At 38.3% G+C, this 72,089-nt stretch overlaps 1 protein-coding gene across 1 annotated transcript; it reads right to left on the bottom strand.

Annotated features, from left to right (window-relative positions):
* Positions 1-49,806: 49,806 nt before the first annotated feature.
* On the bottom strand, positions 49,807-63,238 carry LOC131597016 (uncharacterized). Its single transcript, XM_058869738.1, has 2 exons — positions 62,909-63,238; positions 49,807-50,034 (listed from the first exon to the last, which is right to left on the bottom strand). The coding sequence occupies exons 1-2, from the start codon at positions 63,236-63,238 to the stop codon at positions 49,807-49,809; spliced, it is 558 nt and encodes a 185-aa protein (XP_058725721.1).
* Between the last annotated feature and the right edge of the window lie 8,851 nt (positions 63,239-72,089).

Raw genomic sequence — 72,089 nt, 5'->3', positions numbered from 1 at the left:
TTGAAATCCCCGAGCAGAACTGGATATTGAGGTATCCAGACCACAATCTCCCTGCAAGGGTTAGCTTCCATTGCAGCAGCAAGTCTTCCTTCTTCCATCTCATCCACAAACTGCTTCTCCTCAGCAGCAACACAATTTCTGAGAGGATGGTAGTATATACCATTATCATCCTCCAGAAGGTAACCAGGGTAACCAGGAGCAGCAGCCACTAGTCTTTTCTGTACTCCCATTGCTTCTACTTGAAAATGCTTGCGAAATCTTCTCCAGAGATTTCTTGTAGAAACATCGTCCAGACCATTTAGAAATGCATCCTTCAGAAGGTCTAGACTGCTAATCACCTCATGTCTGAAAAGTTCCAGGTAGGTATAGGGTTCAGGTTCAGGCGGATTGAAGGTGAATTTGTAGTCAGGGTAGAGAAGACAGTAAGGTTTGGATTTTCTGGTAGGTAAGGGATGGGATATAAAAGGTGGAGGTGCGGTGGATGAGGAAGAAGGGATATCTGAGAGAATGATTGATGAAGATGGAATATCAGAAATGATAGATTGAGAAGAGGATGGAGTATTTGTAAAGGGAATTGGTGAGAAAGATTTATCAGAAGGAGTTGGGGGAAGAATACTTAAAGGTGTGGGGTTTAAAATGGGAGAGGAGAAGGATGATGGAGAGGGATTTGGTAAGGTGAAGTTTATTTTTGGTTCAGATGGAGGTGATTGGAAAGATGGTTTAGGGACAGAAGGAGGTGGAGTAAAAACCTGCCTGGAGGTTTGTACAGAAGAAGAAGATTTGGTTCTGCGAAAGGAATCTCTGATCCTTTTATCTCTTCGTTCTTCAGAGTCCACCTTGTCAGGATCATAGGTGACTCTCAACTTCTTGGCTTTCTTAGCCTCATCTTCTTGGGCTTTTCTTTTTAGCCTAGCCTTTAGTTCCTTCTGATCCTTCTTCAGAAGATCAGCCTTGGACGGAAGTACTCTGCCACGGATCCAAGCAGGATCAATATCTGATTGCTTCCTAACACAATCTTCCAGGTAAAGCTTGACAACCTGATGCAGTTCTTTTTGAAACAAAGATGCAAAACCTTCAACAGCAACTCTTCTTGACAGAATGTCAGGAAAGCTTGTGCACACAGAAGGTACATTTTGAATGAGTTCCAGTCTGAACAAATCCACGCCATTGAAAATGGGACCTTGAACTACTCCAAGAAAATGGGACGCATTGAGTTTTCTGATGGAGTCCAGCACTTTGCTTTCAATCAGAATGTCTGAAATCATTCTTCCAAAAGGAATAGTTGTTCTTGAAATATGAGGGTACTTCGCCCTTTCGTCTTCTCTTGACTCAAAGATAGAAGTCTTCAGATTCTCAAACAAAATATGGGAGATGTTGATCTCAGTCTTTTTGCCAATGCAGAAAAGAGTATACTTGTGATCTGGACTGATGTAAGAGGAGGAGAGCATCCTCTTTCTATGGTGAAGGGAACCCAGAATAATCTCAGCCCATACTTTATAAAACGGCCTTAAGGTGCCTATGTTATTAGAGTCAATTCCAAAAGTCTGAGAGATTTGTTGTTCAACTTTAGACCAATCAACTGATGCATGTCGAAAACCAGTCCATCCTTCTTCATCATTCAGATTGTACAACTTCCTGATGAGCTTTTCAGTGATAACCACTTCATGCCCTAGCACGAATGAAATGATGGCAGTTGGGGTAACCGTTGCATGTACCCAAAAATCCTTCACAAGTTCAGGATAAATTGGACCAACCAATCTATCAAGATACTTAGACCATCCTTGCTCAAAGATTCTTGCATCACACTTAAAGCCATTTGCTTTTAGGTTGTTGATGTCCACAGCAGATTCACATAGAACTTCCAGTTCTTTCGTGGGTATTAAGCATGTTTTCAATGGAGCATACTCATATTTGCTTAGAAGGATCTGTGTAGAGGTGAGCTTTTCTTTTGAGTTCGATGAACAAGAAGATGAGTTCATGATGATTATGCTTTGAGATCAAATCAAAAAATAGGGTTTAAAAAAAATGCAACGAAGGGGATGCACAAGAGAGAGAGAAAGAGAGAAAAAAAAAAGGAATGAAGATGAAGCGGGTTATTTAAAAGATTTGAAAAAAAAAGAAATCATTATGCATTTAATGAGAAATGACATTAGGAGAGAGAACATGGTAAATGAAATGATTTAACACAGTTACCTAGGTCGGCGTCTTTTCAACTGCACGCTTTGTACTAACTGCACAGACACGTGTTCACCATCAGATAATGGATGACAGCTGTAGAATATGAATATACTTTACGCCTTTTGATTCTGATCACTGCTTCTGATTGTCATTCTTAAGAAATGATCTGGTTCTGATAGGATCATCTTTCTTCCCAAGAATCACATCTTCTGAATGAGCTGAAGCAAGTCTAGGTGATCTTCTGACTATTGGTTCTTCAGAGATTCTCAGATTCTCTAAAGATGCAGCAACTTGATCTTCTGATTCGGTACTTCTGAGACTGCCAGCTTCTGCAGCTTTGCTTCTTGGTTCTATTGCTTCTGATATATCAATATCAAAATCTGCAAAATTCTCAAACTGCTTTGGTTTTTCAAGACCAAGCTTATCATCAAACCTGATATTGATTGATTCTTCTACAATCAATGTTTCAGTATTGTATACTCTGTAGCCTTTAGAGCGTTCAGAATATCCAAGAAGGAAACATTTTTGTGCTTTGGAATCAAACTTACCAAGATGATCTTTAGTATTCAGAATAAAACATACACATCCAAAAGGATGGAAATATGAAATGTTGGGCTTTCTGTTCTTCCACAATTCATAAGAAGTCTTATTTAGAATAGGTCTGATAGAGATTCTATTCTGAATATAGCACGCAGTGTTTATTGCTTCTGCCCAGAAATGCTTAGCCATATTGGTTTCATTGATCATGGTTCTGGCCATTTCTTGTAGAGTCCTATTCTTTCGCTCTACAACTCCATTTTGCTGTGGAGTTCTGGGGCAAGAGAAATCATGGGCAATACAATTTTCTTTGAAGAACTCCTCAAAGAATCTGTTCTCAAATTCGCCACCATGATCACTTTTGACCTTTATGATTTTGCACTCTTTCTCAGATTGGATCTGAGTGCAGAATTCAAAGAACACTGAATGAGACTCATCCTTGTGTTTCAAGAACTTTACCCATGTCCAGCGGCTATAATCATCAACGATGACTAATCCATATTTCTTCCCTCTGACAGATGCTGTTTTGACTGGGCCAAACAGATCAATGTGCAAGAGTTCTAACGGCCTTGAGGTAGAAACAACATTCTTAGACTTGAATGCAGGTCTGGAGAACTTTCCCTTCTGACATGCTTCACAAAGAGCATCTGATTTGAATTTCAGATTGGGGAGTCCTCTGACCAGATTTAGTTTGTTAATCTGAGAAATCTTGGAAGACTTTTTCAGCTTTTTGTATTTGATACTAAGATGAGCTTTTAATTCAAGAAGCTCTGTTAGAATGGAAACTAACTCTTCTCTAGATAGTTCAGAAAATACCTCTTCAGAATCTGATTCTGATGTAGATTCTGATCCATCATCTTCTGTCGCCATCAGCGCAAAGTTTGCCTGCTCTCCTTCAGAGTCTGATCCTGATTCTGATTCAGAATCATCCCATGTTGCCATAAGACCTTTCTTCTTATGAAACTTCTTCTTGGGATTCTCCTTCTGAAGTTTCGGACACTCATTCCTGTAATGTCCAGGCTCATTGCACTCATAGCAGACAACATTCTTCTTGTCAGATCTTCTGTCACCAGAAGATTCTCCATGTTCAAATCTCTTTGAACTTCTGAAGCCTCTGAACTTCCTTTGCTTGCTCTTCCAGAGTTGGTTCACCCTTCTGGAGATCATGGACAGTTCATCTTCTTCTTCAGATTCTGATTCTTCAGGATCTTCTTCTCTAGCCTGAAAAGCGTTAGTGCATTTTTTAATATTGGATTTTAATGCAATAGACTTACCTTTCTTCTGAGGTTCATTAGCGTCAAGTTCAATCTCATGACTCCTTAGGGCACTGATCAGCTCTTCCAAAGAAACTTCATTCAGATTCTTCGCAATCTTGAATGCAGTCACCATTGGGCCCCATCTTCTGGGCAAACTTCTGATGATCTTCTTTACATGATCAGCCTTGGTGTAGCCTTTGTCGAGAACTCTCAATCCAGCAGTCAGAGTTTGAAATCTTGAAAACATCTTTTCAATGTCTTCATCATCCTCCATCTTGAAGGCTTCATACTTCTGGATTAGTGCAAGAGCTTTGGTCTCCTTGACTTGAGCATTTCCTTCATGAGTCATCTTCAAGGACTCATATATGTCATGGGCCGTTTCCCTGTTAGATATCTTCTCATACTCAGCATGAGAGATAGCATTCAGCAAAACAGTCCTGCATTTGTGATGATTCTTGAAATCTTTCTTTTGATCATCATTCATTTCGCTTCTCGTGAGCCTTACACCAGTAGCTTTAACAGGATGTTTGTAACCATCCAATAGAAGATCCCATAGATCAGCATCTAGACCAAGAAAGTAACTTTCTAGTTTATCTTTCCAGTATTCAAAGTTTTCACCATCAAATACTGGTGGTCTAGTATAACCATTGTTACCATTGTATTGCTCAGCAGAGCCAGATGTAGATGCAGCTGGATTTGTTGGAATTTCACCAGCCATCTTTTACTGAAGCATTTTTCTCTTCCTGAATCTTTTCTAAACACGGTTAAGTGCTTGCACCTTAGAACCGGCGCTCTGATACCAATTGAAGGATAGAAAAACACTTAGAAAGGGGGGGTTTGAATAAGTGTAGTCTAAAAACTTGAACGATAAAAACAATATGCACAGTTATTTTTATCCTGGTTCGTTGTTAACTAAACTACTCCAGTCCACCCCCACGGAGTGATTTACCTCACCTGAGGATTTAATCCACTAATCGCAACAGATTACAATGGTTTTCCACTTAGTCCGCGACTAAGTCTTCTAGAGTATCCTGATCACAACCTGATCACTCCAGGAACAAATGCTTAGACACAAGCTAAGACTTTCTTAGAGTATCCTGACCACCAAGTGATCACTCTAATTACAACTGCTTAGACACAAGCTAAGACTTCCTAGAGTATTCTGATCAACACTTGATCACTCTAGTTACTTACAAATTAATGTAATCAAGTCTAAGAGTATTAGAAATGCTTCTGAAAAGCTATAATCACAACAATGATATTTCTCTTAACGTTTAAGCTTAATCTCACTAATATATTACAACAGCAATGTAGTGAGCTTTGATGAAGATGAAGTTTCTGAGCTTTGATTTTGAACAGCGTTTCAGCAAGTCTTTCAGAATAATTTCGTTCAGAATTGGTAACCTTGCTTCTCATCAGAACTTCATATTTACAGGCGTTTGAGAAGATGACCGTTGGGCGCATTTAATGCTTTGCGTGTTCCGTACAACTTTGCATTTAATGTTTCACGCTTTTGTCAACTACCTCGAGCCTTGTTCACGCTGTGTCTACTGACGTTGCCTTTAATAGCTTCCAACGTTCCTTTTGTCAGTCAGCGTAGCCTGCCACCTGTACTTTCTTCTGATCTGATGTTTGTGAATATAATATTTGAATATCATCAGAGTCAAACAGCTTGGTGCATAGCATCTTCTTGTCTTCTGACCTTGAAGTGCTTCTGAGCGTGATACCATGAGAACTTCAGTGCTTCTGCTTCTGATCTCAAGTTCTTCTGATGCTTCCATAGACCCATGTTCTGATTCTGCCTTGACCATCTTCTGATGTCTTGCCAGACCATGTTCTGATGTTGCATGCTGAACCTTCTGAGACAAAGCTTCTGAGCGCTGATTTGTGCATACTCTTTATATATTTCCTGAAAGGGAAATTGCAATGTATTAGAGTACCACATTATCTCACACAAAATTCATATCCTTGTTATCATCAAAACTAAGAATATTGATCAGAACAAATCTTGTTCTAACAATTATCAAAATCATTATTATTTCTCCCCCTTTTTGACATCATCAAAAAGTAAAATAAAATAAAATATGATAGCAGTGTAAGCACAATAAAAACCTTAACAGATATTTCATTAAAAATTGAAGGAGTACACCATATTAAAAACAAACACACAGACTTAACAAAATAACACAGAGCCCAGCTAAAACACAGATTTTCTTTGAATACAAAACATTAAGATCTTAATCATCAAATTCTTCAATCTCGTCCACTCTATCACATCTTGTTTCAACCAGTGCATGTTCTGGTCCAATCCTCTTTACCGTAGCCCAGATTCTTTTCAAAATATTATCTCAGACAGTATCCTTCCATAAGAAATGTAGGATTGTTCCTGAGTTCTTGAGATTTCAATGGTGTTTCATGTGTTTGAAAATGGTTTTAGGGAGATTTATACTGAAGTGATATGACAGGAGATAGATGAAGATTTTATCGTCAGCAAGATTTCTTCTGTCGATAAGGTTATATCTGCACTCTGGACTTTCTTCATTGGTGCTTCCATGTACTCATCTTCGATGCTTTGAACTTCCACCCTGTTGACATGTAGGGCATACTTTTCTTTGCTCGTGAAAGAAAGTACTTCTTGCCGTTGCTCGAGGACGGAGATTGGTAAGAGAGAATCTGAACCACGTTCGAGCAGATGGAAGCAAACATTCAGGATTAGTTGGTTCATATGGGATTGAACTGTCATGAAGAATTATGAAAGTCTCCACCGAACTTAGATCTGATTGATAGTCATCAATGGTGACTCCAAATGAGACACACCCAGTAACATCCATAATTGATGAGATGGTGATGTCAATGGGAAGTCTGTAAATTGCAGACCAGATAGTGTTTCCATCATCACTTGTTTTGGAGAGTTTCCATAATTCCTTTACTAGAGTAGTAAAGACACGTCCGCTCAACAAGGCATAGTAGCTAGACCAATGGTGGAGTTGCATACTCTTTATTATGTCCAACCCATAATCCTTGAGTCTGGTAAAATTGAGTCGTTCTTCAGAAATAACTTCTAGAGTTTTCACGCTTCCCTGAAAGGTTTTGGTAGACATTGTTAAACACAAGAATAATGATAAGAGAGGAATTTGAAATAGGATGACGGAGAGAAAGAAGAGGTTACTTCTTTTTATAGAGATGCAAGAGAAGTTAAAAGATCGTGCTTAAATGACACATGTGTTTCATAGAAAGTCTACGATCATTTAAAAAGGCTAGGGAGGCATAGGGGTATGGGAAAGTGAAGATACATTAATCTCATTGATGAGGGAATATCAATCACCCTATATAATCACTATTGTAACTGACACACGTTAGCAGACTAACATCTTACCTAAGCCTTAGTGAAGCGTGTGTTTTGAAAAGAAGGAATAGTTAAATTTCTTAATATTTAAAGAATTTAAAATATTTAAATACTAACTATTTTATGATAGTGTATTTTATCAGAATAAATTAATAAACGATAAAACAAAATTCTTTTTAAAGCAAATAATACACACACAATACAACAACAATTCACATACAAACGCATATATAAGGGATATACATAAAACTTAGACAAAGCAAATCATATTCTTCTAACCCCTAAAAATATCACACTTAGTCTTCAACAAGCTGTCGCGGGGAAAAATCGTTTGTGGGATGAGACACCTGATGCCTTCTCTGGGCTCGAGTGCTCAAGAAAAAGATTTTTCTTTGTTTTTGTCACGACCAAACTTTTTATTGTTTCCAAAGTAGGAAAAGGAAAAAAGTTGCAATAACCTTAAAAGAGATGCAAAGCAAATAACACAAAATTAAAAGCAATGCAAAAGTGGGGGAGAGATTCCGGGTAAGAGGGTTGGTTATACGAAGGGAAGGTATTAGCACCCAACGTATCTATAGTACTCTATAGGCTTCTTTGTTATGTTTTTCATTCTATGCTATTGAGGAGGTTCTGTTGTGAGATAGGTGGGAAACTAAGGTGTTTGTTTGATTATGCTCGCAAAGATCATCGCAATCTTCTGCATACATATCCCTTAGAGGGAATCAGAGCATCTGTAGCTTGGGGTCTACGGGTGCTAAGGTTTGAGTGGTTTGAGGGAGATAGAAGTTTTGCTCGCCAAAGATACGACCTTGTGCCTACGTATTCTCAAAAGGATGTTGAGAAAGTCAGAGCAATCGTAGTTCCCACTTATGCTAGTGGAAGCAAAGGATAAGAGACAAATGTCATCTCAATGTTCGATGTATCTAATCTATATCATCACATACATCTGTTTGTTTTTGTTTGAAATCTTTTCATTATAAGCCCTGGGCTGTGCCACTTATGGTGCTTAGAATGATAAAGATGTTTTTGTTTAGCCGGCCTTGTGGCAAAAACAAGTTTGATTAGCCAGCCTTGTGGCAAAAACTTTTGATAAGTCAGCCTTGTGACAAAAAGTTTTGATTAATCAGCCAGCCTTGTGGCAAAAGTTTCAATGAAGCCAGCCTTGTGGCAAAAACTTTGATTAATCAGCCAGCCTGGTGGCAAAAGGTTTGATTGATTAGCCAGCCTTGTGGCAAAAGAGAAATTTTATTGATTGATTGTTTGTGATGATATAGATGAGATACTCCTATCATAGAGATGATAAATGTCTAATTTCCTAGGGGTATTTGTTTTGGATATTGGGGATGCTTATAAGAAGCCCGTGGGTCCTTGTACGAAGCCCAAGAGGAGGCTATCCGAGGGTCCTTGCATTGTAAGCCCAAGAGGAGGCTATAGGAGGGATAATCGAGGGTCCTTGCATTGTAAGCCCAAGAGGAGGCTATGGGAGGGACAAGTCGTTTGTACAAAGCCCAAGAGGAGGCATGGTATAGTTGGTTTGAGCTCTTAGAGCGATTTCACCGGGAAACCATACTCTATGTCCTAACCTAAACTAAGGGAGATTCTTTGCACGAAGCCCAATAGGAGGCTATGGGGAACCTAGTGTTGTACTAAGTTGAACAAGTATATATAACACGATCACAAATATGAACAAGTACGAACAAATATGAACAAGTACATGAACAAATATGAACAAGTATGAACAGTTATATATGACAAGGTGTGTGTATACAATGGAGTTTATGAAGGAAATATACCTGTAAGGATGATCCGTTTGTATACACGGGGCTCGGGACTTATACTCGGGGAGAGGCCCATTGAGTTTATTCAAAAGCTATGTAAACAAGTATTTACAAAAGGGGCTTGGGACTTATACCTACATGGAGGCCCATGGTATTTTTGGGAAGATTTAAAGAAAACCTTCATTTTTGATTTGTTATTCGAGGTTAAAAATCAAATTGATCGAGGTATGTACAAAAAGGTGTATGTACAATGAAATACCTAATTTCATGTAAGGGAATGGGACTTATACCTATGTGGAGGCCCATGTTTTAAATAAAACATGGTTGATTGTTTTGTTAAAAAAAACGCGAGGTTTCGCTTTTGAAAACAGTTTGAAAGTTTTGAAAGAAGTTTTAAAGAAAAACTGTACAAAGAAAAAGGAATGGGACTTATACTCTCTAATATTCGAGAGGCCCAGTTGTTTTGAAAATCAATTGATCAATCCAAAAAGATTTGATCAAGAGTTTTTTTTTGAAAAGAAAACCAAAAAGAAAAGGTTCATTTGTTTTGAAAAACCGTGATCGTTTGTTTTAAAACGGTTTGAAATTTGAAAGAAATCAACTTAATTTAAACAAAGACAAATCTTATGTTTAACTAAGACCTAAATGATTAGGATTTGATCACAAAAAATATTTACAAGTGATTAAGTTTGAAAAAATCAAATGAAAAATAATATTTAAAGTATTAAAACCACTTAAAAACAAGTCATTTTAAACCTATTAAAAATGTACCAAAATATATATATTTTTGTGATTTTTTTTATATTCATAAAATATATATATTAAATAAAGAGTGTACAAAAAATGAAGTAAAAATGATGAGTTTTGATTGGTTAAAATAATTGATGAAGTTGTAAAGAAAATGAAGAAAATTAGTGTTTAAAAAAAATGGTTTTGTCTTCACAAGGGCTTGAACCCACGCCCTCTCTCTCACCAACCAAAACACTTGCCAACTGAGCCACGCTTGTGGCTTGTAATACACACGCGTTCCATTAATTATATTTTAAATCAAGAATTTGAATTTCCCAAACCAAATCTGGCGCCAAGAACACAACCCTAACTAATTTTTGAAAATCTTTGAAACTGGATTATTTTGATCAAGTAAAGGGTCTATCTCACTCGGTTTTTCACAAGGATCATGATGGTACCCTCATAATTCATTTATTTTTGCTCTAAGGTGATCAATTTTCGCATGAACATGAAGAACCCTAAAACTGAATTTAATCGTGAAATGATGTATGTGCAAGTTATGATGCAATTGATTGAGGGTTAATGATCCTCATATGTGCAGAAACAAGATGGTAAATCAGTTTTCCATTTATGATGCATGTATGATAGAGTTTGAAGTTCATAGCACTTACCTTCAAAAACGGCCAAACTGAGAGTTGAATTTCGAGCTGGAGGTGTTACAGATGCTTTGTAATGATCTAGATAGCTTCAATGATGATTATGGAAGGTGTTTGAATGCCTGAAATGAACTGAATTCACCTGAGTGTGGCCATGGTACCCGATCTGCAGTATGGCTCAAGTGAGGATCAAGCTTGATGATTTTGATGTTTCAGATCATGGATGATGGTTGGAACAGTTCATATGAAGTATATGGATGATGTTTAGAAGGTTAGTTTGGACAGATATGGCTTGGTATGAAAATTGGCATGTTAAGGCTCACTTTATGTTCATATGGAGGTGAGGTAGTGATTCTGAGATTTGAAGTGTTTTGGGGTGTGTGAGTGGATCAAACAACTTCCATATGATGTTTAGGAAGTGTTAGAAGCAACACTTTGCTCAGAAATTGCAAGAGATGGAAATTGCAATTCTTCCTCTTTGAAACTCATGAAACTTGCAACTTAAGAAAGAAGAGAGAAAACCTATGATTTGTGAGGTTTTGGTGTGATTTTGAATGAAGTTTAAACCTCTATTTATAGGCCAAGTTTTCTGAATACAAAGCCTTGCAAGTTGATCATAGAATGGTGATTTGGCATTTGGAGATAAAATGGAATCTTTCACATTAAATGCAAATGGTTAAAATGACTTAACCATGTTTAATCTTCCAAGCTTCTTATCTCTTTCCAATCTGATCTCAAACCAGAAAATATCTTCCAATTATTGCATATGTGTATCATTGCTTGCATTATAGGTCATATAGTGTTCATAACTTTGTGAAATGGTGTGAAACTTTAAGCATAATGACCTCTAATGACAAAATTCAAAACCATAGCTATGCTCCATATTTTTTCATGCTCTTGGACATTTTGGAAAGCTCATGTTACGTACTTCAAAACCCTAGTTGAAAGTTTCTTCAAGACCTTTAAGGAAATGGGTGAAAAAGATCCATGAACTTTGAAGAAAGTGAGATTTTAAGTGAATTTTTCAAAAGATACCAACTTTGAAGCTCCATGTCTCTTAAATGGTTGATCTTATGGAAAAAAATTATATGTGACAAAGTTGTTCATTGGATCAAAATCTACAACTTTCATGTTGGAAGTTTTTTTCAGTTTGTAGGTGAAATTTTGAGTTATTCCCTTCCAAAGTTTGGAAAAAACCATTGAAAGTCATATATTGATGATTTAAAACTTCAAAAGTCATGGTTGACCAAAATTTCCAAAAAGTCAATGGTGATCTTGTACAGTTGACTTTTTCAGACGAATCGCGTTTCTGGAGATTTCAAATGAACCAGGCTATCCTCACCAAATGAATGGTATGAATGGATCAAATTGAGTTATTGGAGGACCTTGAGCCATGGTTTAAGTTGTGGCACCATGTTCTGAATGAAAGGTCAGTTGTTCAGGTGAATTAGGTCAAAAACCCTAATTGTCGACCTGATGAAATTGATGACTGTGGATCTTGAATTGAGATACAATTTCCATTGTATATTGTCATAGGGATTATTTGAAGATGATTGAAACCTTTGAGTGATTCCCTGGAGCTTTTTAGGGTTTCCCAAATGTGATCCCTGATTTTAGTCCCTGATAGTTCAAAACCCTAACCTGATGATTTGAAATTTCACTGTTGATCAATCCTTGTGTAGGAGATGTCTTGAGCCAATAGATTAGGTCAAAATGATGTACTTGGGGTCTTGAGGTCATGTCCCAAGTAATTAGGTCAAATGCTGAGCAAAAGTCAGGAGTATGCTGTCTTCAGTCAAAACCCTAATCTGGTTGGTTCAGGGCCTTTGAGCTTGTTAAAATGAATCTTTGAGGACCAAATGTTGATTGTTGATGAAGATAGTTCATATGAGATAAAGGGAGAAAAAAACCCTAATTGATTGCTACTTGTAATGATGAGTGATTTCTTGATTAAATCCTGCTGAGTCACAAGTAGCAAACACAAGCTATGCAATTTGTTAGAGATGCAAATGATATGAGGTGGTATCTTAGGTAAAAAATTGGGGTATGACAGATTCCCCTATTTAAGCTTCTTCAACCTGAGATATGGAGATTGAAAATCTTCATTTTGATAGGGTGGAAGAGACTTAATTATCAGAAGACGCAAATTCTGGACCTAAGATACCAAAATTGCGAATGATGCAAGGATATCTTTACCGAGGGGATATCAAGAACTGACTCCACTGGGGACAAGAGATTGGGAAGGATGTCTCAATTCGTTTTAGAAAGAGAATCCGTTTTTCTTTTCGGGAAAGCAAGTGTATGCTTTACCGGGGAATGATAGCTTTGTAAGAAAAGCTTACCTATCGACATTACCGACTATCATCACAGGGATAGACTTGTTAAATAATGCGAAGGTGAAGGGTATGAAACTGCATTACCGACTATCAGCACGGTGATAGACTTGACATGGTAAACAAGAGTTTCAAAAGTTCGGTTAATATTACCGACTATCAGCATTGTGATAGACATGATAAAGTAATATAACCAGAACAAAAGGTTACCGACTATCAGCCTTGCGATAGCGGTTTTGATGACATGATCAATTATCAGCCGAGTGATAAAATGATCCTGGAGACTTTGCTAGGGAAATTAATGGTTATTCAGCCTTGTGAACAGTAATAAGGCCCTGATTGTCACATGGTCTTCATGATTGAATTCCTTGAGAGGAAAAATCTTTTGAAAGAAACATAAACTGCTCAGATGATGAGGCTATTGTTTATGGTTCAACTTGTCTCGACTCCATTTGGGGAATCAGAATTTGAATCTCTGGTATAGACAGGGTTCTATCCAAGAATGAATTGGAAAGAAACAGTCGAACAAGACTTTGCACCCAATGAGGAATGAACTCGAATGGGGATTTTCTCCTTTGTTTTGGAGAGGAGAAAACTAAAGCAACCTTCTTCCACGAGGAATGATCTCAGTGGGGAACTAGAGAAAGAAGACGTTCTTTTCTGCTTATGGGTGACAACCTACTTGGAGAGATGACACGCCCGTACCTGTTTCTTTTGGATATAGATACATCCTAAACAAGTGATTTTAAAGCAAACATTGAAAAATGCAAGAATGCATAAATGATGCAAGTATGTATGAATGATGAATGTTGTGAATGTCGCATGCATGTTGACGATACTGACAAACAAAGAAGTATATACTGGAAAAGGACCAACGTCGCAATACAACCAGATACTCGACAAATGTTCTTCAACACGGTGCAGATAACACGGGTGATGAACGGTGTTGCATGCTTTAGACTTCTCTGGGGAAGATAAGCATCTTTTCTTATTGAGATGGAAGAACTTCTTCACTGGAGATGAAAGATCTTCTTCACTGGGGGTAAAAGAACTTTTTCTACCACGAGGGGTAATTGGTTCAGGAATTCTTTTTTTGGGATAAGAATATCGTTGTCTCATCATCTCTTTTGAGGAAAAGAACAGTTCTGAAGGATAATCTTTGGTTCATCCTATGGAGATAGCTGTTGATGTTCCTTCTGTTGTTCACAACTCAAAGGAAAGTTTCGCTTTTATTTTGAAAAGAAAGGAAAAGTAAATTCATTTAAAACTTATTTTTTTCTTTCAAAAGTGAATAACACAATTAAAGCGTCATTTTGCAAGCTAGAAGAAATTAGAGATTGCAAACAAATGGGCATAAGGCTCAAATTTATTTAATAGGATGGTAATCAGCTAAAGGCATGATTCCATAGAGTATTTACAAAAGTTGGAAATGGTAAATATGCAGAAAAGGCTACATTGAAAGCAATAACCACTATTCTCCCTAACAACTTTGAGTTCCAACTGTGCTTGTCGCTTCAGATTGGCGATGATTTGATTGAAGATCCTTTGATGGAAAAGACTCTTCAGGTGACGAAGTACGGACTGATGCAGTTACTTTGTCATAAATCCCTAATTTTTGCCTAGATTGCCCTTTCAGGTTTTCAATCTACCAGGATGAATTTTTCTGTTTATTGTCTCTAATTTTTGCCTGGACCGCCCTTTCGGGTTTTCAGCCCACCGAGACGCTCATTTTTGCCTAAGTCGCCCTTTGCGGGTTTTTGACTTACCGAGCTGTTCTTTTGTATTTTTTTTATTATTATTATTTTTTAGACAAAGTATTTCTTGACTGCATCAGCATTGACAGGATGTGGGAGTTCATCACCATCCATGGTTGCAAGAGTCATGGCGCCACCAGAAAATGTTCTTTTGACAACATACGTGCCTTCGTAATTAGGAGACCATTTGCCCCTAGAATCTGGTTGAAAAGACAAGATTTTCTTAAGCACGAGGTCGCCTTCTCGAAATTCACGAGGTCGAACCTTTTTGTTGAAGGCTTGTTTCATCCTTGCTTGGTATAACTGTCCATGGCATAGAGCAGTCATACGTTTTTCTTCGATTAAGTTCAACTGATCGTATCTGCTTTGACACCATTCAGCCTCTGATAACTTAGTCTCCATGAGGACTGTCATTGATGGGATTTCCACCTCTACGGGGAGCACAACTTCCATGCCGTATACTAGGGAGAAGAGGGTTGCCCCTGTTGAAGTACGCACTGAAGTACATTATCCATGTAAAGCAAATGGCAGCATTTCGTGCCAGTCTTTGTAAGTGACGACCATTTTCTGGACGATCTTCTTAATGTTCTTGTTAGCGGCTTCGACGGCGCCGTTCATTTTTGGTCTGTAAGGAGAAGAGTTATGATGCTCAATCTTGAATTCCTCACATAATTCTTTCATCATTTTATTGTTCAAGTTTGAACCATTGTTAGTAATGATCTTGCTAGGAACACCATATCGGCAAATGATGTTGTTCTTGATGAACCTCACAACCACTTGTCTTGTAACATTGGCGTAAGATGCTGCTTCGACCCATTTGGTGAAGTAATCAATTGCCACTAAGATGAAACGATGACCGTTTGAAGCTTTTGGTTCGATCATTCCAATCATGTCGATACCCCACATGGAAAAAGGCCATGGAGATGAGAGAACGTTGAGTAGAGTCGATGGCACATGGATCTTATCTGCATAGATCTGGCACTTGTGACATCTCTTCACGTGTTTATAACAGTCAGATTCTATTGTCAACCAATAGTATCCTGCTCTTAAGATCTTCTTGGACATTGCAGGCCCATTTGAATGGGTTCCAAAGGACCCTTCATGCACTTCATGCATTAACATGTCTGCTTCGTGTCTATCCACGCATCTGAGCAAAACCATGTCGAAGTTTCTTTTGTATAACACATCTCCGTTCATGAAAAAACTGCAAGAAAGTCTCCTTAGAGTTTTCTTATCTTTGTTTGATGCCCCAAACGGGTACTCTTGAGTTTGAAGGAAGTGTTTGATGTCGTGGAACCACGGTTTATCATCGATGACTGCTTCAGTTGCAAACACATAGGCGGGCTTTTCAAGGCGCATAATTCTGACTCTAGGCATATCGTTCCAATGATTGACTTTGAACATGGAAGATAGAGTAGCCAAGGCGTCTGCCATTTGATTCTGATCTCGAGGTATATGATGCAATTCAACCTTGTTGAAGAAAGTCAACAGACGTCTTGCATAATCTCTGTAAGGAATCAAACTAGGGTGGTAAGTTTCCCACTTGTCTTTGATTTGGTTGATCACAAGGGCTGAATCTCCATATATTTCTAGGATCTTGATCCTTAAGTCAATGGCTTCTTCGAGACCCATGATACAAGCTTCATATTCTGCGATGTTGTTGGTGCAATTAAATAGTAATCTGGCGGAGAATGGGATATGAGTACCCTTGGGAGTGATGATGACTGCCCCAATTCCATTGCCAAAAGGGTTTACTGCTCCACCAAAAATTAGGCCCCATCTTGATCCAGGATCAGGACCTTCTTCAGGTAATGGTTCGTCACAATCTTTCATCTTCAAGTACATGACATCTTCGTCAGGAAAGTCAAACTTGAGAGATTGATATTCATTAATTGGATGATGCGCCAAGTGATCGGCGAGAATGCTTCCTTTGACCGCTTTTTGGGCACGGTACTCGATGTCATACTCGGATAACAGCATTTGCCATCGGGCAATCCTTCCTGTTAATGCAGGCTTTTCAAAGACGTACTTGATCGGATCCATTTTGGAGATTAACCAAGTAGTATTGTTGATCATGTATTGGCGGAGACATTTTGAAGCCCAAGCCAAAGCACAACATGTTTTTTCGAGCATGGAGTAACGAGACTCACAATCTGTGAATTTCTTACTCAGGTAATAGATGGCATGCTCCTTCCTACCGGTTTCATCTTGCTGTCCAAGCACATAACCCCTGGATTCTTCCAACACGGTAAGATACATGATTAGTGGTCTTCCTTCAACTGGAGGAATCAATATTGGTGGTTCTAACAGGTATTCCTTGATACTGTCGAACGCTTTCTGGCAATCTTCAGTCCATACAACCCCTTGATCTTTGCGGAGAAGCTTGAAAATTGGACCACAAGTAGCAGTCATTTGAGAGATAAATCTGGAGATATAGTTTAATCGTCCGAGAAATCCTCTCACTTGCTTTTCAGTTTTTGGTGCAGGCATCTCTTGAATAGCTCTGACTTTGTCGGGATCTACTTCAATACCTCTTTGGCTGATAATGAAACCCAAGAGTTTTCCAGATCTAACCCCAAAAGTACATTTGTTAGGATTCAAGCGAAGTTGATATTTCCTTAGTCGTTGAAACAACTTCAAAAGGTATTCAATATGTTCTTCTTCTGTGCTGGACTTGGCTATCATGTCGTCCACATAAACTTCAATTTCTTTATGCATCATGTCATGAAAGAGAGTAGTCATTGCCCTTTGGTAAGTTGCGCCTGCATTGTTTAATCCAAACGACATCACTTTGTAACAAAAGGTACCCCATGGGGTGATGAAAGATGTCTTCTCCATGTCTTCGGGAGCCATCTTGATCTGATTATAACCAGAGAACCCGTCCGTGAAGGAAAAGACATTGAACTTAGCGGTGTTATCAACCAGCATGTCAATATGAGGTAATGGAAAGTCATCTTTTGGACTGGCCTTGTTCAAGTCACGGTAGTCAACACACATTCTGACTTTACCATCTTTCTTCGGAACTGGCACTATGTTGGCCAACCATTAAGGATACTCGGAGGTGACAAGAAAACCTGCGTCGAGTTGCTTTTGAACTTCCATTTTGATTTTGTTAGCCATATCAGGGTGAGTCCTTTGCAATTTCTGCTTAACCGGCGGACATTCTGGCTTCAATGGCAAGTAATGCTGAACAATATTGGTATCCAACCCAGGCATGTCTTGGTAGGACCAAGCGAACACGTCAACATATTCTTTGAGAAGATCTATCAGCTTACTCTTGATATCAATATCAAGCAGCGATCCAATGGTCACTTCTTTTTTGCCTTCTTCAGAACCCAAGTTGATCCTTTCTAAAGGCTCTTTGTGAGGCAGAATGACTCTTTCCTCGTGCTTAAGTAATCGGGAGATCTCGTCCGGGATCTCTTCTTCTTCCTCTTCTTCGGCTTCGAACACAGGAAACTCAAAGTTGGGAGAGGGCATGGGGTTATTGCATTCAATGGGTTTATCAATAGTAAATCTGCACATATGATTTATATTTATTTCAGAAAATTTATGAATGCAAGAGTGTATGCAGATTTTTTTTGGAAAGTTTTTTTTTGGTTTTTTAGGATTACCATTTCTAGAAAAAAGCAAAAAATAAAACACATAGCGTAGGGAATTCAAAATGACACTTTATTTATGATTCATTTTTGAAACAAAGCCCTAAACACAAACTCATTTGTCTTGGGCAGGACAAAGAGGGAAACCTTTAAAAACAAAGCCCTATACACAAAGTTATTTGGGCGGAACAACACATTTAAAAGCAAAGCCCTATAAAACATCTCTCTGCTTTGGGCCAGGAAGGAGGTCAAAATAACAACGAAGTGATTACTTTGAGCGGCGAACAACATTCGAAACGTCGACAGCTTTCCAGTAGCAACGAACTCCTCTGTGTATTATGTATTCAGGAAAAGTTTTCTCAGAATCTTCCTCAGTGATGACATTGACCGCTGGTCGAGCATGATTTGAAGGTCCTGGTTTGTCACCCTTGTTCTTTGTAGAGTTGAGACGGTCTCTTTCTACTTCTTGAAGAGCATAAGATGAGTCACAATCTTCAGGATGTAATTCCCAATCTTCAGGATGAAGAGACTCATTGTCAGAGACACTTTCCAAGTCAACTGCGGGGCCATCTTCCCCTTCATCTTCAAAAATGGCATTTATGTGATAATAACCATCTTCAGAGTTGTTAATCTTTGTAGATGCGTTGAAGCTGAAATCTTCAATAATCTCAGGCTGCTGTGCAAATTGAGAGTATTTGTAGGCCTCTTCTGGTTGACTGTTATATTCAAAGGGATCTCCCCATCCAGTTTGTTGGATGTCTTCAATCGAAATCTTTGAACTTTCAGGTGCAGTGTATTTCACCATATAATCAAACTTGCCACTTGGTTGTCCCAAGGTGTCCTACATTTCTGCAGGAATAGGCGGAGTTTCATTAGCACTTGTTTTGACTTTGCCTCTGGGTTTCTCTGAAGGAGGATAGAATGGTGCATACGGTTCTTCCTGAGATATGTATCCCGAGTCATTGAGATAACATTTCCATTATTCTTCAGGATCGGGTAGACCTTCTTCGATGCATTCTTCGATAAAGACATTAACCTCTTGAGGAATTGGGTTAAGGAATCCTCCACTAATGAATGTTTCTTTGATCGGACGAAGGGTTTCATCCTTCTTGGTGCAGTTCGAAAACATCGGTGAACATCCGAGTCCTGCTCTGGTTTCGTTCTTGGTAGGGATCACAACTTGCCCCCAGCTAGTGGTAGTTCCATCTTTTACTATTTTTACTGCCTCTTTGTAAGAAGAGATTGATGCTTTCTTTTTGGAAGATTCCTCTTCTAAAGAGAGACCTTGGAACTGCGTTCCTTCCACATTATCATTACTTATGAAAGAGAAATTGGATAAATGGCTCACCATCAAGGCTTGCTCCCCACTTATTGTTACCAATTTTCCATTTGTTACAAATTTTAACTTTTGATGGAGCGTAGAAGTTACTGCCCCTGCTTCATGGATCCATGGTCGTCCTAACAGACAGCTATAAGCAGCTTGAATGTCCATGACCTGGAAGGTGATTTGAAATGTATATGGACCAATTGTCATGGGAAGGTTGACTTCGCCAATAACAGATTTTCGCGATCCATCAAATGCTTTGACTACTACACCACTGAACTTCATAGGCATTCCTTGGTAAGAAAAGAGAGCAAGAGTCGTCTTTGGCATCACATTTAAGGAAGATCCAGTGTCTACCAATACATTAGACAAAGAGTCTGACTGACAGTTCATAGAAATATGCAGAGCAAGATTGTGATTTCTACCCTCCTCGAGAAGTTCTTCATCACAGAAGCTTAAATTGTTGCAAGCTGTTATGTTAGCTATTATCCCATCAAAATGGTCAATAGTCACATCATGATCTACAAAAGCTTGATCTAATACTCTCATCAGGGCTTCCCTGTGGGCTTCAGAGTTTAAAAGCAATGAAAGTATTGAGATCTTTGAAGGAGTCTGCATAAGTTGATCCACAATCTTGTATTCACTTCTTTTTATAAGCTTCAAAATTTCATCAAAGTCAGGATTGACATGGGTTCCGCTGGATTGGCCAACATCAATGCTTGTATTACTGATAGGAGTTTCCACAGGATTCCCTACTGGTGTATCGACAGGATTTTGCCTGGTTGCAGGAGCAATAGGCTGCTTTGGAGGTGGTAGAGTGTACACACATCCACTTCTTGTTACTCGACTCACATCGGTGATATTCACGACAGATGAAAGAGTAGGTATGGGAACTTCTTGTCCATTCTTTATCATTGTTGCGTTGTAGTTGTATGGAACTGCCTTGTCAGAGTCATAAGGGACAGGTCCAGGTAGACAAATGATCAAAGGAGCAACAGGAACCCTTGGTTTGTTGTAAGTAACTTCTATGCGCTCAGGCATGTTGAGATGAGGAACGATGACGTTAACTTTAGGCATTTCCGAGTTGATATCTGAGACTAAATGCTCATGCGGATAACATCCTATCATGTTAACTTCATCTTCATTCCTATTTCTGTAGATCTGAATAGTACCATCATCTAGCAACACTTGAAGATCTCTTCTCACAATCGAACATCCATGAGGATCTACGCAGCATATGCTACAGGAACCATAGTGATGTTGGCGAAAATCCCGCCTTTGACAGAGAGTAGCGTGCATTTGTACCAAATCTGCTCTTGAGAAATTGATGTCATAGATTCGGTATGGACCAGGACATCCATACACCATGTTTACAACATGCCCTCCATGATTGGGCAGCGGATTTGCTTGCACATTTGGATTCAAATTTCTGAAAGAGAGGAGATTAGATCTAACCAACCTCTGAACTTCATATTTCAAAGCTATGCAATGCTCAAGATCATGGCCAGGTTCTCCTTGATGATAAGGGCATGAGACCTCAGCTTTGTACCACCATGGGAGTTTCTCAGGTACTGGTGGTGGTGCTTTAGTTTGACCAAGACCTCTTTCAATCAAAGCAGGGTACAACTCTGTGTAGGTCATTGGAATCGGATCAAACTGTGGAGCTCTTTGCACACGATTCTGATTGTTTTTGAACTGTTGAGCCTGTTGTCGAGGCTGTTGTTGAAACTGCGGGGTAAATCCCGGATTCGGTGCTGCATTAACGGCTGATGCGATAGCAGCAATCTGTCGTTAACGATTGATATTTCCTCTTGGCTTTCCTTGGGATATCATGTCAACACTTTGTTCTTTCTTCTTTGGGAAACCACTTCCGAACTTTTTGGTTCCGCTTGAAGATCCACCTTCTTTAGTTAGACGTCCGGTTCGGACTCCTTCTTCTAGACGCATCCCCATGTTTACCATTTCGGTGAAATCACTTGGAGCACTAGCAATCATGCGTTCATAATAAAACGGGCCAAGAGTATTCAAGAAGATCTTTGTCATCTCTTTCTCTTTTAACGGCGGATTAATCTGAGCAGCAGTTTCTCTCCATCGTTGGGCATATTCTTTGAAAGCTTCATGGTCTTTTTGAGCCATAGATCGGAGCTGATCTCTGTCTGGAGCCATATCCGAGTTGTATTTGTATTGTCGGACAAAGGCCTCGCCTAGGTCATTGAAAGTCCGAATGTTGGTGCTATCCAATCCTGTGTACCACTTCAGTGCGGCACCAGCCAAACTGTCTTGAAAATAATGGATGAGCAATTGATGATTATCTGCATAAGTAGACATCTTTCTGGCATACATTACGAGATGGCTTTGTGGACAAGAACTACCTTTGTAGTTTTCAAAGTCATGGACCTTGAATTTAGCTGGTATTTGTACACTGGGAACCAAACATAGCTCCTGGGCATTCTTTCCGAACAAATCTTTCCCACGAATAGCTTTGACTTCCAGTTGAATCTTGTTGAACTGTTCTTGGAGATCTTCCACGCGGTTACGCTGATTTGTGCTATCACCTTGATCATGATAAATCTCGTTGTCTCCATAAGGAACAGTGTGAACCATAGGAGTAGCAACCGTCATAGTGGGTTGAGAGAGTGCCATAGTGATTTGGGAAAAAGTTACCCCCTGATTTGGAGTGAACACTGAACTTTGTGCAGTAGGTGCTTTAGTTGTGGATGTTTGAACCCCAGAGAAATTATGGCGGAAACCTGCACCAAAGCTGAAAGGTGTGCCCCAACCTTCTGGCATGGAGAAAGATGGAATGCTGAATGCAACTGTAGAGAGTGGAGTAGTGATCTCAGATATCACTGTTGCTTGACTGTTGGGTGGTGGCTGATTCTGCGCGGCCATTAAGGAGTCAACCAGAGTAGTGAGACTTTCCAACTTTTCTTGAAGGGTGGTCATTGTGCCACGGAGCTCAATATTCTCTTGTTCAGAGCTTTCCATCACTCTTCTTTTGCTTGAACGAGTACTGTATCTGTGATCTGATTGCGAGCGCGGTCGAGAAACTTTGAGATGCGACAGCTTGACGATCTAATGGAGAAAGATCCAAAAGATGAGACTCTATACAACAGACTCGATATGCAGAATGATGTATGCAAAAAGAAGTTTATGATTTTCCCAAACATTTTAAAGATTATTTTCTTGCAAACATTTGAACACAAACTATTCTGTTTTTTTTTATTGCAATAATGGGAAATGTTACAACATTGGAGCGTAGCTCCTTACAGAAGCAAATGATAAATAAAAAGCTAAACAAATCCTAAACATCTTCATCAGACGAAGAACCAAATGCGTTATGCAGCTTGAGCTTCATGATTTCTTTCCCATAGTAGGCTTTCAACTCGGCCTTTTCGGTCCTTAGTTTGTCGACAACATTCTTCCAATCGTCAGGCATTGGAGTGTTGCTTGTCGAGCCTTCAAGACTTCTCTTGCTTTCTTTGATGTACCTCCGGATTGCAGCGTCTTTCCGAAGGATCTTCTCATCTTTACTCATGAGCCATCCATCTTGACAGTAGAGGGTTTCTTCGTGATCTTTCACTCGCCTCTTCAACCTTCTATTTTCCACATCAGTCTTACGAAACTTGTCTTCCCAAGCGTCTTTTTCTAACCTCATCTTGGCTAGAGTCTCCTGGTATTCTTCCATAGTGTCAATGGGAATGTTGGATATTTGAGATACCACAGGGAACATGGGTTTTTCATAATCATAAGGCATTTGAAACTCCCTTGCTCTTTTCTTTACCCAATAGGTGTAGGCGTCCATGGCAATGCAATTCCTTATCCCACCTTTTTCTTTCCTTCGGACGTCGTACCAAGCTCTTACCATTCTTGTCTTCAACCCTTGAGGATCCTCCCCTTCTTGGTAGAAGTAGCTTTCCACTGCGAGACCAATGGGCTTAGCTGAATTTGCATACCCGAGTTGTCGTCGGGCTAGGACCGGATTGTAGTTAATTCCTCCTTGCGTACCAATGAGGGGTACGTTAGCGAATTCTCCACAACTATCAATGGTTTCTGTACCGCAGCGAGCCAAGGTATACCAATGAATATCATTATTAGTAAGAGACATAAGTCTTCGAGGCCAACGCAAACCATCTCGGTTTTCCGTGAAAATAGGAGACTTAGGTAAGTGTGAAACAATCCATTTGAACAAAAGAGGTGCACAACATACAATGATTCCACCGCCTTGGCGATTCCTATGATGGACAGAGAAATACATGTCACCAAGCAAAGTCGGAATAGGATTTCCAATCAGAAAGATCTTTATGGCGTTGATATCAACAAAGTCGTTGACGTTGGGAAACAGAACCAACCCATAGATGAGCAAGGCTAATACAGCTTCAAAAGCTATCATGCTACCAGTTTCGATGAAATCAAAGGCTTTCTATATTAGAAACTGCGAAGTTAAACCCGGAAGGTTTCCTTTGGTAGTCCAATTACTCTCTACTTCGGATTTCTTCAAGTGGATACTTGCTGCAATGACTTGTGACTTAGGAATGGCTTCCAAACTGTCATACCCCAAATTTGTCCTACCCCTTTACTTTTAACTGGCTTAAGCTTCCCATTTCATCTGCATACCCTCATTAGGGCATTTGCACGGCTTTGCATTCATTCGTTAAATAAAGCATATAAAAGCATGGGATCAAAGGTCATAAAGCAAGTTGAGGTTTCACTTAGGTCTTTGCAAGGTTATTTATCTCCTCAAGGATGTCGTCTTGCACATGATCGAGACTATGATTAGTTCAGATCTTGAAAGGCACTTGATGAGAGGAATTCTATTCACATGGAATGTTGTGACCTTGGGTTTATTTCCCTAGGCATTTGGTGGTCTCGACATGCTTAAGAATGTCTTGCAAGTCAATTAAAGATGTTATTGATTTATTGAGGAAAAAAGACATGTGGAGATTATTTGCAAGGTTGTTGACTACATCAAGTAAAGTTGACCTTCTGACTAAATTCATGTTGATCCATATCTTTGGTTACTATTCCACCTGGATTGCTTCACTAAGTTTGCAAAGATGGAAATCTAAGAAAGTATATGTTTTGAATTTAAAATTCAAATGAGTATGAGAGAAGATGCAAGAATCATATACTAGTTAAAGTACAAGAGTGAAGTCATGTATCCAAATCCATTACAAGTACAAGGAAAAGTCAAGGTTTATTTGAAAAGGTCAACATTCAAATCAAAAGTCAACACTCCACTATTCTAAGGTTCACAGGTCAAATTACATTTCCAAAGTCCAATCCATTTTACAAAGCCCTTCCAAATTTCTATCCAATATTCATTACAAAAAGAGCCATTTTCATTACTCCCATTCAACCAAATCCATCACAAGTTCATTACAAAGTTATTTCAATAAGCATCCATGAACCATTCAAACAATTCTCATTCAAAGAAAATCATACAAAAAATACATTGGGCTCCTACTTTCTAAAACTATTCCACAGCCTTTGACTTAGCCTCCAAATTTCTCCTCGAGCTTTCCTTTTGCTTCAAACTTTGATACATACCAAAACAGCTTTGCATCATCATCAAACCTACACAATACCAAAGGTTACATCAGTATAGCAAAGTTCAGAAATCAGAAGCCAATCTCAGAAAAAATCAAAAGGAAAACACTTGCTACATCTTACACAAATCAGCCCCCACGCATAAGGATTTCATTCAGCTGCACATTGAAAGACAAGTTCATTACGCATCAGCTGCTCCTATGGTACATTAAACAAATTACCACAAAACAACAATCCCATTCCAGTCAGTGCAAAAGAAAGACAATGCAGCGGAACCAAGGCATACAAGTTCATACAAAGAAAAATAGGTGCAGTGCAGTTCAGACCCAAGTCAGTTACCGAACTAACAGTTTTGTGCCTGCAGCTAATCATATTTCCAAAACTAACTTTGAGTTTCAGTTTTGAACTCTCACTTTCCCTCCGCATTCAGTTTAGAACCCCTCTCTTCATAAACAGTCAGCAACTAACAATCAACTAACCACCATTCAACTCTAAACTAACAATCAGCAGAACCTTATAACCAACTTCACATAACCATTAACTAATCAAAACTAACCCATAACAGAGTTTCCCAAACTCTAACAGCCTAGTATTCAATAACTCCTATAACTAATTTTGAAACACTCCTAACAGATTCATAACCAACTCCCTAACCTCCATAAACGATTTAATCCTCACCCTTAACCATCATAACAGAAAACTATATCCTAACCGATTCAATCCTCACCATTGATCCAATAACCGATTTCTCAAATCCTGTGGCTCTCAATTCTCTCCCAACTGAACTCTCCTCTTTCAAACCACCTATATATACCCTGCTCCCTCCAATTCAAAAACTTCTTCACCATTTTCACACTCTCACCACTTCTTCCACCCTGCTTCCACCCATTCACCACCATTTCATCACCTTTCATCCACTTCATCACTCTCTCTCAGATTCTCTATCGACCTTCACCATCACCCTCATCTCCCTCACCTCACTTAAGCTCAGGAACCTATAACCGTCAGAGCTTCATCAATGGAAACTCTGAACGGTTGAGCTAAACTTTCAACACTCTCTCTGCACATTCATCATCTATCACACCTTAATCTCCATCTCTCAAGCACTACAGCACGCGCATTCACAGAAAGAAAAAGCATAAGAAAAAGGATGTAGAAGAAGACGAATACGCGGCGCAAATCGAAAAGAGAAGATAATAGAAGAAGAAGACGGGGAGGAATCCGGAGACTTTGAGCAACAAGAATTACCTGGAATCCGAGCGCTTTCTTGCCTCCCCTCTGGCCTTCTATATCATCGTCTTCAAGCCATAGCAACAGATACCGGAGTACGCCTCCACTCCGTAGGTCAGTGAACTCGTACTTGTTTGATTTTGCATCGTTTCGTTTAATTCTTGTTATCACTGTATAGATTGGAGCTTCACGAGCGATAACCCTCAGTTCTTGCGTTAGGAGCGTTCACGTTCACCATTCAATTCGATTCTGGTCAATTTAGGGCTTAGATATTTGCTTAGATGTAGAACGATCGGTGTGGGGTTTCTGAAAATGAATTTGAGATTGAGATGAGGATTGAATAGGAGAGTGAACGGGTGGAAACTGAGATAAGAGTTGTGCGGTGGGGATGATTCTCGCCGGAGTGGTTGAGAAATCGCCGCCGTGAATTTTCGGAGAAGGAGAGAGACTTGAAAAGAGTCTGAACGACACATTAACCCTAGGCCCCTTTCTGATTTTTCATTTCCTTTCGATTAATTTTTGTTAATAAAAATCTGAATAATTGAACAAAGCCTGAAAATGATGACATGGATCAGTGACCATGGGCCCAACATGTACATCCTCATACGCCCCCATCTGAGCCCGTGTACCCTCTTCTTTTTTGGCTGAGAGTTGAGTTCTACAAAAACAGTTTGGGCCCAAAACCGTGGGCCTCGCGCCTCTATGCTGGCAGCACCATGTTCTCTGATTAACCCCCCCCTGTTTCACATGTAATTGATAGATTTTAGGTTTTGTTTTACTTAGTTCATTTTACTACTTTTTCAGATAATAAAAAGCATATAAAAACTCATAACTTTTCTCCTTAGATTTTTAGATAATAACGTTTAGAATGATAATTTTTGTTTGATTTTTAGGAAATAAAAATGACATAGAAAACAATAAAAATACTAGTTTAGGCTTATTAGAATGTAGGTTCTTTAATACAATTTAGACTTGAATTAGAATTCCCTTAACACCAATAAAACTCATAAAAAATAGTAGTATTTTAGTGTAATTTTGCATTAATGCTTGAATCGTTTTTTGTACTATTTCCATGTTCGTTTTGTATAATTGTTGTGTGACTTTGTTACTTGACTTTGGTCATATTTTTGGCCTATTTTAGATTCCTTTTGTACATAAATAGGAATTAGAACAACTTAGATTAGAATTTAGGAATAGTTCCCTTCTTTCATTCTTTTTCTTTTCAACTTTTAAAATACTTAATAAATACCGACAAGGATCATACCGTTACTATTTCTCATAGTAGGAAAGAAATGATTGGGGCGTAGGCCCCGATGTATGTTCTTTTCTACTTAGCGGAAAAGAAATGGTTGAGGTGTGAGGCCTCGGTGTATTTCTTAACCGCTATTTAGAGAAACGATTGTGGCGTAGGCCTCGATGTGCATTCTCTAAATATTCACAAAAGAACTTCTTTTACTTAGCGGAAAAGAAATGATTGAGGTGTGAAGCCTCGGTGTATTTCTTAACCGCCATTTAGAGAAACGATTGTGGCGTAGGCCTCGATGTGCGTTCTCTAAATATTCAAAAAAACAAAACTCTTTTGGTATGATCTAAGTCACAAATAAATTCCCTTAAAAAACACCAACCAAAAACACTTAAAACACTAATAAATGGTCAAATTTAACACAAAGTAAGGAAGTGATGCGAGACCTTGTAGTGGGTTTTGTCATCATGGAATTACCCTAAAAAGACACAAACCAATCTCTCTTCTTCTTCTTTCTAAGGGCACCGTTATTTCCGCTCGTAAGCATCGTAGGTCGATCCCTTATGCGAGAGCGCGAACGTTAACTCCGCCCGACTAAAAAACACAAAAACAAACAGAAAATCGTGAGCCGAGCTACGGTAACTCTGATTCCTGAAAAGGATACGTAGGCAGCGGGGTAGGGCCCGTGCGAGTACAATTCTTTATTTTCCCTACATTTTGCATTCATTTCGCATTTAGACATAGACATAGTTATACACCCTTTAGATAGAAACAAACATAGGTGGATACCATCGAGTACGATGGGCGTGAGGGGTGCTAGCACCTTCCCCTCGCGTAACCGACTCCCGTACCTTGATTCTCTGGTCGCGAGACCCTGTTCCTTCCTTTGTTAGGTTTTCTGATATTCCTTTCCCTTACGGGATAAATATATTGGTGGCGACTCTGTTCATTTTTTCGCGAGCGTGCGACAGCTGGCGACTCTGCTGGGGATGTGATAGACCTGTGCTGGTCCATTCTTAGCGAGTCGATCCTAGCCTTTGTGTGTTTCTTCTATTGGGTGTTTCTTTGTCTTTTTATTTTATTTTGTTTTGTTTACATCTTATATATTCCTGCATATCATGTTTATTTTCCTGCTTGCATATCATATTTACTTTCCCGCATTCTGGACTATATTATGGGTCCCCGTGGGGGCCACATATATTCACTGTTTGCAGGTTGGGTGGGATGATTCTATGAGGTAAAAGGCCCAATACTCAGGCCAGAGTTGACACATAGGATACCTAGGATAAAGTGGATAGTCATGACGCCAACAGAATGTCAGGTTCTGTTGATTGCGATCATGAGACCCACGACCAGTCGAGGTTCAAATGAGATACCGTTGTTGGCATGTATTTGCAACAATGATGGTGTTTCAGGAGAACTGATAACGCTGGAGACCTTTGACCTACCTTGACCTAGATTCACCTGTGAGTGGGGTGGGATATACATGACAGGTACCGTTGGTGACTATTCTGTTCTGTTGGTGACTATTGGTTTTCCTGGTATTCAAAAAGGTGTCGGACCTTTGATCCTGTGACATTTGACCTGTATCAGTTATTCAGAAGTTTGTATGGTGGTTACTAAGATTATATGGACCTTGATCCCATGCCTTTGCATTGCATAACATCATTGCTTTATCCACTTCATTTATGAGGGATCCTAAAGTCTATTTCCAAAAAAAAAGAATAAAAGAAAAGGAAATAGAAAAGCGAAAAAGAAAGGAAAAGATATTCTATACAAAAAAAAAGAGATAAAAAAAAGAAAGAAAGAAAATGAAAGATTGTGAAAAGACTTTAGGATCCCTTGGAAATGAAACATTGCATTCATACCATCATGCATTCCATAGTTCTCTCAGAAGCTTATTGGGGTCCCTTTCAATCCAGATTTCTACTTCATCAACAAATTTGACTTCCCTACATCTGTATCACACAAGGATTAAACAGAAGAGAATCATGGACCGTCTTGAACAAAATCAGGTTGAACTTCGTAAGGACATGGATACTATGGGGAAGAGAATGACCCAACTCTTGGAGACTCTCCATGCTGTTGTTCAAGGGCAAGAAGCGCTAAGACAAAGTGTTGCTAAGTTGGCTAATGGTACTCCGACCACTGTTGCTAATGGGGGATCAAAACCCGTGCATGTGGAAATTCCTAACAAAGAGACTTCACACCATGAGAACGATTCTGAACTTGAAGCTTTCAAGTTCCCGATCGAGGAAAATGAGAGAAAATTCCATCTCTTGGAAGAAAGATTGAATGCTTTAGAAGGTCGAAGCTCCTCAGGTTTAAATGCTATTGATTTGTGCCTAGTGCCTGACATCAAGATTCCCGCCAAGTTCAAAGTCCCCAGTTTTGAGAAATACAAGGGTACCACTTGTCCGATGAGTCATATCAAAGCATTCTGCAACAAGATGGCCCCGTACGCAGAAAATGATAAGCTTCTAATGCACTTCTTTCAGGATAGCCTCAGTGGGGCATCTCTTGAATGGTATACACGACTTGAACGAGCTCATGTCCGCACTTGGGATGAATTAGCAGAGGCTTTTCTCAAGCATTACAAGTACAACAGTGACATGGCTCCTACTAGACTACAACTCCAAAGTTTAACTCAGAAGGTTGATGAGTCTTTTAAAGAGTATGCACGGAGATGGAGAGAATTAGCTACTAGGGTACAACCTCCCCTCTTGGAACGAGAGCTTGTAGACATGTTCATGAATACTCTGAAAGATCCTTACCTAAACATGATGATTGGATGTGCCTACTCCGAATTTTCAAACTTGGTTGTCGTAGGAGAACGAATTGAGAACGCCTTAAGGATGGGTAAAATCCAGGATATTGCTAACGTTTCCGAAGAAGAGAAAAGTGAAACAAATGCAGTTTCGGAGAATGGAGAAGAGGAAGTCCCTGCTTATCCTAAGGTTCATGTTCTTAACTATCACCAAAATTACCAACAACAAGGTCCACAAAGGCCGAGAAGACCCCCGAGAAAGATTGACCCGATTCCTATGACCTACAGTTAACTACTCTCTCATTTACTCAATGATTCCTTGGTCCAACTAAGGGAGTCTAAGCCCCCTCCAACACCGATTCCACAAGGATATGACTTAAATGCCAAGTGTGAGTGGGGCATCTGGACATTCAACTGAGGATTGTAATATTTTGAAACACAAAGTCCAAGATCTCATTGACTCCAAAGCGATATCATTCACTCCAAATGGTCTTCACATAAATTGAAGGGTTCATGGGGCTCCCGCACGAGGGATAAGCAAGACGTACTCTTATCTTGAGCATTGCATCACTCGCATTGCTCGAATCCCTAAAGTAAGGCAAAAGTTTACAACTCTTGGGTGATTTGTTGGAATTTTCTTTTGGAGCAATCTGAAATGTTTAGAAGGAACTGCAAAAAGTAGTCAAGATCAACAAGTCCAAACGGAGTCAAGCCTCCTCAACTATGGCAATCATCAATTTATTTCTGCATTTTCATTTGTATTTTTCCTTGTTTTGTTAAATGTTTCTTCCATGTAAAACTTGTTTGTTTTTAATAAAAATAAAAATGCACTGCATATGCTAGTTTCGAATCAATCCATTCGTGTTCACTCATATCTTTCTGTCTATCGATGTCAAACTCTTGACTAAAGCAAAAAAAAACATCAAAAGGAGAATGATGAAAAATAATAAAAACGCAAAATCTCTAATTGTGTGCTTTTGAATAAAACCCCGCTGAGGATGTACAGGCATTGTTTCTAATCCCCAAACACTGGAGATATAAGGGAGATAGACCCTCGTTAACCCCTTTGAGCCTTGAAGTAGGAGTTTCTTTTCTATACAAAAAAAACCCTCACATTTAATCCAGGGGCAGGGTAGCGCTCAATTAACCTGATCGAGCAATCAAAATTCATCAGGAGTGTACATCTGAGGATACAACAATGGTTATCTTTCAAAAGGTTGAGGAAAGTGAATACCACAATGATAATCCCTCATCAATCAAAGAATGAGGCAGTCACAATTACCTCCAACAAATCAGAGATTTAGGATCACACGACTTGTTCAAAAAAAGAAGTGAATAAAAAAAAAAGCCCGCTAAGTCAACAACTAGAAAAAAAAGTGACTTAGGCAAAAATTAGGGCATCCCGGTGGACATAAAATTCAAAAGAATTTTTCCAGGCAAAAGTTAGGGAAACAAAAAAGGCAAAGCAGAAGTGAAAAACAAGGATTATAATACAAAGATCCTCATCAAAAGAACAAAGTTGTGTGATCAGACACCAAATCGAAAGGTAAAGTGACTGCCATGTCCAGAAGACCTCATTGGTTACTCAATCATCTCAAACTCCTCTTAGAGGATGAACTCTCGTATCGGGTTAAATTGAACTTAGGACTGGAGAACATCACGAGGAATGGGTGGGTTAGGTTAGACTTTGAGCCTTAAATCCTTCTTTTTAAAACCGTGAACCAGGCCACATTACAACCCTTAAAAGACCTAATTGAAGCTGGGTTTATTTCAAGAGCATACTATACCAAGTTGCGTAAAACTGACTCCTAGATGTTTGCTTACCATTTATGTTGATATCGATATGACAAATAATTCAAACACTGAATGTCACAACTTTATTTCAATAACTTTGATCTCGAAGCTAGCATAAGCATTGCATTAGGATTATCATCTTCAAGACAAATATCTTTTACTTGTGAATAAACACTTGACATCAAGGAAGATCAAACAGTGAACAACTGCAGAAAAAGTTGATCGATTCCATGAGCCTTTCACTTCAAAGGTTGATTACTCCAAGGGGCAAGTTGTGTGAAGACTCTGTCAACTGAGGCATCCATTCAAGGTTCCATCAATCTGGGGCAATCAAGTCGAGGAATCTCTCTTGAGTTCGACCAATCTGGGGCAGTTACGTCGAGATTCGACAAATCTCTCCAAGGATCCTTTGGGGCAAATTCCCTCGTAGTTCATGAAGCTTGGGGCACAATCTTCTGAGTCGTACTGTCTCTCCCCAATCATAGAAGTTTATTTCTCCTGGAACTTTGGTCTCTCCTCAAACACATGAGTTTATTTCTCATGGAAGTTGTTCCACTCTCCCAACCTGGTCTCCTTATCTAAATCTCTCATCTCCAACATGGTGAATCGAGGGAATCTCCTCAAATTCACCATCCCCAAGCAGTTCAAGGTGTAGGGAAAGTCAAATGAAGTCACTTCCTCCCCAACAAAGCCACATTCCAATCCTCAATGCGGTTGCTAAAGATCTTTGGTACTGTAGGGTTTCCAATACCGATTCATATTGGTAGCTCAATACAACAAGCAAGGGACTCCAACAATCATGCTTCTCTATCACTCTAATGCCTTTATTTGGCACTCTGCATATAGTTTCCATTGCATATAGCATTGCATCCTCAAAAGCGTAGCATATCCGTCAAAGCGGAACATTACGCCGTAGAAAAATTCAAACATACATACGAAGCATAAGCCAGATAATACAACCAACGCTCAATCAAGACAATGATACATCCCCACAGAAAATGGTATCCTTACAAACTCCGATTGATATCTGTCATCACATCACAAATCTCCTCAAACCATGGTGCCAATACCTGGTATCCTCAATCCCCAAAAGAAGTCTCATGTTCTCTCCCCAATGTGGATCGGATACAATGTCTTTCTTCGTCAGAATCGTTGTCTCCGAGGTTATTTCCCGTATGCTGCGTGCAGATTAGAGCGTGAATGAGGGTGGGCATTCAACCCATCTCGTTTTTCAATCGTTTGAATAATCGTACTTAGTGTGTGGCAATTCGAACGATTTCCGCTCTTGAAGAGTTACACCCCGCCTTTGGCCTGAGGGATTAATGTAATTCTTATGCTCCGCCAGCATCAGCATCTCCGTGAATCTCCAATGTTTACCAATGTTTTTTGATTGAGTCTAGTCGTCACTAGTCTCTGTGATCTCTTCCCTCGTACGGGAAAACTTTTTAGATCCAACCCCCGTGTTGTGTATCCTTTGCCTTCCGTCCTGGCAAACCATTTCAAAACTAATTCCCCAATCCCCAACCTCAGTGTTGATATTAATTCTTTCTTCCCTTGACCTCAGTGTCGATACCTTTCTTTTTCAACCTCAGTGTTGATGTCTATCCTTTTCTTGTCCAACCTCAGTGTTGATGCCTATCATTCCTTCACCGACCTCTGTGTCGATGCCAATCGTCATTCACAACCTCAGTGTTGATGTTTATCTTTTCTCGTCCCAACCTCAGTGTTGATGTCCTCGACCTCAGTGTCGACGCCTTTCCTTTCACAAACTCAGTGTTGATGTCCCCCAACCTCAGTGTTGATATGCTCCAACCTCAGAGTTGATGTCCTCCAACCCCAGTGTTGATGTCTATTATTTCTTTCAATTCTTGTGGGTCGTAGGTCCGTTGATCTTACCCTAATTTCAAGTCATGGATCGTAGGTCTGTCGACCTTATCCTCGTCTTTTTCAATTCTCTTGAGTCATGAGTTTGTTATTCTCACCCCGATGTTGAGTCATAGGTCGCACGAGATCTTTTCCTTTCAGTCCTGAAGATCGTACGAGATCCTCTCCTGATGTCGAGTCGTTGTTGAGTCGTAGATCGCACGAGATCTTATCTTTTCAGTCATTGTTTCATGCAACCGCTTCCTTTGAGAACCTTGTATTGGCACCTAGGCTACGTTACAAGCTATCACCGTTCATCCAATTACTCACTGTAAATATCTCCACCAGAAAAATAAAAAAATTCTCTTCCCCCAGCATATATCAAAACAAAAATAAGGATAACACCTACACCATCATTTCAGGACAAATTTCTGGTCTTGATATTTAATCTTCTTCCACCTCGAATGTTCGAAAGGCTAACGCCAATCTCACCTTCAGGTTCAAGACGATTAAATAGGGGCAGCTGTCATACCCCAAATTTGTCCTACCCCTTTACTTTTAACTGGCTTAAGCTTCCCATTTCATCTACATACCCTCATTAGGGCATTTGCACGGCTTTGCATTCATTCGTTAAATAAAGCATATAAAAGCATGGGATCAAAGGTCATAAAGCAAGTTGAGGTTTCACTTAGGTCTTTGCAAGGTTATTTATCTCCTCAAGGATGTCGTCTTGCACATGATCGAGACTATGATTAGTTCAGATCTTGAAAGGCACTTGATGAGAGGAATTCTATTCACATGGAATGTTGTGACCTAGGGTTTATTTCCCTAGGCATTTGGTGGTCTCGACATGCTTAAGAATGTCTTGCAAGTCAATTAAAGATGTTATTGATTTATTGAGGAAAAAAGACATGTGGAGATTATTTGCAAGGTTGTTGACTATATCAAGCAAAGTTGACCTTCTGACTAAATCATGTTGATCCATATCTTTGGTTACTATTCCACCTGGATTGCTTCACTAAGTTTGCAAAGATGGAAATCTAAGAAAGTATATGTTTTGAATTTAAAATTCAAATGAGTATGAGAGAAGATGCAAGAATCATATACTAGTTAAAGTACAAGAGTGAAGTCATGTATCCAAATCCATTACAAGTACAAGGAAAAGTCAAGGTTTATTTGAAAAGGTCAACATTCAAATCAAAAGTCAACACTCCACTATTCTAAGGTTCAAAGGTCAAATTACATTTCCAAAGTCCAATCCATTTTACAAAGCCCTTCCAAATTTCTATCCAATATTCATTACAAAAAGAGCCATTTTCATTACTCCCATTCAACCAAATCCATCACAAGTTCATTACAAAGTTATTTCAATAAGCATCCATGAACCATTCAAACAATTCTCATTCAAATAAAATCATACAAAAAATACATTGGGCTCCTACTTTCTAAAACTATTCCACAGCCTTTGACTTAGCCTCCAAATTTCTCCTCGAGCTTTCCTTTTGCTTCAAACTTTGATACATACCAAAGCAGCCTTGCATCATCATCAAACCTACACAATACCAAAGGTTACATCAGTATAGCAAAGTTCAGAAATCAGAAGCCAATCTCAGAAAAAATCAAAAGGAAAACACTTGCTACATCTTACACAAATCAGCCCCCACGCATAAGGATTTCATTCAGCTGCACATTGAAAGACAAGTTCATTACGCATCAGCTGCTCCTATGGTACATTAAACAAATTACCACAAAACAACAATCCCATTCCAGTCAGTGCAAAAGAAAGACAATGCAGCGGAACCAAGGCATACAAGTTCATACAAAGAAAAATAGGTGCAGTGCAGTTCAAACCCAAGTCAGTTACCAAACTAACAGTTTTGTGCCAGCAGCTAATCATATTTCCAAAACTAACTTTGAGTTTCTGTTTTGAACTCTCACTTTCCCTCCGCATTCAGTTTAGAACCCCTCTCTTCATAAACAGTCAGCAACTAACAATCAACTAACCACCATTCAACTCTAAACTAACAATCAGCAGAACCTTATAACCAACTTCACATAACCATTAACTAATCAAAACTAACCCATAACAGAATTTCCCAAACTCTAACAGCCTAGTATTCAATAACTCCTATAACTAATTTTGAAACACTCCTAACAGATTCATAACCAACTCCCTAACCTCCATAAACGATTTAATCCTCACCCTTAACCATCATAACAGAAAACTATATCCTAACCGATTCAATCCTCACCATTGATCCAATAACCGATTTCTCAAATCCTGTGGCTCTCAATTCTCTCCCAACTGAACTCTCCTCTTTCAAACCACCTATATATACCCTGCTCCCTCCAATTCAAAAACTTCTTCACCATTTTCACACTCTCACCACTTCTTCCACCCTGCTTCCACCCATTCACCACCATTTCATCACCTTTCATCCACTTCATCACTCTCTCTCAGATTCTCTATCGACCTTCACCATCACCCTCATCTCCCTCACCTCACTTAAGCTCAGGAACCTATAACCGTCAGAGCTTCATAAATGGAAACTCTGAACGGTTGAGCTAAACTTTCAACACTCTCTCTGCACATTCATCATCTATCACACCTTAATCTCCATCTCTCAAGCACTACAGCACGCGCATTCACAGAAAGAAAAAGCATAAGAAAAAGGATGTAGAAGAAGACGAATACGCGGCGCAAATCGAAAAGAGAAGATAATAGAAGAAGAAGACGGGGAGGAATCCGGAGACTTTGAGCAACAAGAATTACCTGGAATCCGAGCGCTTTCTTGCCTCCCCTCTGGCCTTCTATATCATCGTCTTCAAGCCATAGCAACAGATACCGGAGTACGCCTCCACTCCGTAGGTCAGTGAACTCGTACTTGTTTGATTTTGCATCGTTTCGTTTAATTCTTGTTATCACTGTATAGATTGGAGCTTCACGAGCGATAACCCTCAGTTCTTGCGTTAGGAGCGTTCACGTTCACCATTCAATTCGATTCTGGTCAATTTAGGGCTTAGATATTTGCTTAGATGTAGAACGATCGGTGTGGGGTTTCTGAAAATGAATTTGAGATTGAGATGAGGATTGAATAGGAGAGTGAACGGGTGGAAACTGAGATAAGAGTTGTGCGGTGGGGATGATTCTCGCCGGAGTGGTTGAGAAATCGCCGCCGTGAATTTTCGGAGAAGGAGAGAGACTTGAAAAGAGTCTGAACGACACATTAACCCTAGGCCCCTTTCTGATTTTTCATTTCCTTTCGATTAATTTTTGTTAATAAAAATCTGAATAATTGAACAAAGCCTGAAAATGATGACATGGATCAGTGACCATGGGCCCAACATGTACATCCTCATACGCCCCCATCTGAGCCCGTGTACCCTCTTCTTTTTTGGCTGAGAGTTGAGTTCTACAAAAACAGTTTGGGCCCAAAACCGTGGGCCTCGCGCCTCTATGCTGGCAGCACCATGTTCTCTGATTAACCCCCCCCTGTTTCACATGTAATTGATAGATTTTAGGTTTTGTTTTACTTAGTTCATTTTACTACTTTTTCAGATAATAAAAAGCATATAAAAACTCATAACTTTTCTCCTTAGATTTTTAGATAATAACGTTTAGAATGATAATTTTTGTTTGATTTTTAGGAAATAAAAATGACATAGAAAACAATAAAAATACTAGTTTAGGCTTATTAGAATGTAGGTTCTTTAATACAATTTAGACTTGAATTAGAATTCCCTTAACACCAATAAAACTCATAAAAAATAGTAGTATTTTAGTGTAATTTTGCATTAATGCTTGAATCGTTTTTTGTACTATTTCCATGTTCGTTTTGTATAATTGTTGTGTGACTTTGTTACTTGACTTTGGTCATATTTTTGGCCTATTTTAGATTCCTTTTGTACATAAATAGGAATTAGAACAACTTAGATTAGAATTTAGGAATAGTTCCCTTCTTTCATTCTTTTTCTTTTCAACTTTTAAAATACTTAATAAATACCGACAAGGATCATACCGTTACTATTTCTCATAGTAGGAAAGAAATGATTGGGGCGTAGGCCCCGATGTATGTTCTTTTCTACTTAGCGGAAAAGAAATGGTTGAGGTGTGAGGCCTCGGTGTATTTCTTAACCGCTATTTAGAGAAACGATTGTGGCGTAGGCCTCGATGTGCATTCTCTAAATATTCACAAAAGAACTTCTTTTACTTAGCGGAAAAGAAATGATTGAGGTGTGAAGCCTCGGTGTATTTCTTAACCGCCATTTAGAGAAACGATTGTGGCGTAGGCCTCGATGTGCGTTCTCTAAATATTCAAAAAAACAAAACTCTTTTGGTATGATCTAAGTCACAAATAAATTCCCTTAAAAAACACCAACCAAAAAGACTTAAAACAATAATAAATGGTCAGATTTAACACAAAGTAAGGAAGTGATGCGAGACCTTGTAGTGGGTTTTGTCATCATGGAATTACCCTAAAAAGACACAAACCAATCTCTCTTCTTCTTCTTTCTAAGGGCACCGTTATTTCCGCTCGTAAGCATCGTAGGTCGATCCCTTATGCGAGAGCGCGAACGTTAACTCCGCCCGACTAAAAAACACAAAAACAAACAGAAAATCGTGAGCCGAGCTACGGTAACTCTGATTCCTGAAAAGGATACGTAGGCAGCGGGGTAGGGCCCGTGCGAGTACAATTCTTTATTTTCCCTACATTTTGCATTCATTTCGCATTTAGACATAGACATAGTTATACACCCTTTAGATAGAAACAAACATAGGTGGATACCATCGAGTACGATGGGCGTGAGGGGTGCTAGCACCTTCCCCTCGCGTAACCGACTCCCGTACCTTGATTCTCTGGCCGCGAGACCCTGTTCCTTCCTTTGTTAGGTTTTCTGATATTCCTTTCCCTTATGGGATAAATATATTGGTGGCGACTCTGTTCATTTTTTCGCGAGCGTGCAACACAAACCATTGAAAGGTATTTTGTCAGACACGGGAATACCCAAAAGATTGGCATATTCTTCCAAGGTTGGTACCAACTGATAGTCTGGAAAGGTGAAACACCGGTAGACGGGATCATAGAACTGAACCAGAGTTTTGAGGAGTCCTTCACCAACATGAGTGTTCAAGATAGGCAAATGCTTTCCGTGGCTTTTCCTAAAATCGGAAGGATCTTGTACAAAAGATGCTAACTCTCTCAGTCTTTCCACATTAGGTGCTTTGAAACCGTACTTCTTGGTATGCCTTTTTACCCACTCCATAACTAAATCCTATAATGTTTGCAAAGAGAATTCTCTAAATTTTTTTTTGGAAAAATCATGTTTTTATGGAAAAAGATGGATTTTTTTATGAATGTATGAATGCATGGATGCATGGATGCCACATATACAAACATGGTAAAGCAAACATGATAATGCAAACATGGTAATGCAAACATGGTACTACAAATATGGTAATTCAAACATGGTACACATAGGTTCAAAGGTCCAGCGTCACGAGCATGAGGTCAGAGAACCAAACATGGGATAGTACTAGGGGTTAATCACCTGCACAACATGTTCTACTGATACGTCAGAGTCTACATTTTTCTTTCGGATATTACCGGCTTGCACAACTGAACTTGTGAGCTAGCAATATTCTCAAGAAAAACTCGTCTGAGTGTGGCTCTCCGCATGACAACTAATCCAAGTCTTCACCTGAATAGTTTCTGCGCCACAACCTAATAAGGCCAGGATGGGTTATGGGTTCTACAGCTAACTCAGCTTCTACAGTTCAATGAAAGCAATAATGTCTTCGCAATTGAACTTGCTAAACATATACTACCAACAAGGAATCTCCACTGAGCGGAAGGATTCTCACGCCAGCTTTTTAAGGACTGAACTCCTTGTATGCCATACATGACTATACCCTCCACCTAATTCTTATGTGTACTTAATCCGGGTTAGGATTTGTCCATAATGTATCACTTGTAACAGAACCACACAAGTAACAAAACCACAGAACCACACATTTAACAAGAATGAAAATGAAAACATAACAATTAGAATTAACCCTTTCTTTGGAAACAATAAAAAATTTTGTCCCCAGTGAAGTCGCCATTTTTCTGTCGCGGGGAAAAATCGTTTGTGGGATGAGACACCTGATGCCTTCTCTGGGCTCGAGTGCTCAAGAAAAAGATTTTTCTTTGTTTTTGTCACGACCAAACTTTTTATTGTTTCCAAAGTAGGAAAAGGAAAAAAGCTGCAATAACCTTAAAAGAGATGCAACGCAAATAACACAAAATTAAAAGCAATGCAAAAGTGGGGGAGAGATTCCGGGTAAGAGGGTTGGTTATACGAAGGGAAGGTATTAGCACCCAACGTATCTATAGTACTCTATAGGCTTCTTTGTTATGTTTTTCATTCTATGCTATTGAGGAGGTTCTGTTGTGAGATAGGTGGGAAACTAAGGTGTTTGTTTGATTATGCTCGCAAAGATCATCGCAATCTTCTACATACATATCCCTTAGAGGGAATTAGAGCATCTGTAGCTTGGGGTCTACGGGTGCTAAGGTTTGAGTGGTTTGAGGGAGATAGAAGTTTTGCTCGCCAAGGATACGACCTTGTGCTTACGTATTCTCAAAAGGATGTTGAGAAAGTCAGAGCAATCGTAGTTCCCACGTATGCTAGTGGAAGCAAAGGATAAGAGACAAATGTCATCTCAATGTTCGATGTATCTAATCTATATCATCACATACATCTGTTTGTTTTTGTTTGAAATCTTTTCATTATAAGCCCTGGGCTGTGCCACTTATGGTGCTTAGAATGATAAAGATGTTTTTGTTTAGCCAGCCTTGTGGCAAAAACAAGTTTGATTAGCCAGCCTTGTGGCAAAAACTTTTGATAAGTCAGCCTTGTGACAAAAAGTTTTGATTAATCAGCCAGCCTTGTGGCAAAAGTTTCAATGAAGCCAGCCTTGTGGCAAAAACTTTGATTAATCAGCCAGCCTGGTGGCAAAAGGTTTGATTGATTAGCCAGCCTTGTGGCAAAAGAGAAATTTGATTGATTGATTGTTTGTGATGATATAGATGAGATACTCCTATCATAGAGATGATAAATGTCTAATCTCCTAGGGGTATTTGTTTTGGATATTGGGGATGCTTATAAGAAGCCCGTGGGTCCTTGTACGAAGTCCAAGAGGAGGCTATCCGAGGGTCCTTGCATTGTAAGCCCAAGAGGAGGCTATGGGAGGGATAATCGAGGGTCCTTGCATTGTAAGCCCAAGAGGAGGCTATGGGAGGGACAATTCGTTTGTACAAAGCCCAAGAGGAGGCATGGTATAGTTGGTTTGAGCTCTTAGAGCGATTTCACCGGGAAACCATACTCTATGTCCTAACCTAAACTAAGGGAGATTCTTTGCACGAAGCCCAATAGGAGGCTATGGGGAACCTAGTGTTGTACTAAGTTGAACAAGTATATATAACACGATCACAAATATGAACAAGTACGAACAAATATGAACAAGTACATGAACAAATATGAACAAGTATGAACAGTTATATATGACAAGGTGTGTGTATACAATGGAGTTTATGAAGGAAATATACCTGTAAGGATGATCCGTTTGTATACACGGGGCTCGGGACTTATACTCGGGGAGAGGCCCATTGAGTTTATTCAAAAGCTATGTAAACAAGTATTTACAAAAGGGGCTTGGGACTTATACCTACATGTAGGCCCATGGTATTTTTGGGAAGATTTTAAGAAAACCTTCATTTTTGATTTGTTATTCGAGGTTAAAAATCAAATTGATCGAGGTATGTACAAAAAGGTGTATGTATAATGAAATACCTAATTTCATGTAAGGGAATGGGACTTATACCTATGTGGAGGCCCATGTTTTAAATAAAACATGGTTGATTGTTTTGTTAAAAAAAACGCGAGGTTTCACTTTTGAAAATAGTTTAAAAGTTTTGAAAGAAGTTTTAAAGAAAAACTGTACAAAGAAAAAGGAATGGGACTTATACTCTCTAATATTCGAGAGGCCCAATTGTTTTGAAAATCAATTGATCAATCCAAAAATATTTGATCAAGAGTTTTTTTTGAAAAGAAAACCAAAAAGAAAAGGTTCATTTGTTTTGAAAAACCGTGATCGTTTGTTTTAAAACGGTTTGAAATTTGAAAGAAATCAACTTAATTTAAACAAAGACAAATCTTATGTTTAACTAAGACCTAAATGATTAGGATTTGATCACAAAAAATATTTACAAGTGATTAAGTTTGAAAAAATCAAATGAAAAATAATATTTAAAGTATTAAAACCACTTAAAAACAAGTCATTTTAAACCTATTAAAAATGTACCAAAATATATATATTTTTGTGATTTTTTTTGATATTCATAAAATATATATATATTAAATAAAGAGTGTACAAAACACTTGCCAGCTGAGCCACGCTTGTGGCTTGTAATACACACGCGTTCCATTAATTATATTTTAAATCAAGAATTTGAATTTCCCAAACCAAATCTGGCGCCAAGAACACAACCCTAACTGATTTTTGAAAATCTTTGAAACTGGATTATTTTGATCAAGTAAAGGGTCTATCTCACTCGGTTTTTCATAAGGATCATGATGGTACCCTCATAATTCATTTATTTTTGCTCTAAGGTGATCAATTTTCGCATGAACATGAAGAACCCTAAAACTGAATTTAATCGTGAAATGATGTATGTGCAAGTTATGATGCAATTGATTGAGGGTTAATGATCCTCATATGTGCAGAAACAAGATGGTAAATCAGTTTTCCATTTATGATGCATGTATGATAGAGTTTGAAGTTCATAGCACTTACCTTCAAAAACGGCCTAACTGAGAGTTGAATTTCGAGCTGGAGGTGTTACAGATGCTTTGTAATGATCTGGATAGCTTCAATGATGATTATGGAAGGTGTTTGAATGCCTGGAATGAATTGAAGTCACCTGAGTGTGGCCATGGTACCCGATCTGCAATATGGCTCAAGTGAGGATCAAGCTTGATGATTTTGATGTTTCAGATCATGGATGATGGTTGGAACAGTTCATATGAAGTATATGGATGATGTTTAGAAGGTTAGTTTGGATAGATATGGCTTGGTATGAAAATTGGCATGTTAAGGCTCACTTTATGTTCATATGGAGGTGAGGTAGTGATTCTGAGATTTGAAGTGTTTTGGGGTGTGTGAGTGGATCAAACAACTTCCATATGATGTTTAGGAAGTGTTAGAAGCAACACTTTGCTCAGAAATTGCAAGAGATGGAAATTGCAATTCTTCCTCTTTGAAACTCATGAAACTTGCAACTTAAGAAAGAAGAGAGAAAACCTTTGATTTGTGAGGTTGTGGTGTGATTTTGAATGAAGTTTAAACCTCTATTTATAGGCCAAGTTTTCTGAATACAAAGCCTTGCAAGTTGATCATAGAATGGTGATTTGGCATTTGGAGATAAAATGGAATCTTTCACATTAAATGCAAATGGTTAAAATGACTTAACCATGGTTAATCTTCCAAGCTTCTTATCTCTTTCCAATCTGATCTCAAACCAGAAAATATCTTCCAATTATTGCATATGTGTATCATTGCTTGCATTATAGGTCATATAGTGTTCATAACTTTGTGAAATGGTGTGAAACTTTAAGCATAATGACCTCTAATGACAAAATTCAAAACCATAGCTATGCTCCATATTTTTTCATGCTCTTGGACATTTTGGAAAGCTCATGTTATGTACTTCAAAACCCTAGTTGAAAGTTTCTTCAAGACCTTTAAGGAAATGGGTGAAAAAGATCCATGAACTTTGAAGAAAGTGAGATTTTAAGTGAATTTTTCAAAAGATACCAACTTTGAAGCTCCATATCTCTTAAATGGTTGATCTTATGGAAAAACATTATATGTGACAAAGTTGTTCATCGGATCAAAATCTACAACTTTCATGTTGGAAGTTTTTTTCAGTTTGTAGGTGAAATTTTGAGTTATTCCCTTCCAAAGTTTGGAAAAAACCATTGAAAAACACTTAGAAAATTTTCTAAGTATGAAAGTCAAACTTTTGACTTTTTGATTCTTGATTGATTTTCTTGATTTTCCTTGATCAAATGACTTCATATATCATATATTGATGATTTGAAACTTCAAAAGTCATGGTTGACCAAAATTTTCAAAAGGTCAATGGTGATCTTGTACAGTTGACTTTTTCAGACGAATCACGTTTCTGGAGATTTCAAATGAACCAGGCTATCCTCACCAAATGAATGGTATGAATGGATCACATTGAGTTATTGGAGGACCTTGAGCCATGGTTTAAGTTGTGGCACCATGTTCTGATTAAAAGGTCAGTTGTTCAGGTGAATTAGGTCAAAAACCCTAATTGTCGACCTGATGAAATTGATGACTGTGAATCTTGAATTGAGATACAATTTCCATTGGATATTGTCATAGGGATTATTTGAAGATGATTGAAACCTTTGAGTGATTCCCTGGAGCTTTTTAGGGTTTCCCAAATGTGATCCCTGACTTTAGTCCCTGATAGTTCAAAACCCTAACCTGATGATTTGAAATTTCACTGTTGATCAATCCTTGTGTAGGAGATGTCTTGAGCCAATAGATTAGGTCAAAATGATGTACTTGGCGTCTTGAGGTCATGTCCCAAGTAATTAGGTCAAATCCTGAGCAAAAGTCAAGAGTATGCTGTCTTCAGTCAAAACCCTAATCTGGTTGGTTCAGGGCCTTTGAGCTTGTTAAAATGAATCTTTGAGGACCAAATGTTGATTTTTGATGAAGATAGTTCATATGAGATGAAGGGAGAACAAAACCCTAATTGATTGCTACTTGTACTGATGAGTGATTTCTTGATTAAATCCTGCTGAGTCACAAGTAGCAAACACAAGCTATGCAATTTGTTAGAGATGCAAATGATGCATATGCAAATGATATGAGGTGGTATCTTAGGTCAAAAATTGGGGTATGACACAAGAAAAACTCAGGAAATTTATCTGGGCCATCTTCTACTATCGCTTCTTTGATCATGTCCACTATTTCCTCCCGAAAGAATATCTCAGATAGAACTCTTCCATAAGGAATGTAGGACTTGATACAATATCTAGAATCATGAAGAGATTTCCACAGGAATTCGAATATAGACAAAGGTAGTTTCACTCAAACATCATTCATCAGAAGCCAAATGAGCACTTGATTATCGTATCTCATAAAGTCTTGATTTTATCCTCTAGGAAAGAAGTTAGACAACAATAACTTGAACCAAGATTTTGGAAGGGGTAGAAGACTTTTAGGATTGAGAGGTTCATATCTTGATGAGGGATCATGAAGAGAATGAAATTTGCCAGACATAGTACCTCTGGCTTTGACAGATTCAATAGTGACACCAACATTTTCACACCCAGTAGCAAGAACTATTGAGAAGAGGTTAATGGTAATGGGAATCCCAAAGATATAAGAGTAGATAGAAGCATCATCATAATCAAAGTGTGCAAACTTCCAAAATTCCTTAACAAGGTTCACATAGATAGGTTTCTCCAACATAGTGAGATACCTGACCATTCTTGGGTGTGTATCACACGTGACATACTGCAACTCATGCTACTTTTGACAAACATAAATTCGATCTGCTTCTCAATGACAAGTTCAGGCATATTTTCATTTCCCATAAAGCTTGATGGAGGCATAGAGAAAAAAAAGATAAGGAATTTTTGAAGAACTTTTATGAGAAGAAGAGATGAGTATGATGAACTACTCCATACAGATATGGTGTTTAAATACTCTTTAGTGAGTAAGAGAGTTGTACCATACTGTAAGATAGGCGTGAATCACAAACATAGCAAGAGACAAACATTTCATGAATAAGGAATGGAGTGAGCAAGTATTCATAAGGAACAAGGTACCAAACAGGTTGCAAAGCTAATATCAATTAAATGATCATTCAGGAATGACAACACACAAGATACACAAAGATACTTCATACATAAGATTTTGCTTATTCTCAAGGAAGTCTATGTGATTATGTTATCCAGAATTTTGAGCAAAAGATTTTATCACAAATTCTACAGAGTCATAAAGAGGAATCATACCTTTGAGATTTTTATCGAGATTCTTTATCTGACTTCTTCATCTTCTGCCTTAGAAATCTATCTTTTAGCTCGTATTTGATAAGGCTTCTAATCATCTCCGTTCCACATCTACTTTCTTCAGATTAATCTATCAGAGATTCAGACTTGATAATATGATTGTGAATAGTATATGTTTCTTCTGAACTTTGAATTCTTAGACTAAGATCAGTCTTTTCTTCAGGTGCTTTCTTTATTCTTTCTGTTTTGAATCATCTATCTGACTTCTAAAAGTAACAAATGTTCTGACTTTTGTTCTCTGAACACTTATTCTTTTTTCGAGCTTTCTTAGATCAGAAGCCCAATTTTTCAGAAGTTTAATATTTCTTTAGCTTAAACATGAGCTTCTGAGAAGCTATGTGCTAAAAAAATAACTACATTTCCTGGCATCTTCTAACTTCTTGATCATATAAGCTTCAGATGTTCTGACTCAAGGAAGTCATATTTGAGTTTCTCCGTTCAGGATTTCTGACATTCTTTTGTATACAGTTATTTCGTATAATAAGTCAACCATATTCCTTCTTTACTTAAATAAGTTCCCAATGAGATTTTCATGAGAAAGTCAAGGGTGGACTAATCCGTTTCTTGAAAACATCTGACACTCACTAAGAACTCGTATTTAGCCAACAAGATAAGTTGTTCTTCTAATCATACTCTTAAGATAAGCATTCAATAGATATTATTTCTTTTCTAATGAATATGTCTTGTCAGCTGATTCTTCAATTTTCTACCAAATTCAGAGAAAAAGAATTTTGTTGATAAAATTTTCATTTTTCAACGAATCAGTGACTGACTCAAAATAACTCGTCCGATTATAATTTAGTACTCAATCATCATCTTCTGATATGAGACTGAAATTACAAGTGGAGTGATTGTCACTTAGAGTATTTCTTCATACAACATTTGGATCTTTATCTGACAATGTTAGGTGTTTGATAAGGACTCAACCTATTTATCATACTCAAAACCGGAGCTCTGATACCAATTGAAGGTATGAAGAAAACACAAGAAAGGGGGGGGGTTGAATTGGGATTTCACTCTTTGATAAATTCTCGCTTCTTAACATGATTATGTTAAGTGCTACTCTCTAAACTATTGCGGAAGCATAAACAGAAGAGTAAAGCATAAGAGTAAATAACACACGATATATCCTGGTTCACTTGAGAGATTCTCAAGCTAATCCAGTCCACCCTTTCGAGGTGATTTCTCCTTGAACTCAAGGTCTTAATCCATTTTAACCAAACTGATTACACTTGCACGGACAACCACCAGTAACTAACTGATCCGCTGTCACACATGGATCAAAAATGAGTATTTTGTAAAACGGTAGTTTAGCGATAACGACAACTCGAATATCGTTCTCACAAGGATTCTTGATTATTACTAACCAACTTAAAATCGATTTAGGGGGTTTGGTTTAGGATCGATTTAATAAAAAATTGAAATTAAGTGATTATAAAATAAGCTAAAACGACAATTCTACTAGTTTGGGTACTAACTAATCACTGGTTTATAAAACATCAATCCCCTAAGCGGATTCTATTCCCTTACCGATTACAACACCAAATAACAAGCAAACTTGATATTATAAGATTTCATTCCTATTTTCTGTATTAAGCAAACAGATCAGCGCAATCACGAATTAAGCAAATGTGATTTTAACTTATGCAGTTTAACAATTAAGCAACGATATAATACGATAAAGGTAAAGAAACATCAATCAATCGGTAAAAATCAATAATATTCTATACAACTCGAATTAAGTAAACAAGACATATAGATTAATATCGAAAGGGAGAAGAAATTGGATTAAAGATTAAAAACCTCAAAGTATTGGAAACCGTAACCAGCAGAAATTTCCTTATGGAATTAGTTCTCCATTACATGATCGTACAAAAGCTTCCAAAGTATTTTTTTGAATATTAAAAAACGTAAATGAATCGTGTACGACCAACTTAGGTATATAGAAAACAAGGAATTCCGTTTACAACCCAATAGGGTCAGAAACATAAACCAGACCCATAACAAATGACCCAAATCTAAAATAAAACTAATGCTGCAACTTCAAACAAAATTATGGAAAAGATGAACTCTGAATTTTCCCTTGAATCCAACACAAAAGTTGTAGCTCTTTCTATTATCTTTCCGGCGATTATTAGAACACGTCAATCAGATTCTCTTAGCTCCAGTTATGATCATTTTAGTGCAGACTACTAATGCTGAAAATAAAGTGCGAAAATTAAATAACAATAAAAATAAATCAAATATAAAAAAAATTAAAATAAAAAAATAAACAAAGTAAAGTATGAAAATGCATAAGTATAAACATAGGGGAATGTGCATCAAAATGCACTGATCAAATTCCCCCACACTTGAACTTTTGCACTCCGAGCAAAATAACAATTCAAAACAAAGAAACACACAACATCAGTTACTCATTTCAAGCTACAAACTCTTCTTCGGTTAAGATTGCATCGATAGGTACTAATATTGCACACTAAGGATATTGTAGGAACACTAATCCACAATTGTGCAGACATAAGCCTCCTGAGCACACAAACTATTTCGAATCATGTTATTATGCCAAATCCTAACTTACTCATCCCTCATTTTTTTCTCTTTTTCATTCTGGCGCAATCACATTAAGCCCGTTATCTCTATACACTCATAGTAAGGCTACTGGTTAGTGACTCTGATCCTTTTTGCATGAGGTTCTGGTACCTAAGTGGTATACCCCTTTTATTCCCCAATTGTAGTTGCAGGGGGTCAGACCGTTATCCGCCCTACCAAGTTTAGCACCAGAAACCTCTGAACCAACTAACAACGGGTCTTATTATCATTTTTTTGTGTAGGTTCCACAACCGTTGGGTTAAGTGATCGGTTGAGAGTCATCCAACTTAGAAGGTGCATTCCCTTTTCTTTTCTTTTTTCAAATAAAACTTGGATCACTCACTTATTTTCATCAGCTTGCTTACGTAGAGCGCATGTGAGATGGTGTCGAATGCAAAGATAAACTACTCAAGAGCTATTAGAGAATAAGAATTCAAAGCTATGTCATAGCAAGTATTCAAAATGATTTCCATATTCAGGAGACTTACGGTGTTAAGACGATACTGATCTTGTGAACTTTTCCCAAGTCTCCACAACTAACCTTAGATTAATCTATAGCCTAAAACTTTCAAAGATACAGCATATATATATATATATATATATATATATATATATATATTTTAAAAGAACTGAACACAAAACAAAGAACAAAAGCAAAGAAAATAAATGATTTCGTCCCCCACACTTACAACAAGCATTGTCCTCAATGAAAGGACATAACTATTCAATAAGAGTGAGAAAAAGGAAATAACACACCCGAATAGTCAATATGGATAAGTGATGACATAAGCAGCCTTTTCCAAAGAGATATCTTCTACATTCTCTTCTTCCAAAGCAGGTCTCTCATGGAGTAGCTTTGGATAATGTCCATTGAACTTGAAATTTTTATTAATGCCTTCGCATTTTATTCCAGGATCAAAGAAGAATCTTCGATAAGTAAAAGTGTTGAATGGACATTTGATCTTCTTGTCCACAACATCAGAGATCAAAATATTGAGGGGCTACCTCATTACTTTTGTTTCATCTTCGCCTTCAATTGAGACCCTATGCAAAATCATGGACGAGCTAATATCGGGAATATCGGCCAAATTCCATCCAATCGCCTTCTTATGCTTCTTTAAAACCTACAAAAGTTCATTTTCTTGATCAATATCAAGGTTAGAAGAAATTACAACTGGGTGTTTTTCATTACTCTCTAAATAAGCGTATTTCAAATTTCCAAGAAGTTGCTTCAGCTCGGGGGAAGGTGGCTGCTCAATGGAAGGAGTGCTTGGGGCAGCCGGGATGTCAAGAGTATCAGCTGCATAAACAGATTCATCGATAACAACTTCACTTGTAGTAAATATGTCACCCTGCAAGGCAGCATCAATCTCAACACATACAACACAAATGTTAGTGTCTGTACAATCAGAACATGAGTAAACATCATCAAAATTAGACAATGATGGAAAATCATATGCAAGCAAATCAGTACAAGTATCATCAACAATTTCAGAAATCCACTCTATTTGAAAAACAAAATGTTCTCCCATGGGTCGTTGGTTTGAGTTTTGAGCTTGCAGCATGGCATTTATCAAAGAGGCAAACTGTTCAATCTGTGTTTGCAAAGTTTGAGAGTAGATTCTATTTGTTGTTGAAACTAGAGATTATTTGCAGCCATTTGTTTGACAATATCCTCTAGTGAAGGTTCAGAAGGAGCAGAGCACATAACCTGAAATTCGTTCAGATGCTTATGCGGATCCTCACCTGCAAAACCATTAAACCTAGGCAACAAATGTTTCAAACCAGATTTTAACTCAAAAGGTGCATCAGTTGCGGGATACTTAATACATAAACCATTATAGTTCGCATCAAGGATAACCAACTATCTCAAAGTTCTTTGTTCAGCCATGTTATCAACAAACACATCAATACCAACTATTTCCCAAATAGGGAGAAACAAAATGCAATAAGAGATATAATTAAAATAAATTCAGAAAAATACAAAAACACCAATTTAATCTACTGAAGAAAAATAAGAATTTTGGGAATTTTTTTGAAACTCCAAAAACAGTAAAAAAATTAATTAAAAATAGAAAAAAGAGGAAACCAGGGCCAAAATCAAAACACAAATTTTCCAAAAACCCATTTTTCGACTCTAAACGCGAATTGGCCAAAATCGTGAGGAAACAAGGGCCTAAACGCGAGAACACTAAACCTATGACTCTAATATTAATTAATAACGACAATAATCCCCGCCAACGGCGCTAATTTGGTCCGTTGTGGCACACGGATAAAAAACGAGTATTTTGTAAAACGATAGTTTAGCGGTAACGACAACTCGAATATCGTTCTCACAAGGATTCTTGATTATCACTAACCAACTTAAAATCGATTTAGGGGGGTCTGGTTTAAGATCGATTTAATAAAAAATATGTAATTAAGTGATTAACAAAAGTGATTATGAAATAAGCTGAAACGACAACTCTACTTGTTCGGGTACCAACTTATCACTGGTTTATAAAACATCAATCCCCTAAGTGGATTTTATTTCCTTACCGATTACAACACTAAATAACAAGCGAACTTGATATTATAAGATTTCATTCCTATTTTCTGAATTAAGCAAACAGATCAGCGTAATCACGAATTAAGAAAACGTGATTCTAACTTACGCAGTTTAACAATTAACCAACGATAAAATACGATAAAGGTAAAGGAACATCAATCAATCGGTATAAATCAATAATATTCTATACAACTTGAATTAAGCAAACAAGACATATAAATTAATATTGAAAGGGAGAAGAAATTGGATTAAAGATTAAATACCTCAAAGTATTGGAAACCGTAACCAGCAAAAATTGCCTTATGGAATTAGTTCTCCATTACATGATCGTAGAAAAGATTCCAAAGTATTTTCGTGAATAGTAAAAAATGGGAATGAATCGTGTGCGGCCAGACCTATGTGTACGAAAAACAAGGAATTCTGTTTACAACCCAACAGGGTCGAAAACATAACCCAGACCCATAACAAATGACCCAAAACTAAAATAAAACTAATGCTGCAACTTCAAATGAAATTATGGAAACGATGAACTCCGAATCCGCCCTTGACTCCAACACAAAATTCATAGCTCTTTCTCTTATTTTTCCAGCGATTAATAGAACGCGTCATTCAGATTCTGGTAGCTCCAGTTATGATCATTTTAGTGTAGACTACTAATACTGAAAATAAAGTGAGAAAATTAAATAACAATAAAAATAAACTCAAATATAAAAACATTATAAAATAGAAAAATAAACAAAGTAAAGTATGAAAATGCATAAGTATAAAAATAGAGGAATGTGCATCAAAACTCACTGATCACTAACCTTGCACAAGCTACCGCGAGTGACTAACTACAATACACGGGCAACAGCCGGTGACTAACAACCTTGCACAGGCAACCCCTGTGACAAACACCTGCACAAGAAATCGCTCGTGACTAACCAACAATGACATGTTCAGTGATCTGACTCAAGAGATATAACACTCATTGACCCCTTTAGAATTTTGGCCTTCACTCGGTCATCTAAGAGGATTTCCATAATGACCGCAACCACTATCTTATCAAGCTTCTGACCTTCACCCAGTCTCTCAAGGAACACTCAACATTTAGTTGATTAAATTTGTGTTTAAAATTAGAGCTTTTGAACAAGCAAGAGTAAACTCAATTAAGTACATCAAAATATCCTAGTACATGTGTCAACTGTCATGCATTATTAGAAACGATTGTCAATAAATAACATCATGTTTTTACCAAGAGTGTCACAATTAGTTTAAACCAAACATGTGTCAACTGTCATGCATTATTAGAAACGATTGTCAATAAATAACATCATGTTTTAACACAGCGGAAAATGCACATCACCAAAAACATAGTAATAGAACAAAACCGAAACCATGAACTATAGTACATAATTAAACTCTAAACTAAATCGTTCTCCAGTGTTACGCTATCAGAGCATGATTGACACGACACCAAACTACTGGATGAGCTCTATAAGCCATCCTCACCGAGCAATAAGCCGCTACTCCTTAATCTGAAAAATATCGACATGTAAGGGTGAGTCTCATTCGAAATTAACAAGTATTATGCAGTCATAAGTAATAAAACGTCATAGCATCATCATTCACCCAATCAAACATGCATTCAGATTTTCCAACAGTTAGTCAAATCACCATACCAAAAAAAATACAGTACCGAGTATAACGCACATTATTCAGTCACACCATATCCTCATGCACATGAATGAACTGACAATATGCATGTGGTACCATACATGGGCTAAACTCACCCGATTGATCTATTCATCTCCAAGATACAGCCCAACCGACACAAATTCCGCACAATGGGAAAGATGCCCACCATTTGATCCACAACATCACCGGGATCCATCACCAAATACGTATGAATGAATGCATACATATGACATACTTATAACATCACCGATCTGATGCCTCACATCGTCTCATTACAACTCACCGTTTCATCACCAATAAGCATGCACATGTTTTAGAAATCATTCAAGTATATCACACATAACCATGTTAAATATCATCCAATTCACAATAGACATCAGGATAAGTTCATCACCATACAACACATTTCTACATTCACACATATATGTACATAATGTTACGGTTTGTCGTTTAAATTAAATCAAGATTTAAAATAAAATCGGGCCACTGCCCATTTCATCAATTCATCATATAAAGCTCTTAATCAGCTTCACAACGCCTAAAACGACACATAAATCAGACGCTCGAATCAAAAGTTTACAGATTTTTAAAATAAAACAATTTTTCAAAATGTTTCAGTGGTAACCGGTTACTATAATTGGGTAACCCATTACCCTGTTCAAAATTTAGATTTTTAAGCTACTGTTTCTCTGATAACCGGTTCCCATAACTGGGTAACCCATTACCCCATTCAAAATTTTACTTTCTACGCCTCTGTTTGACTGGGTTACCGGTTAGTATAATTGGGTAACCCGTTACCCTGCACCCAGAATCAAAAATTCTGCAACTTCCTGCTGCTACAAAATTCACCCCTTTTACCCAAAATTCTGTTAGAACAAGATTTGTTCTGATCAATTATCTTAGTTTTGATGATAACAATAATATGAATTTTGCTTAAAGATAATATGGTACTCTAATCCAATGCAATTTCCCTTTCAGGAAATATATATATAAAGAGTACGCATAATTCAGCGCTCAGAAGCTTTGTCTCAAAGGGTTCAGCATGCAACATCAGAACATGGTCTGGCAAGACATCAGAAGATGGTCGAAGCAGAATCAGAACATGGGTCTATGGAAGCATCAGAAGAACAAGAGAACAGAAGCACTGAAGTTCTGATGGTATCACGCTCAGAAGCACTTCAAGGTCAGAAGATCAGAAGATGCTTTGCACCAAGCTGTTTGACTCTGATGATATTCAAACGTTGTATTCACAAACATCGGATCAGAAGGAAGTACAAGTGGCAAGCTACGCTGACTGACAAAAGGAACGTTAAAAGCTATTAAAGGCTACGTCAGTAGACACAGCGTGAACAAGGCTCGAGGTAGTTGACAAAAGCGTATAACATTAAATGCGATGCTGTACGGAACACGCAAAGCATTAAATGCACTCAACGGTCATCTTCTCCAACGCCTATAAATATGAAGTTCTGATGAGAAGCAAGGTTAACGATTCTGCACCAAAACAACTCATATTAACTTGCTGAAACGCTGTTCAAATCAAAACTCAGAATCTTCATCTTCATCAAAGCTCACTACATTGCTGTTGTAATATATTAGTGAGATTAAGCTTAAACGATTAAGAGAAATATCACAGTTTGTGATTATCGCTTTTAAGAAGCATTTGTAATACTCTTAGAATTGATTACATTAAGTTGTAAGGAACTAGAGTGATCGTGTGGATCAGAATACTCTAGGAAGTCTTAGAGGTTATCTAAGCAGGTTGTAACTAGAGTGATCGTGTGGATCAGTATACTCTAGAAAAGTCTTAGAGGGTATCTAAGCAGTTGTTCCTGGAGTGATCAGTGTGTGATCAGAAGACTCTGGAAGACTTAGTTGCTGACTAAGTGGAAAACCATTGTAATCCGTGCGATTAGTGGATTAAATCCTCAGTTGAGGTAAATCATCTCTGCGGGGGTGGACTGGAGTAGTTTAGTTAACAACGAACCAGGATAAAAATAACTGTGCAATTTATTTTTATCTGTCAAGTTTTTAAAGCTACACTTATTCAAACCCCCCCTTTCTAAGTGTTTTTCTATCCTTCAATTGGCATCAGAGCACCGGTTCTAAGGTGCAAGCACTTAACCGTGTTTAGAAAAGATTCAGGAAGAGAAAAACGCTTCAGTAAAAGATGGTTGATGAAAGTGAAAAGTCTACACCTGCATCTACATCTGGCTCTGCTGAGCAATACAACGGTAACAATGGTTATACTAGACCGCCGGTATTTGATGGTGAAAACTTTGAATACTGGAAAGATAAACTGGAAAGTTACTTTCTTGGTCTAGATGGTGATCTATGGGATCTTCTGATGGATGGTTACAAACATCCAGTAAATGCCAGAGGCGTAAAGCTGACAAGGCAAGAAATGAATGATGATCAGAAAAAGCTTTTCAGGAATCATCATAAATGCAGAACTGTTTTGCTGAATGCTATCTCTCATGCTGAGTATGAGAAGATATCTAACAGGGAAACGGCCTATGACATATATGAGTCCTTGAAAATGACTCATGAAGGAAATGCTCAAGTCAAGGAGACTAAAGCTCTAGCTTTAATCCAGAAGTATGAAGCCTTCAAGATGGAGGATGATGAAGACATTGAAAAGATGTTTTCAAGATTTCAAACTCTTACTGCTGGATTGAGAGTTCTTGACAAGGGATACACCAAGGCTGATCACGTAAAGAAGATCATCAGAAGCTTACCCAGAAGATGGGGTCCTATGGTGACTGCATTCAAGATTGCAAAGAATCTGAATGAAGTTTCTCTGGAAGAGCTCATCAGTGCCTTGAGAAGTCATGAAATAGAGCTGGACGCAAATGAGCCTCAAAAGAAAGGTAAGTCTATTGCATTAAAATCCAATATCAAGAAATGCACTAACGCTTTTCAGGCTAGAGAAGAAGATCCTGAAGAATCAGAATCTGAAGAAGAAGATGAACTGTCCTTGATCTCCAGAAGGCTAAATCAACTTTGGAAGACCAAGCAAAGGAAGTTCAGAGGCTTCAGAAGTTCAAAGAAATTTGAACGTGGAGAATCTTCTGATGACAGAAGATTTGACAAGAAGAAGGTCATGTGCTATGAATGCAATGAGCCTGGACACTTCAAGAATGAATGTCCAAATCTTCAGAAGGAAAATCCCAAGAAGAAGTTTCATAAGAAGAAAGGTCTTATGGCAACCTGGGATGAGTCAGAAGATGATTCAGACTCTGAAGATGAGCAGGCTAACTGTGCGCTAATGGCGACAGAAGATGACGGATCAGAATCTACATCAGAATCAGATTCTGAAGAGGTATTTTCTGAACTTACTAGAGATGAGTTAGTTTCCGGTCTAACTGAACTTCTGGAACTCAAGTCTCAGATCAGTCTCAAATACAAGAAGCTGAAAAAGCTATTTGAATTTGAAACAAAGAAGCTTGAGTTGGAGAATTCTGAACTAAAAGAAAAACTTTTAAAATTATCCAATAATGTTGGATCTCCTTCTGATTCAGAAAAATCCACTCCTAGTCTAAACCATATTCTGAAAGAATATGATTTAAGTTTCAGGAAGTTCTTATCTAGAAGTATTGGCAGAAGTCAGCTAGCTTCTATGATATATGCTGTGTCTGGAAACAAAAGAGTCGGCATTGGTTTTGAGGGTGAAACCCCATACAAACTTGAACCTGTTGATGAAATGAAATTCACATACAAGCCATTGTATGATCAGTTCAAGTATGGCCACTCCCATGATATTAGGCACACTTCACATGCTCAAAGTTTTCACATAACACACACTAAGAAGCATGTGACACAACCTAGGAAATATCATGAAACTCACATTAAAAATTATCATGCTGTTCCTCCTATTGCTTACAATGTTAAACCTAAGTTCAATCAGAACTTGAGAAAATCTAACAAGAAAGGACCCAAGAAAATGTGGGTACCAAAGAAAAAGACTATTTCTTTTGCAGATTCTCTTGGCGACAAAGAAGATAAAAATCAACATGTCATGTCACCTGGACTCAAGTTGGTCTCAACACTTGAAGGGAAGAAGGATTGTCTTCCAAGCTCTGGTTCTTAAATCTGTTGATGAAACTATGTTCGTAGGAGATCAGAAAAGAAAGTTTATTAGTCCTGGAACCATCTGTTTTGTTTGTTCTATAGCAATAATGTTTCGTTCTTAATTATTCTGAATGCTCTAAATGCTACAGAATATACAATATTGAAACATTGATTGTGGACGAATCAATAAATATCTGGGTTGATGATAAACTTGTTTCTGATGAAACAAAGCAGCTTAAGAATTTCTGCAGATACAATTTTGTCGCATCAGAAGCTGCAGAGCAAAGAAGTGAACCTCCAGAAGCTGTGTATATCAGAAGTAATGGATCAGAAGATCATTCAGATTTATATCAGCACACTTCAGAAGGAGTGTTTCCTAAAGAGAAACTTGATCAGATCAGAAGCAGTGATCTGAATCTGAAGGCGTAAAGTCTATTCTGAAATTTACAGCTGTCATCTATTATCTTATGGTGAACACGTGTCTGTACGGTTAGTACAAAGCGTGCAGTTGAAAAGACGCCGACCTAGGTAACTGTATTAAATCATTTCATTTACTGTGTTCTCTCTCCTAATGTCATTTCTCATTAAATGCATAATGATTTCTTTTTAAATCTTTTGAATAACCCGCTTCATCTTCATTCCCTCTTTTTCTCTCTTTCTCCCTCTTTTGTGCATTCACTTCGTTGCATTTCTCTTCAAACCCTAGTTTTCTGATTTGATCTCAAAGCATTATCATCATGAACTCTTCCTCCTGTTCATCTTCCTCAAAAGAAAGACTTACTTCTTCACAAATCCTTCTACGAAATTATGAATATGCTCCTTTGAAAACTTGCTTGATACCCACGAAGGACTTGGAGGTTTTATGTGAAACTGCTGTGGACTTCAACAATCTTAAAGCGAATGGCTTTAAGTGTGATGCAAGAATCCTTGAGCAAGGATGGTCCAAGTATCTCAATAGATTGGTTGGTCCAATTTATCCTGATCTTGTGAAGGATTTCTGGGTACATGCAACGGTTACCCCAACGGCCATCATTTCATTCGTGCTAGGGCATGAAGTGGTTATCTCTGAAAAACTGATCAGGAAGCTATACAATCTGAATGATGAAGAAGGTTGGTCTGGTTTTCGACATACATCTGTTGATTGGTCAATAGTTGAAAAACAAATCTCTAAGTCTTCTGGGATTGACTCTAATAACACAGGCACCTTGAGGCCATTTTATAGAGTATGGGCTGAGATTATTCTGGGTTCTCTTCACCACAGAAAAAGGATGCTCTCCTCTTCTTACATCAGTCCAGATCACAAGCACACTCTTTTCTGCATTGGCAAAAAGACTGAGATCAACATCTCTCACGTTCTGTTTGAGAATCTGAAGACTTCAATCCTTGAGTCAAGAGAAGAGGAAAGGGCGAAGTACCCTCATCTTTCAAGAACGACTATTCCGTTTGGAAGAATGATCTCAGACATTCTTACTGAAAGCAAAGTGCTGGACTCCATCAGAAAACTCAATGCATCCCATTTGCTTGGAGTAGTTCAAGGTCCCATTTTTAATGGTGTGGATCTGTTCAGATTAGAACTCATTAAAAATGTACCTTCTGTGTGCCAAAGTTTTCCTGACATTCTCTCAAGAAGAGTTGTTGCTGAAGGTTTTGCCTCCCTGTTTCAAGAAGAACTGCATCAGGTTGTCAAGTCTTACCTGGAAGATTGTGTTAGGAAGCAATCAGATATTGATCCTGCTTGGATCCGTGGCAGATTACTTCCGTCCAAGGCTGATCTTCTGAAGAAGGATCAGAAGGAACTAAAGGCTAGGCTAAAAAGAAAAGCCCAAGAAGATGAGGCTGAGAAAGCCAAGAAGTTGAGGGTCACCTATGATCCTGACAAGGTGGACTCTGAAGAACGAAGAGATAAAAGGATCAGAGATTCCTTTCGCAGAACAAGATCTTCTTCTTCTGTACAAATCTCCAGAAAGGTTTTTACTCCACCTCCTTCTGTCCCTAAACCTTCTCCCCAATCACCTCCCTCTGAACCAAAAGTAAACTTCACCTTACCAAATCCTTCTCCATCATCCTTCTCCTCTCCCATTCTAAACCCCACACCTTTAAGTATTCTTCCCCCAACTCCTTCTGATAAATCTTTCTCGCCAATTCCCTTTACAAACACTCCATCCTCGTCTCAATCTATCATTTATGATATTCCATCCTCATCAATCATTCTCTCAGATATCCCTTCTTCCTCATCCACCGTACCTCCACCTTCTATATCCCATCCCTTACCTACCAGAAAATCCAAACCTTACTGTCTTCTCTACCCTGACTACAAATTCACCTTCAATCCGCCTGAACCTGAACCCTATACCTACCTGGAACTTTTCAGACATGAGGTGATTAGCAGTCTAGACCTTCTGAAGGATGCATTTCTAAATGGTCTGGATGATGTTTCTACAAGAAATCTCTGGAGAAGATTTCGCAAGGATTTTCAAGTAGAAGCAATGGGAGTACAGAAAAGACTAGTGGCTGCTGCCCCTGGTTACCCTGGTTACCTTCTGGAGGAAGATAATGGTATATACTACCATCCTCTCAGAAATTGCGTTGCTGCTGAGGAGAAGCCCTTTGTGGATGAATTGGAAGTAGCAAGACTCGCTGCTGCATTGGAAGCCAATCCTTGCAGGGAGATTGTGGTCTGGATACCTCAATATCCTGTTCTGCTAGGAGACTTCAAGACTCTTTTTGACTATCTGAGGGAAAACCCGTCTAAGGAAGACCCAAGCTTGGTCATTCCAGAAGTTGTTGACCCACCAGTAGTTGAAGGTCCTTCTGCTCCCAGGAATCTAGCTGCCATTCTTCAGGCACTTGAGAATGGAGACTCGGAAATTCCTGCTGCAGAATATGGAGATGCTTCTATGCAAGAAGCAGATGCTGAAGATCATGTTGCTGAATCAGATCCTGTTGAGGAAATCCCTGCAAATGATCTATCCATGGAAGCTACAGATCAAGTTGTTATTCCTGTGGTTGAAAGCGGTGAAGCTTCTTCTGATGAATCTTCTCGTCTTGCAAGGACTCTGGAAGAAATTCAGAAGAGACAGGATGAGCAAAGCTCACTCAATGCTGAGTATAGCGCTTTCATGGTGAGGCAAGAAGGACACAACAATAAGATTCAAGAGATGCTGACCAAGATCTTGTCAAGACTAGGGCCATCTTAGATTGAGTCTGTGTTGGTTTTTTTTTTTGCATCTGTCTTTGTGCATCTAATCTTACTTATCTTCATGTACTTCTGTACCTGCTGTTTGAACTTCAATGAAATCATCTTCTTCCTCCGTGTGTTTCGTTTTGTTTGTCTCTGAATCTTTTTTGCTTTTTTGATGATATGACAAAAAGGGGGAGAAATATGTGATAAATGATTTGATTTAATCAGTTGCTCTTACTAACAAGAACTGCAAGTTCTATATGGTTTAAGTGTTTTGCAGGTATAAAGAAGTGAAGAGAATCTTCAAAGCAAACACAAGAAGCAAAACCATGGAAACTGAAGCAAGCTGAGTGCTGTCAAGCTTCAGAAATCAGAAGCAAGAAAGAAGAATGAATCAGAAGCACTGATAATAGAATTTGATCCATATTTCCATATTTGTCTATTTGTTCTGACAAAATTCTATTTGCTCTGATACATTATTTCAGCCTATATGGCTCTGATACATATCATGTGTTCTAATATACATTTTATGTTCTGACTCGTTCATGTTGACTTTTGTCGTTTAGTTTTTGTTCTGTAACATTTCAGGATGTAGAGATGCTCTGATGATGCTCTGGTACATTCAACAATGTTCTGATACAAATCTAGCATGAAGTGAGGTTGGTAGAAATTCAAGCTCTGAAGCTATCCGAGGGAAGCAGAAATCAGAAGCTGTGAATGCTCTAAAGATCCAGAAAACTCAAGTTCTGAAGCTGTCCTAGATGGAAGCAGAAATCAGAAGCTGTGAATGTTCAGAAGATCAAAGAAATTCAAGTTCTGAAGCTGTCCTAGATGGAAGCAGGAATCAGAAGCTGTGAGTGTTCTAGGGATCTAAAGAAATTCTAGTTCTGAAGCTGTCCTATGGAAGCAGAAGTCAGAAGCTATGAATTCTCTAAAGACAGAAGCTTATATGATCGTCTCTACCGAAATAATCAGGGAAGTCTTTTATTAAAGTTCTTCGAGTATCTATTTCAGGGGGAGATTATTTATCTCAGGGGGAGATTGTTAATCTCAGGGGGAGACATATTCATATGCTTATGCTATAGCTGTGTAATTTGTCTTTTGCCGTCTGTTCTTTCTGATCGCAAATTCATATCATTTATATATGTTTTTGTCATCATCAAAAAGGGGGAGATTGTTAGAACAAGATTTGTTCTGATCAATTATCTTAGTTTTGATGATAACAATAATATGAATTTTGCTTAAAGATAATATGGTACTCTAATCCAATGCAATTTCCCTTTCAGGAAATATATATATAAAGAGTACGCATAATTCAGCGCTCAGAAGCTTTGTCTCAAAGGGTTCAGCATGCAACATCAGAACATGGTCTGGCAAGACATCAGAAGATGGTCGAAGCAGAATCAGAACATGGGTCTATGGAAGCATCAGAAGAACAAGAGAACAGAAGCACTGAAGTTCTGATGGTATCACGCTCAGAAGCACTTCAAGGTCAGAAGATCAGAAGATGCTTTGCACCAAGCTGTTTGACTCTGATAATATTCAAACGTTGTATTCACAAACATCAGATCAGAAGGAAGTACAAGTGGCAAGCTACGCTGACTGACAAAAGGAACGTTAAAAGCTATTAAAGGCTACGTCAGTAGACACAGCGTGAACAAGGCTCGAGGTAGTTGACAAAAGCGTATAACATTAAATGCGATGCTGTACGGAACACGCAAAGCATTAAATGCACTCAACGGTCATCTTCTCCAACGCCTATAAATATGAAGTTCTGATGAGAAGCAAGGTTAACGATTCTGCACCAAAACAACTCATATTAACTTGCTGAAACGCTGTTCAAATCAAAACTCAGAATCTTCATCTTCATCAAAGCTCACTACATTGCTGTTGTAATATATTAGTGAGATTAAGCTTAAACGATTAAGAGAAATATCACAGTTTGTGATTATCGCTTTTAAGAAGCATTTGTAATACTCTTAGAATTGATTACATTAAGTTGTAAGGAACTAGAGTGATCGTGTGGATCAGAATACTCTAGGAAGTCTTAGAGGTTATCTAAGCAGGTTGTAACTAGAGTGATCGTGTGGATCAGTATACTCTAGAAAAGTCTTAGAGGGTATCTAAGCAGTTGTTCCTGGAGTGATCAGTGTGTGATCAGAAGACTCTAGAAGACTTAGTTGCTGACTAAGTGGAAAACCATTGTAATCCGTGCGATTAGTGGATTAAATCCTCAGTTGAGGTAAATCATCTCTGCGGGGGTGGACTGGAGTAGTTTAGTTAACAACGAACCAGGATAAAAATAACTGTGCAATTTATTTTTATCTGTCAAGTTTTTAAAGCTACACTTATTCAAACCCCCCCTTTCTAAGTGTTTTTCTATCCTTCAAATTCCAACTTTCAAAACCACAGAAAATCACCCAAAAATCATATGAATCATACATATACGTAACACAACAATTATAAACGCATCATTGCATCAATTTCTCCAATTCTAATCAATTTAGGGATTAATTTCCATGAACAATTCTACCCAAGACCCCAACACATTCAATTGAAATCAACAACAACCCTAATAAGTTCTACTACCCTTGATTGTATAATAATCACTAACCCGAAGAGTCCCCCCTTACCTTTGATCGGAGCTCTTGAATGTCTTCTTCTTCCTCTTCTTCTCCTCTTTCATGTATCTCTTCTGTTCTCTAACTTTCGGGTAGGAGTCCTTCATCTGACTCTCCAGTTCCCGAGTAACATTCCCACCTGCTGCTCCTCCCCAAACTACTCGGACCAAAGCTATTTCTTTACCACATAATTGCTTCAACTTTCGATCTTTGATCTTCATAGGTAATGTCTCGATTTTCAGATTATCCTTTACCTGCACATCATCTACTTGAATCAAATTAGACGGATCCGCAACATATTTCCTCAATTGAGACACATGAAATACGTCATGTAAATTTGCAAGTGTCGGTGGTAAAGCAATACGATAGGCCACTTCTCCTACTCTTTCTGTAATCTCAAACGAACCAATAAAATGCGACGTCAACTTCTTTGACTTCATGGCTTGACCAACGCCAGTCATAGGAGTAACTCTCAGAAACACATGATCTCCCCCTTGGAACTCAAGTGTTCTCCGCCTCTTGTCATGGTAGCTCTTCTGACGACTCTGAGAAGCCTTCATCTTCTCATGAATCATCTTAATCTTCTCTGTAGTTTCTTGAACAATCTCTGATCCAATTACCACACTCTCACCATATTCATACCAACATAATGGTTTCCTACACCTTCTACCATACAAAGCTTCAAACAGAGCCATACCAATACTTGAATGGTAACTATTGTTGTATGTAAATTCAATCAACGACAAATAACTATCCCAAGCACCGCCTTTTTCCAATACATAAGCATACAACAGATCTTCTAACGATTGAATCATCCTTTCTATTTGACCATCAGTCTGCGAATGATAAGCAGAACTCAACCTTAACTTGGGTACCCAACGCCTTCTGCAAACCTTCCCAGAATCTCGATGTAAACCTTGGATCTCTATCTGACACGATACTCGAAGGAATACCATGTAGACTCACAATATTCTCAATATACAACTGAGCTAATTTCTCCACAGGATAATCCATTCGCATCAGAATAAAGTGAGCAGACTTCATCAGTCTATCCACAATAACCCAAATAGCTTCACAATTCTTAACAGTCCTCGGAAAACCGGAAACAAAATCCACAGATACGTTGTCCCACTTCCATTTCGGAATAAACAAATTCTTTAGAAAGTCAAACAAGAGTAAACAAATTCAACAATGTCTTTCTTCATTCCAGGCCACCAAAACAGCTTCTTTAGATCATGATACATCTTGGTAGCACCAGAATGAATACTTAATCCATTACGGTGTCCTTCCTCCAAAATACTCTTCTTTAGTTCGGTAAAATCAGGAACACATACTCGACTACCAAACCTCGAGATATCATTCTCATCAATTTTGAATTCACCTCCTTTGCCTTGGTTAATCAAAGTCAATTTATCAACCAACTCAACATCATTTTTCTGACCCGCTCTAATCTCATCAAGGATACCACTTGTCAACTTTAACATACCCAATTTAACACTGTTAGGAGCATCTTCACATACCAAACTTAAGTCTCTGAATTGTTCCATTAAGTCCAATTCCTTCACCATCAGCATCGACATATGTAAAGACTTCCTACTCAAAGCATCCGCAACATTGTTCGCTTTACCCGGATGGTAATTCAATCCAAAGTCATAATCCTTAAGAAATTCTAACCATCTGCTCTGTCTCACATTAAGCATTTTTTGATCGAAGAGATACTTCAAACTCTTATGATCACAAAACACTTCAAACCTCGAACCATACAGCTAATGCCTCCACAGTTTCAGTACAAATACTACGACTTCCAACTCTAAATCATGAGTCGGATAATTCCTCTCATGCACTTTGAGTTGTCTTGACGCATAAGCCATTACATGTGGATTCTGCATCAATACACCACCTAATCCCATTAATGAAGCATCACAATACACCACAAAAGATTCCGTCGGATTCAGCAAAATTAGAATAGAAGCACTAGTCAACCTCTTCTTCAACTCTTGAAATCCTTCTTCACACTTCGAATCCCAAATAAACGCTTGCCCCTTTCTAGTCAACTTAGTTAACGGTAATGCTAACTTCGAAAATCCTTCTATAAACTTCCGATAGTAACCTGTAAGACCCAGGAAACTACAAATTTCGAAAGCAGACTTCAGAGCTTCCCACTGAGACACAGCTTCTACCTTCGCCAGATCTACGACAATACCATTCTTGGAAATCACATGACCAAGAAAACTTACTTCGCTTAACCAGAATTCACACTTCGATAATTTGGCATAAAGCTTCTTCTCTTTTAATAACTCCAACACAATTCTGAGATGTTCCGCATATTCTTCTTCGCTTTTGGAATTTATCAGAATGTCATCAATAAACACCACGACGAACTTATCAAGATAAGGATGAAAAATCCTATTCATATACTCCATAAAAACACCAGGTGCGTTAGTAACTCCAAATGGCATCACATTATATTCGTAAGGACCATACCTTGTTCTGAAAACAGTCTTTTGAATATCGTCCGTCTTTACTCGAATCTGATGATACCCAGACCTCAAATCAATCTTACTAAACACACTTGCTCCAACCAGCTGATCCATCAAATCATCGATCCTCGACAATGGATACCGATTCTTGATAGTAACTTTATTCAGTTGTTTGTAGTCTACACACAACCTCATAGACCCTTCTTTCTTCTTCACCAATAACACCGGCGCACCCCACGGCGACACACTAGGACAAATAAACTCCTTCTCCAGCAACTCTTCCAATTGACTCTTCAATTCAGCCAACTCAGATGCCGACATTCTATAAGGTGCCATCGACACAGGAATAGTCCCAGAAATCAGATCGATAGAGAATTCCACTTCTCTCTCAGGCGGCAACTCTCTAACGTCTTCTAGAAAAACCTCTGGAAAATCACACACCACTGGTAATTCACTACTCACTGCTTTTCCTTTCATCTCCATTGATGCAAATAACATAAACACGGCTGCCCCGTCTTTAACCGCCTCACCCATCTGTCTCGCAGTCATCTCTAAGTCCTCGACACTAACCTCTTCAAGAAAGATAACCGTCTTCGTAAAACAATTGATATGAACTCGATTGAATTGCAACCAATTCATCCCCAAAATAATGTCAAGCTGTTCAAGCGGAAGACACATTAAGTCCATTCCAAACTTTCTACCAAATATATCAATAGGACAGTTCCAACATGCAGATGAAGTGGTCACTGAACCCGACGCAGGAGTGTCAATAACCATACTTCCATTTATACTAGATATCTCTAAATTTAATCTCTTAGCACAATCCAATGAAATAAACGAGTGAGTCGCACCAGTATCAATAATCGCAATCAAAGGTGTTTCATGTATGAAACACGTGCTTTTAATCAGTCTATCCTCTAGAGTAGTCTCTGATCCAGACAAAGCAAAAACCTTTCCTCCAGACTGGTTCTTCTTTGGCTTTGTGCACTGCGAACTGATATGGCCTTCTTCACCACAGTTGTAGCAAGTCACGGTCTTCATTCTGCAATTAAAAGCAATATGACCTGCCTTACCACACTTGAAGCACTTCTTCTCGCCACTCTTGCACTCATTCCTTCTATGCCCAAGCTCCCCACAATTGTAGCACCTAACGGGAGCACCAGAATCTCCCCCACAAGGCCTTTTCCAATCACCAGCTTTTGGGTTTCCTTTACCATATGGCTTACCTCTATCCATAGGCTTCTTACCCTTCTTATCAACTAGCTCACGAGAGTGAGATGACTTCACTTTAAGGTTATCCTCCTCAAAGATCCTGCTACAGTATACTAAACCAGCAAATCGGCGAATCCTCTAATATCTGATGCCTTGCTTGATCTCGTCATGAAGGCCATTCTCAAATTTGATACACTTGGAGAATTCACCAACTGCATCGTTGTTGTAGTGCACGTAGTACTTAGCCAACTCAACAAATTTGGAAGCATACTCCGGCACCGTCATACTACCCTATTTAAGCTCCAAAAACTCATTTTCTTTCCTTCCCCGAACATCTTCAGGAAAGTACTTCCTCGGAAATTCCCTCTTAAATATGGCCTAAGTAATCGCTATACCATCAGAATCCAATTCAGCTCTAGTTGTAACCCACCAGTCATCAGCTTCCTTCGATAACATGTGAGTGCCATACCTCACCTTCAGGTTCTCTACGTAATTGATCACTCGGAAGATCCTTTCAATTTCCTTCAGCCACTTCTGAGCACCATCAGGATCATGAGTACCCTTGAACAACAGAGGATTGTTCCTCTGAAAATTCCCTAATTGTTTGTCAGCACCAATCCCAGCTCCATTGGCATTCCGTCCCAGCACATCAGCAATCATGCCCAGAGCCTCTACAATAGCATCATCATTTCTTCCACCTCTTCCAGCCATTGTTCTGCTAACCACAAAACAATTTCATTAGCATAAAGTATCGATAGTGATAACTCGCACTAGTCGCATACAAGGGAATAACTGACACTAAGACTCTGGTCACAACGACCGACTATGCTCTGATACCACTATTGTAACACCCTTCTAAACCCCACGACAATTAATAAAATAATCAGAGTGAAAACATATAACCAAGAGTCTCACAATTAATTTAAACCAAACATGTGTCAACTGTCATGCATTATTAGAAACGATTGTCAATAAATAACATCATGTTTTAACACATCGGAAAATGCATATCACCAAAAACATAGTAATAGAAAAAAACCGAAACCATGAACTATAGTACGTAATTAAACTCTAAACTAAATTGTTCTCTAGTTTACGCTATCAGAGCATGACTGACACGACACCAAACTACTGGATGAGATCTATAAGCCATCCTCACCGAGCAATAAGCCGCTACTCCTTAATCTGAAAATATCAACATGTAAGGGTGAGTCTCATTCAAAATTAACAAGTATTATGCAGTCATAAGTAATAAAACGTCATAGCATCATCATTCACCCAATCAAACATGTATTCAGATTTTCCAACAGTTACTCAAATCACCATACCAAAAAAAAAAATACAGCACCGAGTATAACGCACATTATTCAATCACACCATATCCTCATGCACATGAATGAACTGACACTATGCATGTGGTACCATACATGGGCTAAACCCATCCGACTGATCTATTCATCTTCAAGATACAGCCCAACCGGAACAAATTCCGCACAATGGGAATGATGCCCACCATTTGATCCACAACATCATCGGGATCCATCACCAAATGCGTATGAATGAATGCATACATATGACATACTTATAACATCACCGATCTGATGCTTCACATCGTCTCATTACAACTCACCATTTCATCACCAATAAGCATGCACATGTTTTAGAAATCATTCAATTATATCACACATGATCATGTTAAATATCATCCAATTCACAATAGACATCAGGATAAGTTCATTACCATAAAACACATTTCTACATTCACACATATATGCACACAATGTTACGGTTCGTCGTTTAAATAAAATCAAGATTTAAAATAAAATTGGGCCACTGCCCATTTCATCAATTCATCATATAAAGCTCTTAATCAGCTTCGCAACGCCCAAAACGACACATAAATCGGACGCTCGAATCAAAAGTTACGGATTTTTAAAATAAAACAATCTATCAAAAAGTTTCAGTGGTAACCGGTTACCATAATTGGGTAACTCGTTACCCTGTTCAAAATTTAGATTTTTAGGCTACTGTTTCTCTGATAACCGGTTCCCGTAACTGGGTAACCCGTTACTCCATTCAAAACTGCACTTTCTACGCCTCAGTTTGACTGGGTAACCGGTTACCATAACTGGGTAACCCGTTACCCTGCACCCAGCATAAAAAATTCTGCAGCTTCCTGCTGCTACGAAATTCACCCCTTTTACCCAAAATTCTAACTTTCAAAACTACATAAAATCACCCAAAAAGCATATGAATCATACATATACGTAACACAACAATTATAAACGCATCATTGCATCAATTTCTCCAATTCTAATCAATTTAGGGATTAATTTCCATGAACAATTCTACCCTAAGACCTCAACACATTCAATTGAAATCAACAACAACCCTAATTTGTTCTACTACCCTTGATTGTATAATAATCACTAACCCGAAGAGTCCCCACTTACCTTTGATCGGAGCTCTTGAAGGTCTTCTTCTTCCTCTTCTTCTCCTCTTTCACGTATCTCTTCTGTTCTCTAACTTTTGTTCTTTTGCTTCTATTTTTCCTTTTTCACAACTTCTCTAATTTTATGAAAAATTAAATAATGATTAGTGAGGCCTATACTCTTAGCACCCCCTCTCTACTAATCACAACACAAAAGCTCAATATCATTCTTTCATAATTTTTCCAATAATCCAATTTAATTAATTAACTCCAAATAATTAATTTAAATTCCAATTAAATTAATTTATGAAATTATGGGGTGTTACACCGCTCTTGTAGCCTCTATCACTTCCTCTTTGAATGTTAACTTAAAGAATTCTTTCTTGGTCATAGTTACAAATCGAAGAAGTCTATCAGACTCTTATGAGCATATAATCCTATAAAGTCTGGGTTCCAACCCATTTTCTATAAAATTTTATGCGAGGATATTAGGGAAGATATTTGGAATTTTGCGAGGTCTACTTTTGATATAGGTTACATGGATTCTTAGGTGGTAACACACTCACTTTCGAAATAATTCATCATGTTAGCTTGTGTAACGTGAATTGTAGCTAGGTCTTAAATTTTTGTGTGAATATCATTAGGCCAATGCTTAGAAAGATCACAGTCCCTTTGGAGAGTAGCGTCATTTTAGATAGAGGTACAATTGATAATGTTATTATTCTCCATGAACTCATATACCATTTGCATAAGTCTAAGAAGAAACAAAGTGGCGTTATTTATAAGCTTGATATTGAGAAGACTTATTATAAAGTGGATTGAGATGTTCTTTATGACATCCTCCATTACATTGGATATCACTCGTCATGGTCCTAAAATATCTCACTTGTTCTTTGTAAATTATGTGCTACTATTTGCCAAGGAAAACTTTTCTCAAATACAATTCATTGTTAACCTTTTGGATACTTTCAATTCTTTTTTTAGGTTTCAATGTGATTCTAGTTACATCAAGACCTTATTTCTATTAAGGTGTCATTCGAGCCACTAAAGATAATCTTGAGAAGCGTACAAGTATAAGATTTACGGATTGGTTCAAAATGAAATATGAACGAAAATTGAAATATGATTTATTAGAAATATATGATACGATAGTGATCGGTCACCATTTCTAGTAAGTTTCCGCATCTTTTTCCGACCGAAATTCGTAATCTTGGTAATACTAAGTGGCATTGTCATATGTTTTTTAAAGTAAGTTTCTTGTTTTTCGGTTGTGTGATGTTGTTGCATGTTAGTGTGTTTTGAGTATTATACAAGTGCCGTTTTATGCGTTGGTTGTTAGTTTGTGTGTGGCCAGGTTGATGCACGGGAGAGGTAGAAACTTATGGCGCGCACGAGCGGAAAAAGAAGCCAAAAGAGCCAAAGCTGAGGTCAACACGGGCACCCGTGTGCATGCACACGGCCCGTGTCAAAAAGTGGATGGAAAAGCATTTCTTGAAGGCTAGGCAGAGGTTTCACACGGGCACCCGTGTTCCTGCACACGGTCCGTGTGAAAAGATGAGCAGAAAGTGGATTTTTTACAAAGGAGCAGAGGAACAACACGGGCACCCGTGTTCCTGCACACGGCCCGTGTTGGCAGGCGCGGGCAGATCTCCAACTTTTGAGATTTTGAAAGCCTTGAACTCATTAAGGGTATTTCGGACCTTTCGGATACTGGGGATGTGAGCCAACACTACTAAAACCTAACGGGAAGAAGGATTGAGGCATCTTGGATCATTCAGAATAGAGAATTACAGAGAAAGAGCAATCAAGGGATTTGGAAGAGATCTTCAAGAGCAATCGTGATTGGAGATCATATCGACCGATAATTTCTTGTAATGTCTACATTTACTCTTGTTATTTTCTTGAACACTATGAGTAGCTAAACTATTCTATGCTAGGGTGATGTCCCTAAATCTTTTCATGTAATGACTTGTTGAAACCGTTGTTGATGAATTTGATGTTTTTATAAATTGAGTTTATGATTCAAAGTTTTTCATGCTTCATCATATTGGAAAATATTTTATCGATCTACGGTTAGGGTTAGGCGTGACACACCTCCCTAATGCATTTTGAATCAAAACACTACCGGTAAATCGCTTAGGAATAAGGATTTCACTATAGTGATCATCCATTCTAGATTACGTTGCATAATGTCTTAATACTAAATTCAATTATTGAGGAATTGAAATTGACTTTTAAGTATTAAGAAGTTCTCCACTAAGGAATTAGGGAAAACCATTTTATAGAATTGATACTCAATTGTAGTCACATCTTTTTGTTAACAACGGTGTTCTCAAGGAGTCACGTAAGATTTATACATCAACCTTAGCATATCTTCTCATATTTGTACCAAATTATCATTTACTTATCGTTTTTAATTATAAACAGTTAGTTAGCTTTTATCAAACAAATCAAAAACCAACCATAGCTTTTTGTTCAATTGAAATTTAGTCCTGGCTTATATTTTATCCGCAGTCCTTGTGATCGATACTTGGATAAATCTCCACTTTAATAACTACATCGGTAAAAAGTAGTACACTTGCTATTTCTCGATCAAGTTTTTGGCGCCGTTGTCGGGGACTGCCAAACTATAAGCCGAATTTTAAGTCAATTGAAATTTTGTTGCTCTGCGACCAAAATTTTATTTTTATCTGTTATTTTAATTTTATTGCAATTTTGTTATCTGTTCTAACTATTGTCTAACTGTTTATGCGAGGTCAGACCTCAGCTAAATTTTCCTTTGACACAGAACCAGAAAGAGCTCTGCACGAGAGACGCCGCAAGGCGAGAATTGAAAGACTGGCAGTACCAAGTGCAAGTCATAGTGTTCCACATCAGGAAAACGACGACGAAGTGTCTGTGCATTCGGAGCACAGCGACTCGGACTTTGACAGGGAGATAAATCAGGAATTGGTTAACATGGCTGGAAATCAACCTCCGGCGGAGAGATTGTTAGGGGACTATGGAGGGGCAAATGCTCATCCCAACCGGATGACTATTGTTAATCAACCAGTGAATGTGGCACATTTCCAGCTACATCCATCCACCATTCGCCAGTTGGAGAGCAAGCCTTTCTCCGGAAGAATAAACGAGGATGCAAATAAGCATCTTCAGAGATTCCTCACTACTACAACTTCGTTGAAGATTGAA

The sequence above is a fragment of the Vicia villosa genome, linkage group LG4, assembly GCF_029867415.1.
Source record: "Vicia villosa cultivar HV-30 ecotype Madison, WI linkage group LG4, Vvil1.0, whole genome shotgun sequence".
Classification (NCBI taxonomy): Eukaryota; Viridiplantae; Streptophyta; class Magnoliopsida; order Fabales; family Fabaceae; genus Vicia; species Vicia villosa.
Note: the sequence above shows the minus strand (reverse complement) of the source record. Positions and strands in the feature narration are given on the sequence as shown.

Excerpts from the sequence above, each read along its gene's own strand:
- LOC131597016 (XM_058869738.1), bottom strand. The coding sequence starts at position 63,238 with ATGACTGGCGTTGGTCAAGCCATGAAGTCAAAGAAGTTGACGTCGCAT. Across the intron at positions 50,035-62,908 it reads GAGGAGCAGCAGGTGGGAAT|GGTGACATATTTACTACAAG; the intron begins GTTACTCGGGAA and ends GCTGCCTTGCAG.